Source organism: Chenopodium album, chromosome 7 (assembly GCF_948465745.1).
Source record: "Chenopodium album chromosome 7, dcCheAlbu1.1, whole genome shotgun sequence".
NCBI lineage: Eukaryota > Viridiplantae > Streptophyta > Magnoliopsida > Caryophyllales > Amaranthaceae > Chenopodium > Chenopodium album.
Genome location: NC_137840.1, coordinates 11,684,231 through 11,756,319, shown reverse-complemented (window position 1 = coordinate 11,756,319; position 72,089 = coordinate 11,684,231). Strand labels below are relative to the sequence as shown.

The 72,089-nt window shown below is 37.1% G+C and overlaps 1 long non-coding RNA gene across 2 annotated transcripts; it reads left to right on the top strand.

The window, feature by feature from the left end:
• Nucleotides 1-40,141: 40,141 nt before the first annotated feature.
• LOC145640913 (uncharacterized) lies at nucleotides 40,142-44,305 on the top strand. Of its 2 annotated transcripts, XR_014115006.1 has the most exons (5): nucleotides 40,142-40,321; nucleotides 42,526-42,584; nucleotides 42,709-42,818; nucleotides 43,124-43,251; nucleotides 43,821-44,305. It is a non-coding gene; the product is annotated as an uncharacterized LOC145640913 (long non-coding RNA). The 2 variants fall into 2 exon arrangements; XR_014115005.1 differs by lacking the exon at nucleotides 42,709-42,818 and having other exon boundaries at nucleotides 40,146-40,321.
• The last annotated feature ends 27,784 nt before the right edge of the window (nucleotides 44,306-72,089 follow it).

Below are 72,089 nucleotides of genomic sequence, written 5' to 3'. Positions count from 1 at the left end.
CTACCTTAGCATGCTTTATCCTAGAATCAACCAAGCGTACTCTCAAACCATGCACACCGTTACCATTTAAGAGGAAAAGTATTCAATTATACAAGTCCAAAAGTATTATGTCCAAATTAAGAACAAAACAAAACACAATGCAATTTGCCTTGATAGAAACAAAAATCTTTTTGGGATTTTTCAAAATAAAGAAACATGGAAATGCATATACAAATGTGCATGGCATATATGAATCAACATTCCACCAAACATGATAGAATGCCCTCCCCCAAGCTTGAATGAGACAACATGCTCAAACATAAATCAAATAATCCATGGGAGGGGAAAACAAGGAGATCAATCCAATCAAACCAACATATGTCCAACAAGTCCTCATCCACTTGAGAAATAGCAAGGAAGGATATTACTGGATATAAGGTGCGTGTAAATACCCGCAAATGACACAATTAAACCTTTCAAAACTAATTTCCTCAATAATTGAACCTTGCCTTCCAAATGCTAGCAAAATAGGAGTCAATCTTCCTTGATTCTTGATTCAAACCAATGCACAAAAGTATATCATCAAGTCATGTACCTAGAAAAAGGCACACAAACATTTCCATGAGAGAAAATCTATTCTAAAAAGAAAATAAAATGAAAGCAATAAAATACGGGTTACTTTCTGAGAAAGGCTTGCTTAAGGTCCAAGCTTGACCGCTCTAGAAAATAATAATTCAACGCACGCAAGAGCTTGTCAAATGCACTACTAATCATTTCATAAGAGAGAAGGTAGGCAAATGACGGGAAGAGGACGTGCAACAAGGATAGTGCACTCAAATGAGGAGAGAGATGCCAAGAAAAGGAAGAAGAAGAATCAAAAGAAAATTCAACAAAATATGAAGAAAACGAAAAAGAAGAAGAAGAAGAAGAAAAAGATGGCAAACTCTCCTCAAAATATTTTTGTGTGGCAACATCACCCTTTTCCTCAATTGGGGACAAATGAGCCACATACAAATCATCATAGACAAGGGGGTCCCCAATAGGCTCATTGACAAAAGAAGGGAGGGAAATAGGAGTGTAAGGGATATGGTTGAATCTTTTTGAAAAAGCGATATGAGAAAAGGGAAAAGGGGCTATGGTCTCACAAATGAACTTTTTCTCACCACCATGCCTCAAATCACCAATAAGAGCATGGAAATCAATCATAGAGTCCTCAAAAGAAGAACACTCATGATATCCATCTCCCTCAAACATCCAACCTCCAAGAGGAACAACATAATCCCCTCCATCACAACTATGAACAACAACTCCCTCAACAACTTTAAAGCCCAAGGTCTCAAAACCATGCATGAATGGATGTAAATTCATTTCAAACTCATCCCTCTCCCATGAAGCATTCTTAATGAAATCCCTCAAAAGGCTATGGGTTTTCATTTGACACTCAAAGAACACATTGGTCATAACCTCAATTGAGTTTAAATACCCATGGATAGAAGAATCACAATCATGCATAAGAGACTCATCAAGATGGGAAGGAGTGTTAGGATAATCAAATTCAACACTCTCTTGGTTTTCAACTCCTTCTCCATCACTAAAATGCTCACCAAAGGGATCCTCACCCTTTCTTGGTTGCTCAAAATCATCATCATCATCCTCAACACATTCATTAAACTGGGATTTTTCACAAACAATCATCAAGGATGACAATTGGCTTTCTAACTCTTCTCCTCTTCTCTTTTCCTCCTCAATACGATCCTCATTCTTTTTCATTATTTCTAGTTGACCTCTCATAGAATTAAGAATCATCTCCTTACTAGGCCCAAGCTCATTATCAAGATCAATGCACCTAATTTGAGACTCAAATATATCAACAAGAGATTCAAAAGATGTAGAAGGTTGAGGCTTAACAAGAGAAGAAGAAGAAGTAGAAGAAGAAGTACAACCAAGATTGGAAGAATCAACATGAAAGTCATGAGCATATACATCACTTTGGGGAGTGGGGGCACAATCAAACACATGAGATTTATCATTAAGGGAATGAAGCACATCACAAGAAGGCATGGTAAATAATGAAGAATATTGAAACACACCATTAGCATAAACTTGAGCATGCACTTCATCATCATGAACAAAAGGGGAAATAGAGTTGAAATCATGTGTTCTAGGTTCACTTAAGGGATCATGTGACAAATCATGGGAATTCATGCTAATATTAGAAGATCCAACACACCCATTAGAAACATGATTACCCCTATTATAGACATCCCTAGCAAACCAAACATAAAAATCCCAAGCATCATCAATTGACAATGCTCTAAATTCACCATTATGCATGCATTCAACTTCATTTCTAGTTTGCTCATTCAAACCAAAATAACAAATCTCACAAGCCTCCCAAATATTACAACAATTATAGTCTAAAAATCCCTCAAGTCTAATGAAATATTCACAAAAAGATTCATTGCTATATTGAGGAAATGATAGACATGCCATTTTTTTCTTTTTTTTTTCACAAATCAAAGAAAAGAAAAGTATACACAATGACCTAGATTCAAGAAATCAAAAACACTCAAACATAGACACCGTTCCCCGGCAACGGCGCCATTTTGACGAGGGGAAAACTAGGTCGTTGGACTAATCCTCCTACGGTCAAACAAATTTATAATCACTCAACTAACCTAAATACAAGTATAGAGGTAAGTCAAGGGTCGAACCACTAGGAACGGTTATGTTCAAGTGCTCTCAATTATGTGCCTAAGCTAGGTTGAAGTCTAAGGGTAAAAGGTAAACACTAACCTACTAACTAAGTAAAGAACCAAACAAATAAAGCACTAGGGAATGGGGATAAACATGCATTCATGATAACCAAGCTAATTAGGGAATCAAGCCATCCAAGCAATGCAAAGACAAATAGTAGGAGCAATTAGGAGCATTCAACTAATCATCATCATACTCTCTAACATAGATTTCTCTAGTGCTGAACAATAAGAAGAAACATAATCAAATACTCAACTAATTATGATCAAATTGATATCAAGTGGTCATGCCAATCAATTCAATCATGCAATCAATGCTAGCAATCATGGTAAGCTATTCCAATTAACTAAGCAACATGCAAACCTCTATGAATCAATTTAATCACAGCACAAGAACTACTCAAATTCCCAAATCAATCTCAATTCATCAATCACATATGTCTACCCAAACCCTAGCAAGTAAACTACTCAAGAAACATCATCATCAAATCAACTATCAACTATAGAAAACAAGAATCAACAAAATATCAAGAACAATTACTTTAATCAAATATCAAATATCAAAATTAAATCAAACAAACATGAAATTAAACAAAGCAATAAGGTGAGATAGAGTTAAGAATGCTCATTGATAATAGAGAAGATCTTGAACACAATTGTCACACTTGAAATCCTTCACTTTCTCTCTCTAAAACTACTCCTAATCTAGAAAGAGAAACTCCTAATCTAAGCTTATCCTCCATAGAGGAGAGCGAAACTATCCTAAACTAAAGTATTTCATGTATGAAGAATAAAGAAGGTCGTACACTAAATATACAAAAGGAGGATATAAATGAAATCGCAAGTAAAACCCAGAAAGCCGCGCCCACGGAGAAATTGGTCGCGTCGCGGGGCTAGGCTCGTGCCCGCGGCTAGCCCTCTCCAAGTTCCTGGTAAAAAATGGGCAGAAATAGGTTGCGGTAGCCCCGCGCCCGCGGACAGCCCGCGGCAGATTTGTAGGGCCAACTTTGGAAGGCTGTAACTCACAATCTAGGAATTGTATGAAGGCGTGCGACCTATCATTGGAAAGATCTTCAAGTGTAGTTTCCAACCCAACTTGAATCACCTCAAAGGTCCTTTTTGATACTTTGAAAGCCTTCATTTTCCTTTGTTTCTAACTCAAATCCAAATCCGAAAAGTGCATATCGATCCTAGTGGATGCTATTTTCAATTCCTATGCACTTCTAGGAGCTCGGGCTCGCTTCCTTGATGCTCAAGATTGCCACCTCGAAACTCGATCTAGCGGAGCTTGCTTGGATTGGCTTGACTTGCGTGCTTGGATTCCCTAACTTGGATCCGTTAAATTCCTTGAATGTACTTGAGCTCCCTCCTTGATTATTAAATTTGCGGGAGCTCGACGTACCTACAAAACAAGACAAAGAAAAGGAGAAGCGAGAGAAATAGCCGAGAAATGAATAAAATGATAAGAAAACTATTAAAAGCACACATTTCTCTAAACTAACACAAAAACACGCAAATCGAGCATTATTCTCTAAAAACACGACATAAACGACTAAAAAACGAGCATAGAAATATAAAGAAAACATGGCCTAATGGTGCCATAAATGGCACGGATCATATTACTTTCATGAATCATGTTTTGAAACTTTTGAATCCGAAAAATGGCGCGAAGTATACTCTTAGCTTGTTTTTTGCCATATTTGAACCTTAAAATTATTTGGTAGACTATAATTATGTGTGTGTCATTATTATTCGCCTAAAAATAGTTGACTCTTTGAGTTTTAGGAATTTAATCTCTTTAATGCTTTAGTTGAAACTGGTATAGGATGGCTTTTGTGGGTGTTAAAAGCCCCCGTTTACCGAGTTTAGCTGTAGGTATCGTAGCCCCTAAGCATGGGTGGCATTTGATTTTGTGTTATGTCCTTTTGGTAGCCATTATGCTACCGAAATGGGTCTAGAACATATTCATTTATGTTAGTTCTAGTTTTTAGGAAATAAACTAATAGGGAACCTTTGTCTATTTATAGCATGAATACCCCTCCGTTTGTTGATGCCGAGGAGGAATTGGGAGTTCCTGTTCCTAAAGAGGTTGTTCGCCCTCAAAAGAGGGTGACACGTCATCGTGAGGAGGTTCGGGAGCGACGTTTCATAGCTGATCAACGTCGCAAGGAGGATGTGGTCTGGGAGGCTCCTCCGAACTGGGACCCTCGAGTCCTTAAGTGGGACCTAGACCATCACGTCTCAATTAGGAGTTAGCGTGGCATTGTGAGTTTTATCGCACCTCCATTTTGTTTCTCTCTTTTTCCTTAAAACAAGTCGTAACCGTATTATTTTCATATGTTTGTTAGAGTGTGCCCAGCATGCATTTGTACAACTCGGGTGACTTGAGGGGCCGTTATGAGAGTTTACTCGACGTGGTAAAGGAGGAGGTAGAGCTTTCGGGGATAAGCCCCAAGCTGGCAGCTCTTTGGGATTTATCGAGTCAGCCTGTGTCGTCAGCTTTCCTTCATGGGTTGCTGGAGTTTTGGTGGGATTCCACCAACATTTTCCATTTCCCATGGAGAGATATGACGGCTACCCCTTACGATTTCTCTATGATTATGGGTTTTTCTTTTGAAGGTGAGCCTGTGGTCATGGAAGTCGTTAAGGGGTCAGAGGAAAGACTACGTGACCTTGTGGGGGACCGTCTTGCAGCAGCCCTCCGCTTGTATGCGCAGTCTTGTCCATTCTCAGTTCTTGCCGACGAGTTGTCGGCTGATGAGGTTGATTGTCAGTGTACACCTAAGCAGATGGCTCGAATATACATTACTCACGTTCTTTCCGTCACTATCTTGAGTGATCGGGGAGAGAGTTTCGGTATCGGGTTACTCATTTTCCTTAGTGATTTGGGGCAAGTAGGTAACTTGAGTTGGTGTAAGGTGTCGTATGCCCGTATGCTTACAGCTACGGGCAAGGCGACCTAGATTATGGATTCCGCGACGACTACTGAGGTGCCTTGGATCTCCATTTTGTGGCATGGTCGTATCTTCGAGGTACGTGTTTTATTTTTAACTTTTGTTATCTTTTAAATCACCATTTTCGCCTTTTGCTCTCATTTTCTTTCTTTTAGGCTTGGTGGTACTCGTACCTGCCTTTATTAGCCCCCAGAATGCTTGGGGCGGCTCGCTTTCCTATCGTCAATCGTCCGGTCACGATCAAGAAGAAGCAAGCGACTTTCGCCAGAGGATTTTTTTGGCGACTCGTGTGTCGGTGAGTATCTTAACAACACATGTTTATATTTATTGTTGTTATCATTTTTTGATGATTTTCATGTGATTGTGTAGATTAATCTTCGTCCTTGGAGTTTGATCGTCGGAGTCCCTGAGGCTGTCCGGTCTGGAATGATTCGCTGCCATTTCTGGGCCCTTTATCAGGGACTTTCGATGCTCCAGAGGAACGCTTGGTTTTTAGGTGAGCGTGTTCTCTGGCAGCTTCGTCCGAGGAGCCTTTGGTTCCTATGGACCCTCCGGTCCGGATGCTACGTCCGGACCTGTTGTCTATCGAGGATCGAGCTCATGCAATCCTTGGTTATCTAGCGAAGAAGCTGGTGCTACGGGATGCATCTTACCTGACATTCGTTGCATCTGGGCTGACTCCTTTTCCAGCTTTTGTTCCGGTTAGTATTTTTGCTGTCTCTTTTTTTTATTTATTTTTTTCTTTTACTTTCGGTACTTTGACTCTTTCATTGTATTTTCAGTGAGTCGAGCTAGGCGGTCGGGTACCTCTACGACGGAGATCATGTATATCTATGCATTTGGGTCGGTAATTTGTGAGATTCTCCCAGCAGCGGAGGATGAGGACATACCGTTCGTTCTTGAGACGGTTGAGTCGGTATGTTTATTTGTATATGTGTTTATTATTTTTTCTTTCATATACATTATTTTGATAACTGTCCTTGTATTTTTTGTTAAACAGGTTCCGCGAGAAATCGTGAACGGCATGGTGAGAACTTTGCATGCTTTCCGAGCTGTTAATCGGAGAGCCCTCGTGGCTTTGTCATGCTGTGATCATCGGATGGTCACAGTAAGTCTTTTCTTTCTCCCCTTTTTTTTTGTCAAATTTATTACACATTTTGTGTATTAATCTTTGTCTTTGACTTTGCAGGATGTACAGCAGCCTTCCGGGAGTCGCCGATCATTCTGATTTCCTTTTACATATATATATATATATATATATATATATATATATATATAGATATATATATATATATATATATATATATATATATATATATATATATATATATATATATATATATATATATATATATATATATATATTGGAAACAAATGTACATTTATTATATTTTTTTTGGGAAATTCTCTTTGGTAACAGTGTAGTTTTCATTTTTCTCAGTGGTAAATTGCAAAAAAACTTATTATTCCTGGTAAACTTTAATTAGTTATAATTTTTCAATGGTAAACTCAATGAATTAATTTAGTTAATTCTTAACCATAGTTAATTTTTTTTAATAAAAATATTAAAATTCCTAAAATATCATTACTTAATACACTAAAATACCTAAAATGCCTCCACTTCATCTTCATCCTTTTCTCTTTAATTTCTTCATCTTTAATTTTCCTTTCACTTTCTAAACAAATTTCATCCAATCCCACCGACCAACCACCTCTCCCCTACCTCCACCCATGTCGGCGCCCGCACCTAGCCATTCCCTTGCCGGTGCGCCGCCCCCCCACCCCTGCCGCATCTCCCTACCTCCTTTAAAAACCATCACCCCTCCCCAAATTTTAGTAATTGATATTCAAATTATTAGTAGACCCACTAATCTTCTTGTTATTGTTATTGTTGTTGTATTTAGGGTTGAATTTAGGGTAAATTACTAAAGAATTGTCCTACAAAATAATAAGAAAATCAAACCTTGTAATTAAATTTAGGGAAATTAGGTTGATAATCAATTGAATTAGGGCTTTGTATGCTAAAATTGATGGGCTGCTGTTCCTTAATTGAAGTGGGCTAGTTGCGATTAGTGTATGGTACTGTCGTGAGGATCTTCTGTTAGTGGCGAATGGTGGTGAGAGCGAATGTGATTTTTGCTAGGCTTCCACCAATTGCAATCACTGTTGTGGGTGTTTGCGAGTGTGGAGCGACTGATATGTTGGTCAAATTGAAGCAACGCCACTGATTGCGGTGGGTTGTGGGTTGTGGTTGAATGGTTAGGTAGAATTGGTGAAGGTGGATGTTTATTATAGATTGGTGGAGCAGGGGATGTGCGGTGAGTTTGTTGTTGTTGGTGTTGTTGTGATGTGTGGACTCGCAGGTGGAGAAGGCTTAGATTGGTGATACGGGGTGAAGCAGGGGGTGTTTTGGGCAGCAAGGTTGAGTGGAGGTTAGAGATGGTGGGTGACGGTGGTTTTGGTAGGTTGTGCGGCAATAGTTGAGACTGTGGAATGGTGGAATGGGCTGGTTTGAAGGGGAAGATTCTGGGCGATGGTTGTAGAGGTAGCGTCTAGGTGGCAGCTATGGTTGTTGGGTGATGGTTCTGGCTGCTGCGTCGTAGTAGTTTTTAGGTTGAATGATATTGGATGAAAAGCTGGAACTGAGATTAAGGCTAAATTAGTCATTAGTTCTTTAGTTAACTTAGGTTAAGCTTATAATTTCATTAAGTTTACCATTGAGAAATTATAATTAGTTAAATTTTACCAAGGATAATAATTTTTTTTTGCAATTTACCACTAAGAAAAATAAAAACTATAGTGTTACCGAAGAGAATTTCCCTATTTTTTTGTACATATGACACACATATTTTGTATATATATCATAATTTTTTTTGTTTCCATGATTTTTTTCTTTTTATTTTTCTCCTTTATAATTATTATTTTTTAAAGAGATAAAATTTGAAAAAATTGCCAAGGGAGGGATAGGGTTCCCGACTTACCCCCTTGAAAAAAATAAGAAAAAACGAAAAATAAAGGGAAAAAAGGTAAAAGGGAAGGGAAAAAATGAAAAATAAAGGAAAAAAGAAAAGGTGAGAAGGGAAAAGGAAACAAAGAAAACTAAAAAAACTAAAAAAAAAAAAAAAAAGAAGTTAGTAAAAACAAAATAATAAAATAAAAGACATAAGGAAAGAGGGAGAATAAAGGAAACAAGCGTTAACAAAGTCAAGCGTATGATTAGTCATAAGATTTCGTCAATATTACGTTATTTTGTTGTTCAAAAATACGGAAATATGCCTAAAAACATGCCGCGACAGTCAGATCGCGCGCAACTAGATGGGTTGCGCGCTGTTGTCGCGCGCATGTAAATTAGATGCGCGCAACTCATGAGATGTGTGTGCCACCTGCGGGCATACTTTCCTTTGAGCGCAAATTGTCAAAATTTTTCCCCTTCTAGGTCTATTTAAACGTGCTTTCGTGTAGGCTTTTAATCATCTCGCATTCATTCGTTAGTAGTATTGGAAAGAAAAAGAATTAACCTCCCTACTTTCTCTCTCTGTTTTTTTTTTTTTTAACAATGGCAAAAACCTTTGAGCAATGTTTGAAACAATGGGTCACTTCCCTTTAAATTGATGATAAATTAGCTTTCAAAATATACCACCTTGACCCTCTATTGAACTATATGCAATTAGTTATTAATTTTGACTTCCTTCATGTTGTTGTTAATCATTGGGATTCGAATCACCATCTTTTCCTTTTCAAAGGGGATAAAATAGTCCCATTACCCGGTGAGTTCGAGGCTCAACTAGGTTTCCCTACAAATACTCTCCCCATGACATATGCCCCTAACTTGTCGGATTGCAAACCTATTTTTCAAAGATTTTTTGGTTTGAATGACAATGATATGGCCAATATGGGTACTGAAGAAGGCGTGAATTTAGTTCAATTTATTGAATACTTTGTCGCCCCTTGTGACAACTTGAATAAACAACGTTTTAAGATTTGTGCTTTATGTTCTTGTCTTGTTGTCAATTGTTTACTTAGGACAAGTAAGAAGTATGGAGATTATTCCATGGTGTCCATAGTGGAGCAAATAGAGGGGTGTCACTCACTGGCCCCTTTAGCTCTAGCGAAAACTGTTCTTTGCTTGAATCGCCTTGACAACGAGAACGGTTTCACGGGAAGTCCACTCCTATTACATGTACTTTTTTGTCATGTTTTTAGCGCCAGTAATGAAGTTGCGCTGGTCATGCCAGCGCAATCTTCTGAGATACGCGCTGGTGGCGCGCGTAACTGGATGTGATACGCGCGCCACCTGCTTATATAACGTCGCAATAATTTTTTTCCTTTTTTTCAGATTTGGCTCATGGAGCGTTTGCGAATCGTTGATCAGCCACAAAATCTTGAGGCTAACGGAGTGAGAACATTCCCCGGACGTCGAATCCTCTACAAGCATTAGAATGAAGAAACATGGACGTCTTTTTTCTGTCATGGGGTTCCTAACCTACGCTTTGTGATTCCTTAGTGGAACATAAGTAGTATGATTGGGAATAGTTTTAATTGTCCCTACATTAGGATTCTAGGCCTTTCTAGCACTACTTATATCTTTCCTTGCAGGGTGATGATACATTATGGGATGAAACAAATTATTCCCCCACAAGATTGTGATGCCCCTAAGGATGTGATCTTTAAACCCAAACGAATTCCCCGTTGGATGAAATATTGGTAAAGTCTTCCTAGTTGGGTAGTGAAAAATCCCACGGCGAGTGTAGGGAATATTTCAAGCGTTAATACCCTAGCTTGAACCCCACTGTGATCATAAACTAAAGTACGGTGGTGTCCAAAAGGGAAGAAGATAGAGCAAAAGAGTCGCCAACAAGTTTTTTAGGAACTTGTAAATCGTTCACGAGGTGAAGGTTACACCCCTTAACGATCCAGGAGATCGTCAACTCCAATACGTCTTGAACCATGACTGGTAGTTCGGGGATGAAGGTACAAATCCAACCTAAAAGAGATTGAACCTGGCCTAATAATAGGCCTCTACTTTATTCTAATCATATTCATGTGCGCTTTCTGACTAACATGCAATCAATAGGATTAACCCTAAACCTGTTTAACTATGTTGGTTGAATATTAATGCACAAATAAATATATTATTAGCGATCACTTGAATAATAATCATATTAACCCTAACAAGATTATTAATTATCTTATTAAGCGTGATTACAAGTACCAATTCCCTTTAAACATGCATAAAAGGTGTGATCAAGCAATAACAATAAAATATATCAAGCAACATAATTATAATAATAATAAAAAATAAAATAATCATGTTCATGTTAAAGCATATAATAGCAAGATCCTAGGCATGATACTAACAAGATTAATAACAAACCCTAGCATGTCACTAAACATATAAAAATCATATATTTAGCCCTAACATGATACTAACAATCATAAATATTAGGAAGAACATAGGAAGCATCATACTTTTAATCATACTTAATATTAAAGTTACCTTAGACATGATACTAGGAATTTATTGTTGTCACCCTAAACATCAAATTAAGGAAAACATCCTAACATGATACTAGGAATCAAAATAACAATCTAAGCAGGATTTCTATATCATAATATCAATTAAACCATTAAAGTACTTACTTAGATGCCTCGTACCTCTTTCTAATAACAAAATACACGCGTTAGTAACTTCAAGGAAAATAATAAGCAACAATTAAATTAAATAATGGAAAGAGAGACTTGGGACCAAACCCTCAGAAATTAAACCTTTCACGTCTAGGGCGAAGGCAACTTCGAATATGGCTAGGTGTTTCTAGTGCTAATGTATGAGGAATTGTGTATTTGAGAGAAATTAGTTTAGAAAAAGAGAGAGAGAGTAATCAAGAATATCTTGATAAGAGTTGGTGAAAGAGAGAATAAGAATTGATGAGAATTGGTTGTTGATGAAAACTGGTTATCAAAAACGGATTTTTTAGCACGTTATTTATAGAGAAAATCAGCCAAAAAGATAAAATATCAAAACAAAGTTTTTGCGCAAGTAAAATCGAATTAGCGCCAACGCTGGCTATTGGCGCCAGGCGCCAACATTAGCGCTAGGCGCTACAGCTGGCATTTGGCGCTGATTCAGAAAATCACGCGTTTTCTTAAAATCAGAAAAAAAAAATTGCCGTACAGGAGGATAAAATCGTATTTTCCTCAAAAATGCTCTTTGATTTTAATTTAAAGTCTGAAAAGTCAACAAAAGTCAATTTATCAATGCTAATTGAATTAGGAATGAAAAGAACCTTCTAGAAGAATCTAGAAGACTAAAACCATTCCTAATTGCATTAGGAATGATAAATCTATATTAGGCCCTCCCCTAGATCATTGGGCCGCATATAAGGCTCAAACCGGGCCCAGTTCAGTAAATTGGTCATAACTTCCTCAATATTCATCAGAATTGGGCTTATAATATATTGTTGGAAAGCTCTTGTCAAGCCCCATCCAACTACACCACTATTGGACCCATATCACAGACCAACCAAACTGGATTGGCTGTTTTCTTAAAATAAGTTTTCAAAAACAGAGTGAATAGAAAAGAAATTAAAACTATCCGCAACACTAAACTTTCCACACTTTCACTTCATTCGATTATGATTCAACGCGAAAGGTACTCATCACTGGGTTTGGTTTTGGGGAGACACAAATGGGTGTCTACTGAAGCCCCCACTTTGACTGAGTTTGGAGAAACGCGAGTTTCGAAAACAAAAGTCAAAGTATCGATAGGGCGGAGAATGATTCAGAACATTCTGCGATTCGAAATCATTCTTGTAACGTCGATACCTGCAAAACTAGCGTTAGTTAAACAGATAAAAGAGTCAAGAAACGCGTATCTTGCACCGTCGAGTACACGTCTCTGATAGTAACCGATTTGCTACCACTTTACTGTTGTTTTGATGACCTCCTGCCAAGATAATGACATCCCGCTTGAAAATTGCTACGCTTGTAACTGCTTCCACTATAGAAGACTGCTTCGCTTGAAACGATCCTCTTCCGCTTTGATAATATTCCACGTCCAAGGGAATACTATCGAAGATTGTTTCGCTTGAGACAATCCTCTTCCGCATTGATAATATTCCACGTCCAAGGGAATATGATCGAAGACAACTTCGCATGAAATCACCTTCAGTTGCTTGTGACAACCCTCCACAATCTATGGAACGCCATCTTGCTGTTTTGATGTTCACTCGTCTCTGAACAAAGAGCTTCTCTTTTTTGGATATGTTCACGCGCCTCTGAACAAAGAGCTTCTTTTTATTATTATTTTAATATGAACTTCTAAATGATGTGTCCACGCGTCTCTGAACAAAGAGCTTGAGAATAGGATGCCCACGCGTCTCTTGAGCAAAAGAGCTTGAAAGAAATGTCCACGCGTCTCTGAACAATAGAGCTTTGATAATATGCCCACGCGTCTCTGGAGCAAAGAGCTTGAAAGAAATGTCCACGCGTCTCTGAACAAAAGAGCTTGAATGATATGTCCACGCGTCTCTGAACAAAAGAGCTTTGATGGAAATGTTCACTCGTCTCTGAATAAAAGAGCTTGAAAGAAATGTCCACGCGTCTCTGAACAAAAGAGCTTTGATGGAAATGTTCACGCGTCTCTGACTAAAAGAGCTTCGAATGATATGTCCACGCGTCTCTGAACAAAAGATCTTTGATGATATGCCCACGCGTCTCTGGAGCAAAGAGCTTCGATGATATGTCCACGCGTCTCTGAACAAAAGAGCTTCGATACTTGAACGTTTGTTGCGATTCCAAAGAAAAATTTCCGAAGACCAATGCTTGCCGATCTCTAAAGCTCGCTTGAACTTTGCTTTCGCTAAAACAAGTACGTTGGTGTCTCCGTGATGAGCCATTCTTAGGCGCTTTAAGCTAAGTGAGACGATCTTTCGTCAGGTCGATCACTTATTGCGACTGTAATCAAAACGGCTACTTAATCATGTCAAATTGCTTATAGGGGCTAACTAGCGTACCAAGGAACCCGAAATTGCTGTATGAGGTTGAAATCACCTTTCTGAGAGGCTTCGAGCTCTGTCGCTACTGAAATATCTCTGGCGCCAAGAATTGACTCTGTCGCCAGACACTGGGATCTAGCGCCAGACGCTTAAAGCTATTACCAGACGCTAGATGTTTTCGACTGGCGCTGGGGTAGGGTCTTCCCTATTCTGTTGCACCTGTATTTATTTTTTACTATAGAACTTTGCTAATTTCTTTAATTATCTTAGGGTTGACCTAAGGTTTAACGTCGCTTGACTCATTGACTTGACACGACTCAAGGCATAAACTTGACTCGTTGTGATTGACTGACTCGAGGTTGACTCGACTCAAAGTGTTTGACACATGTGTTAGACTCAAATCAAGGTGATATGAAACGATATGACTCAACGTGTACATGACTCGTATGTGCATCGTAATGTGATCGTGCGACTCGAAAATGCCAAAAAAGCAAAATTTTTCCGTCATTTTTGTGGAGGGTACCGACTTTCTCCCGAAAAAGAAAGATGTGAAAAAGGAATCGAAGTTTTTGAAGGTGCATGTTGAATGAGCTTAGTCAAATGTCATTTGATACTATCTCTCAAGGTGTAAGGATTAATCCATCCTAGGTTATCTCAATGGTTGACTCCATGATGAAAGTATTTGGGTAACTTAGGCACGGAGGCTAAGCACTTCATACTTCGTGATGCAATGACAAGGCATGCTTCAGTGTTGTGTTAAGATTCCATGACAAAGGGTTCCTAATGGAAGGTATATTTGGTCATGTATCTGTGAGGTGTGTGAAAGTGATTCTAAAGTTAGGCCGCAAGAGCTAAGTGTGTGGGAAAATATTATTTTTAAAAGAGTCAAATGGTGGTGACTCTTAGGCTAGGTAAGCTATTGATATAGGGATCAAACCCCCAAGTCTAGATCTAAATGAATAGGGATGAGCATAGGAGATCCCTTGACATGATCATGGTGTAAGTTTGTGAATGTGAATATGAATGCATGTTTATTACGGCCGCACCTCGATGTGAGGTTGCCTACGTATCCGTTAGGAATCAGGCCGAACGTAGCTCTAGCCGAACCTCGCACAAGTATGTATACCTCAAAAAGGTCTTTTTAAGGGTTGTATTGTGGTTAGGCTAAAGTTTATAGAAGAAGGGGATAAAGGCTCAAGACCCTAGATAAGCCCCCAAGGTGTGCAACCTTGCTTTTGAATCTTTATATTTTCATGCTTGAGATTTAGCTTTCTGCTCTTTTTTAGCTCTTTCTTTTGATTTAACATTTATTTCATTTTCATAAGTGTGGGCAATCCCGATCATGCGGTCTATCACTCACTTGGCATTCATGTTTCTCAGGCACGGTACCGAGCACTCGATAAGAGACGCAGTCTGAGACGTGTTCATATCAAAGACATGTTCATATCAAAGACATTGGAACACTCGCCTTTTTTGTACACTTTTATTTATTTTTTTGCTTATTTTATTTATTTTTATCTTTTGAAATCACTCAAGCTTTTGAAATTGCATAAGTTACACACCATCCCATCCCAAGGTTAAGTAGATATGGGTTGAAGAATGAGAGGTCTATCGTTAGACGAGGCTCAAAGTGGTTTATGAAGAAAGGATTGTAAATTAGAAGGGTGAAAGGTAATATGATGTGGTTACAAGGGGTGCCTCAAATCATTGGAATACCTTGTGCTTAATTCGACAATGATTTTTTTTTTTTTTTTTTTAATGCAATGTAATGAAATGATCATATGTAAGAGAATAAAATGCTCATTTTATTAAAAGGGAAAAGAAAGAATCTACAAAATTAATCTAAGGAAAAAGAAAGGTGCCTATGCTAGACTTATTAGGGAAAGAGTAAATAAAGAAAAATAGAAAAAGATGTCATGAAATCTCGTCGTTGAAACTCGCCTCTTGTCTTGTGTTGTTCGCTTTATCATCACTCGCTCTTCTTGTTAACTGGAGGTGTGGGAAGCTTGTTATTATCAATCAAATGTTGGATAGCCTCCTTTAGCTTCCAACAGCTTTCAGTGGCATGACCCCTACCTTGATGGTACTTGCAGCGCACATTTGGATTCCAACTAGGCAAACTCTTCTCAAGCGGGGGATCTTGAAGAGGTCCAATAGGAGTAATGAGTCCCTTGGCATGGAGTCGATCGAAAGCATCATCGTAGCTAATTCCAATAGGGGTAAAATCCCTTTTCGATTGCTTTCTAAATCCTAAGATCTCATTAAGGTCAAAAGTACCAACACTGTTGCTAGAGTAGGTGTTTTCGGAAGGAGAAGGATAGTCGTTCTTCTTTCCTTTACAACCACTGTCATTATTGCTACTAATCTTGGCCTTCTTATCGCGCGGAGGAACATGAAGGAGATTTGAATTAATGAAGTCTTGAATACGATCCTTGAGGGCGAGACACTTTTCAGTAGTGTGACCGCGACCTTTATGGTATCGACAATAGGAATTCGGATCCCAATTGGGAAAACGATTTCCAGATGGAGGGTCTTGACTGGGACCAATGGAGTAAATATGACCTTGATCATGAAGACAGTCAAAAGCTTCATTGTAAGTCGTTCCTATTGGTGTGTATTCTTCAATGGTCCGTTTTTCCCGTGGCTTAGGAGCATTGAGTTCTTCATTAAACCCTTGGCGAGGATTTTTTTCGATGACCATCACCCGATTTGCTAATCCTTCTACCACGTTCAAGAGCATGGCAACGACATCTTGCAGTTTTCGAACGTCCTCTTTTAGACTCGAAGAGTCTTCCCTGGTATTATCTAAGAAAAGACTTTTATCCTCCTCAATCATGGCTACTTCATCGAGAGAGGTTATATAAGCTGTCTCGATCATGGGCTCACCTACAGGTGTGATAAGAAGTGATGGATTGAAGGATGCTTGATCTTCTTCGATGGCTAAAATTTCGGAAGTTTCATTGTTATCGATCAGATCTTGAATAGCTTCTTTGAGTTTCCAACACTCCTCACTGTCATGACCCTTTTCTTGGTGGTATTTGCAGTGCTTATTGGGGTCCCAATTAGGTGACCTGGCTTCTGGAACTGGATCTTTGATGGGCCATATGAGCATGACTAGTCCTTTGTGGTGTAGCTTCTCGAAAGCTGTTTCATAACTCGTACCAAGTGGAGTGAACACCTTTTTTGACCTTTGGATTCGTGATTTAGAGGGGTTCGTGGCATGTACCTCATTAATGGGAGAGGAAGAAGAAGGATGGTCGTTCTTCTTTCCTCTCGCATTATTATCTTTCAGAAGGTCATCTTCAATGTCAATGCCTATATTATAGACAGCCTTGAAAGTATTCAAGTTGTGTTGGTACTTTAAGTGCCTTGAATACTTCCCTTGAAGATTCTTGATAAACATCCTCACAGATTCTTTTTTGGTAGGAGCCTTGACCATATTAGCAGAAGTTTCCCTCCATTTATTGAAGAAAGATGTGAACCCTTCGTTTTCTTTTTGTTTTAACATCTCAAGTTGTCTATGGTCTGTTTCGTCTTGGATGTTGCACTTATATCTGTCTATGAAAGTGTTTGCTATGGACTCCCAGGAAGAGGTTTTTTCTTTCTCGAGAGAAAAGAACCATTGCTGGCAAACGGTCTCGAGAGATAGTGGGAACAGAGAGGGGAAAACCTTCTTATCGATACCCTTAATGCTCATTATAGTTTCAAAAGCTCTTAGATGAAAGTAAGGGTTATCTGTTGCCTTGAATTTTAGGATGTCAGTGGCGTTAAACTTATGCGGAAGAAGTTCCTTGTCCAGCGAGACCCCTTGTGAACTAATGCCCTGAAATTTATAGTCACTAGATAGCTTGCTCAAGCTTTATTGCATAAGGTTCATTTGTTGTTGCTTCACAGGATCATCAATTTTGAGGGTTAAAGCCTTTAACACCTTAGTCACGTCATTCAATTGATTCCTAATTTCATTGACCTCTTCTTGACTTGCCATTATCTTTTTAGCCTTCCTCTTTTGACAAACTGGTTTATCAAAAAGTGAAACTTGAATAAAGAGGTTATCCTTGATTAATCGCCCTTCTCTCCTCGACCAAGTATTGTGGAAAAGGAATTTGGGGATATTCATTGTTAATTATTTGACTCAAACTTTATTCAACATGCAATGGATGGAGGAAGTGAAGAAAAGATGATGTAGATGGAGGGATATGAAGAATTAGGAATGAAATGTACCCCCAACTTAAATGACGGAAAAAACCAACTCATGCATGAACCTAAGACATGGTCATGGTGATATATACTCAAAGTGTGCGCTAAGATTAGTGAGTGTAGGTGACATGTTAAGACTCGTGTTATGACCATGTGGCTAGACTATGTGACTAGACTCAATTAATGACTTAACAAAGTGTTACTGACAGCGAAATTTAACCGAATTAATTAGCAAACTAGTTAATTAGACACTAGGTGATGACTCGATCAATAATCCGAACTGTCGTCAAAACGACAGGACTGGCGCCTCTCTTTGTAGTGTAGCGCCAAACGACAGAGTTGTCGCCAGGCGCCACACTCCACAGAGTGGCGCTACAGTCCAGACTTTGGCGCCAATGCTGGAGCTTTAATCTGGAACTGTTTTCGGTGTTATTAATCAACAGGGTTATGCCTAAAGTCGTACTAGGTCAATTCTGATTAAAATATTAGACCTTATTTATTCAAATTAATTAATCAATTAATTAATTAGGCAAAGTTCTTTAAGTCATTAATTTATTAAATCTCAACACAAGTCAAACAAACGGTTAAGAAATCATAGTATATGCACAACAAATAATGCACAATTAGTCAAGTAGGCACAATATGATGCAATGAGTTTGCAACCTAACCATGGCTCTAGTTCTCTAAAGTTCGGGATATGGTTTAGTCAATAGAGGGTCCATGGTTAATTGTCCAGATGCACCGCGCGGAAGCCTAACCGTGAAGGGTTGGCGCGAGTGGATGGGACACCGCGTGTTTTAGAAAAACTCGCTTCCATGGTTTGGTGAATTCAACATTCTCGGATGTACCCTTTGTTGCTCAGAGCGTTCAATCAGGTAGATGAAGCATGAATTCCTAGAGGGTTATGTCCATATGTAGAACACATATGGGTTTCAGAAAAGTGAGAAAAAATTCAATCAGGAAGTAGGATCGAGCAAACAATGCGAAAAACTGGTCGAAATTAGAACGCATATTTCTGGCTCGGTATTAGAAGAATTTTGCGCCAGCAAATAGAGATTGGCGCAAGGTTTTAGCTGTAGCGCCTGGCGACAAGCCTGTCGTCTGGCGCTACAGTTAAATGTCTGGCGCCATGCTCTGGTCGCTGACGCTAATTCCTACATGCCTCAGCAACTTTCTATGCTCGATAAAATTTTCCAGTTTTGCGCAGTGTTATTTCGGTCTTAGTTGTGAAAGATATTTCTCAAATTTCCTACGTGTAAAATTCTATGTTTTTAACTCATTACGGATGGTCTTTCCAATGAGATCTTTTTTATGCATATGACAATACTATTAATCAAAATTACGCACATGAAATACTTAGAACGTTTCGAGTCTCATCCACTCATTCTAAATCATTGCCGAAAAAAAATTCAGGAATTAAAATAGAAATGCTCCCCAGTGGAGTCGCCAAAAATTGTAGGGAATATTTCAAGCGTTAATCCCCTAGATTGAACCCCACTATGATCATACACTAAAGTACGGTAGCGTCCAAAAGGGAAGAAGATAGAGCAAAAGAGTCGCCAACAAGTTTTTTAGGAACTAGTAAACCGTTTACGAGGTAAAGGTTACACCCCTTAACGATCCAGGAGATCGTCAACTCCAATAGGTCTTGAACCATGACTGGTAGTTCGGGGATGAAGGTACAAATCCAACCAAAAAGAGATTGAACCTGCCCTATAGTAGGCCTCTACTTTATTCTGATCGTAATCATGTGCGCTTTCTGACTAACATGCAATCAATAGGATTAACCCTAAACCCGTTTAACTATGTTGGTTGAATATTAATGCACAAATAAATCTATTATTGGCGATCACTTGAATTATAATCATATTAACCCTAACAAGATTATTAATTATCTTATTAAGCGTGATTAAAAGTACCAATTCCCTTTAAACATGCATAAAAGGTGTAATCAAGCAATAACAATAAAATATATCAAGCAACATAATTATAATAATAATAAAAATTAAAATAATCATGTTCATGTTAAAGCATATAATAGCAAGATCATAGGCATAATACTTACAAGATTAATAACAAACCCTAGCATGTCATTAAACATATAAAAATCATATATTTAGCCCTAACATGATACTTACAATCATAAATATTAGGAATAACATAGGAAGCATCATACTTTTAATCATACTTAATATTAAAGTTACCTTAGACATGATACTAGGAATTTATTGTTGTCACCCTAAACATCAAATTAAGGAAAACATCCTAACATGATACTAGGAATCAAAATAACAATCTAAGCATGATTTCTATATCATAATATCAATTAAACCATTAAAGTACTTACTTGGATGCCTCGTACCTCTTTCTAATAACAAAATACACGCGTTAGTAACTTCAAGGAAAATAATAAGCAACAATTAAATTAAATAATGGAAAGAAAGATTTGGGACCAAACCCTCAGAAATTAAACCTTTCACGTCTAAGGCGAAGGCAACTTCGAATATGGCTAGGTGTTTCTAGTGCTAATGTATGAGGAATTGTGTATTTGAGAGAAGCTAGTTTAGAAAAAGAGAGAGAGAGTAATCAAGAATGTCTTGATGAGAGTTGGTGAAAGAGAGAATAAGAATTGATGAGAATTGGTTGTTGATGAAAACTGGTTATCAAAAATGGAGTTTTTAGCACGTTATTTATAGAGAAAATCAGCCAAAAAGATAAAATATCAAAACAGAGTTTTGGCGCACGTAAAATCGAATTAGCGCCAGGCGCCAACATTAGCGTCAGGCGCTAACATTAGCGTCAGGCGCCAAGCGTAGTGCCGGGCACCAACATTAGCGCCAGGCGCCAAGCGTAGCGCCGGGCGCCAACATTAGCGCCAGGCGCTACAGCTGGCGTTTGGCGCTGATTCAGAAAATCACGCGTTTTCTTAAAATCAGAAAAAAAAAATTGCCGTACAGGAGGATAAAATCGTATTTTCCTCAAAAATGCTCTTTGATTTTAATTAAAACTCTGAAAAGTCAACAAAAGTCAATTTATCAATGCTAATTGAATTAGGAATGAAAAGAACCTTCTAGAAGAATCTAGAAGACTAAAACCATTCCTAATTGCATTAGGAATGATAAATCTATATTAGGCCCTCCCCTAGATCATTGGGCCGCATATAAGGCTTAAATCGGGCCCAGTTTAGTAAATTGGCTATAACTTCCTCAATATTCATCGGAATTGGGCTTATAATATATCGTTGGATAGATCTTGTCAAGCCCCATCCAACCACACCACTATTGGACCCATATCACGGACCAACCAAACTGGATTAGCTTTTTTCTTAAAATAAGTTTTCAAAAACAGAGAGAAGAGAAAAGAAATTAAAACTATCCGCAACACTAAACTTTCCACACTTTCACTTCATTCAATTATGATTCGACGCAAAAGGTACTCATCACTGGGTTTGGTTTTGGGGAGACACAAATGGGTGTCTACAACGAGTATTGTTTTATCCTCTTTCTACAAGGCTTGGATGAATGCGGCGAACAAAGGAGAGATAAATAAGGCTTGATCACAAAATCAAGCCGCTTTGTCCCACAATTAACCTAAGCCTTTGATGTATTCGGCCACTACTACTCCTTCCAATGGCCAAAACAAAGGAGGGACAAGAAAGTTAGACTTCTCCTCATCGCCTAAGGCTCGTTCAAGGGAGCCAAAAAGAAAGGCTCCACCTAAACCCACGCAACAGGGTGTGAGGATTAAGGAACCTTCACCAAATCCTCGCAAAGAGGCTCCAACAAATGACAAAGGAAAAGGGAAAATAATTGAAAAAGCCCCTATTCCAAGGTTTAAGAAGAACGTTTGGGTTAAGAAGAAGACCGAAGGGGAAAGCTCTAAGGTTGCCAAAAATACTGCAATGGAAACTACTCCTCCGTCCACCGTGACAATCGAGGATACAGTAAAACCTTAGAGTGTTACACAATTATTAATAGTTTTAATTCGAATAAAGTGTAATCACTACTATGTTTTTTTTAATTATTATCTAGTTCGATGATGTTTTTTTATTTTGAATGGAATAAAATGAGCTTTATTTATTTTTTTTTATTTATATGTCCAAATCATAAAGATTGCTACGTATTTGTATCACGAAATCAGGTCTTTGCGTAGTTCTTTGTAACATTATTACATTTTTTTATTTTTCTTTAATTCCATTTGTAGAAATTAAAAGAAAAATTAATCAAGCTTTGTTTATCAATCATAAATCAAAGTTTAATTTTTTTTTCTGAGTATATGATGATTTAGAAACGCCCCCCTTTCTTTTATCACAAGTTAAAATCGAGATTTTATTTTAGCGTAAAATTTTGGGCTCACAGTTCGTCATCAGGTGGAGCGCGCAACATCCAAGTTTGCGCGTGCCTGTCATGCGCAACTCCAAGGTTGCTCGTGCCTGCCTCGAGCAACTGATTTAGTTGCGTGTGACATCCGCGCACAATTGTTCTAGTTGCGCGCGACACCTGTGCTATGAGTGTAATTTTTTTTAATCATATTTTTACCCCTCAAGTGTGAAGACTTTTTCGTGATGTTCGAAAAAATCTGAACACTTTGAATGGTATATATTTTTTTAATTACCCCCCCCCCCCCCCCCCGCCCAAGTGTTGTGAACTTTACTGTGGTGTTCGGTTAAGTTCATAACACTTAGAATCTTTATTTGAATTCTAAAACAAAAGGTTTAATTTGTTTAATGAATGAACGAGTTTATCCGGATTTCATATGTAATAATTTTTGAGTCGATCAATGTTTATTAATTGGCGAATTTCATCATCCCCAATAACCATTAATCTAACAGCTCCTCCTGATAGACTTTCAATTACGCGGTAAGGTCCTATCCAATTAGGTTTGAATTTCCCTCTTAGATCAGTTGTGGACCCCTAACCTCTTTTAGTACAAAGTCACCTTCTTTAATATTTTGGGGTCGTACCCTTTTGTTAAAATGTCGCGCAATGCGTCGTTGGTAGACTTGTACATGATGCAAGCTATTAATCGTCGTTTGTCGAGAAATAAAAGCTCTTCATACCTCGCTCTTATCCATTCAGCTTCCGGCAGCTTACTTTTGAGTACGATGAGTAGGGATGGTACTTCCAGTTCAACTGGTTGAACTGCATCCATTCTGTAAACTAGGGAGTATGGAGTTACTCCTATTGATGTTCGTATGGATGTTCTATAACCCCATAGAGCAAAGTGTAGTTTATTTGGCTAGTCTTTGTAATTTTCTTCCATTTTCTTAATGATGATTGTTATGTTTTTATTTTTCGATTCTACAGCTTCGTTCATTTGAGGTCTATATGGAGATGAGTGATGATGTTTTACTTTATAACAAGCTAAGAGGGTCTCTACTTCTGCTTTTAATTGAGATCCCTGATCACTAATTAGTTCGTATGGACCTCCATATCTAGAAAATATGTTTCGCTCGAGAAACTTTTCGACATGTTTAGAAGTGATATTTACGTAAGAAGCAGCCTCGATCCATTTTGTAAAGTAATCGATGGCTACTAGTATGTACTCGTGTCCTCCTATTCCAATTGGAGAAATTTTGCCAATTATGTCAATTCCCCAAGTCGAGAAAGGCCAAGGGGAAGTGAGGTTGTACAGTTTGGATGGTGTTAGATGTTTTAAGTTATAAAGCATTTGGCACTCCGGACATTTCTTGACATATTGTATGCAATCATGTTCCATAGTGGACCAATAGTACCCTTGCCGTGAGATTATTTTAGCAAGCATTTTTCTGTTCATGTGAGGTCCACAAACACCTTTGTGAATGTCTTCCATAAAGCGTGTGGATTCTGGTTGGTCAATACACAATAAGCTTTGACCATTAGGTCTCTTTTTGCATAATTGACCATTTAATATACCATATTGGGCTGCGAGTATTCTCAAGGCTCGTTGGTCTTTTGATGAACTATTTTCAGGATATGTGCCATGCGTAATATACTGGAGGATATGATCATACCAAGGATTGTCTCCTTCGATGTCATTTATTTCCTCTATTGCGTTGCAATACGCTGGTTCTTCTCTTCTATCAACGCATAATGGTATCATATTTAAGTGATCTGGAATGTTGATCATTGAGGCTAATTTTGCTAGCGCATCGGCAAATTGATTATCATCCCTTGGGAGATATTTGAAATCAATATGTTCAAAATGCTCGATGAGTTGCTCTAGGTGTGCTTGGTATAATATCATTGTGGAGTTCTTTATTTTCCATTTTTTGAGTATATGATTTATTATCGAGCTAGAATCTCCATATAACTCTAATATTTTCACACATATGCTAGCTGCTACTTCTAGTCCAATAATGCACGCTTCACATTCCGTGGCATTATTATTATCCTCAAAGTCTAGTTTAACAGAGATTGGAGTATATGCTCCCTTTGGACTTATGAGTAACACTCCCACACCACATCCTTTTTTATTGGATGCACCGTCAAAGTACATTACCCATTTGTCATCTTGCGTCATGAGAATCTCTTCATTCAGAAGATGAGTAGATTCTTCATGACTTGTTTGAATAGGATGTTGGGCCATAAAATAAGATATGAATTTCATCCCTTTTATTGACTTTTCGGGGATATATTTTAGTTCGAATTCGGCCAACATTACCAACCACTTGGATATTCTTCCTTGTTTGGGTGGTTGTTCAAACAAATACTTTATTTTATTTTGTTGCGAAATCACATGAGTAGTGTGTGGTAACATATAATGTCGTATTTTTTTAGTTGCCCACACCAATGCTAAACTTGTTTTTTCCAAGGTGTTGTATTTTGTTTCATATTGAATGAATTTTTTACTTATGTAATATATTGCATGCTTGACTTTTTCTACCTCTTGTGCTAACATGGCTCCTGTGGTCGTATCTGTGACTATGATGTATAGCCTAAGAGGTAGTTGGGGTACTAGTGGCGATAAAACTGGTGGACTTTTGAGATAATCTTTGATTTTCTCGAAGGCCTTTTGGCATTGATCGTCCATTCATGTTTTTCCTCTTTTTACAATTTTTTAAATATCGGCTCACAAGTCATAGTCAATTTGTTGATGAATCAAATTTTGTACTGTATTTTACCAAGGAACCCCCTAATTTATTTTTCTTTTTGAGGGGGAGGCATGTCAACAATTGCCTTTATTTTAGAGGGATCAATCTCAATACCGCGTGTGCTTACTACGTATCCGAGTAACTTGCCAGAAGTTACTCCGAAGGCGCATTTTTGTGGATTCAATCGCATTTTCTATTCTTTTATACGTGTGAAGAATTTGCGTAAAGCTTTTATATATTCCATTCTATCTTTGGACTTTACTATCATATCATCCACATACAATTCTATTTCTTTATGCATCATATCATGCAAGAGAGTCGTAGCCGTTCTTTGGTATGTAGCTCCTGCATTTTTTAGACAAAATGGCATGATTGTATAGCAATATGTACCCCAAGGGGTGATAAAGCATGTCTTTTCTTCGTCTTCTTTTGCCATTAGAATTTGGTGGTAAACAGCGTATCCTACCATAAAGGATAACATCGCATGTTCATTGTTGTTATTTACCAATATGTTAATATGAGGTAGAGGAAAATTGTCTTTAGGGCTAGCCTTGTTAAGGTCCCCAAAGTCGACACACATGCGAACTCGTCCATCCTTTTTAGGGAATAGGACGATGTTCGCTACCCATTCTGGGTAATAACATACGCGAATGAAATCTGCGTCTAACTGTTTTTGTACTTCTTCTTTTATTTTCAGAGCGACATCAGGTTTCATTCGTCGAAGTTTTTGTTTTACTTGTTTAGAAGTAGGGTTCAAGGGAATGGTATGTTCCGCAATTTCCTTATCTATTCCAGGCATATCCTTGTATGACCAAACGAACACGTCTTCGAATTCTTTTAGCGTCAATATGAGGATCGATCGCTCTTCCAGATTTAAAGTTAAGCCAATTTTGACTTCCCTTTTGTTCTCATTGGTTCCTATATTGATTGTTTCAATTTCTTCAATTATAGGGTTCTTTTTTCTCGTTCATTCATTAATTCAACCAATTTTTTAATATTATCATCTTTGTTAGATTGATTGTTATAGCATTCAAAAGATTCAAGAGAAGGCATATACTCGGAAAAAAAGCTCATATTATTGAAATCAAACGAAAGTACTGTAGGCACCAAAATATATATAAGTGCCACATTGGATATTATATGGATCAAAGTCAAGGTATTGACTTTTAATTAATTAACTGATTTGGGTAAAATAACTCAAATTAGCCCATTTTAAATAGTGTTATATTATTGTCAAGCCCGACATCCAATGCACATCATCAAACCCTAATCCTAGCGGTATTTCACTCTATAAATAGAGCTTTCTCTACTTCATTGAGAGGGAAAAAACAAAAACAGAAAGAAAAACCTAGAGAGAAACTTAGAGAGAAAACTTAGAGAGAAACCTAGAGAAAACAAGGAGAATCAAATACAAAAAAAAAAAAGCCTCTCAAATACTCTAAACCTCTTTAAAGAAAATCGGACATCAGATACTCTAAATCTCTCCAGAGAAAACCCCTCATCAAATACTCTAAACCATTTTAGAGAAAACATCTCAAAGCCTAGAAGAAGAACAACAAGCATTCGACGTGCCGTTCTACTCTAGAAGATCACCCGTGGAAGAGATCAAGCCTCGACGCCCTCAACACGAAGGAAAGAAGAACCTCAAATCATCAAGAACATCACCGGTTCAGCCTCTACATCAAAAAGTCATTGATTGAGATCAAGCCTCGTCGACCCTCAATCAAGAATACAAGTCAAAGGTCTACATCAACAACAAGTCAAAGGTCTACATCAACAATAAGTCAAAATTCTGCATCAAATCTTCGATTGAGATCAAGCCTCGACGGCCCTCGTTCGAGAATCAAGTCAATTCATGAATTACGTCAAAGTCAAAGTGGAGATCGAATCAGAGGATCAAATTAGAGATTGTACCCAAAATTATCAAATTAATAAAATTAACACTTTGTTTCATTTTTTTTGAATCTATATATTGCAGATTTAACAATTTGGGTTTACAAATTTGGTACGCTCGGTGGGACGATTTCTACCTCTCATCTCTTTCTCCACGAATCAAAATGATGAAGCACGTAGAAGAAATGATGACAAAAGACGAAGCACAAGACGACGTCGTCAATATCATGGCAATTGAAGCAAAAACCATCAAGAAGGAGTTAGCGAATATGAAGCTACTTCTTGAGAAATTCGTCAAGGACAGCGAAGAAAAGGGGGCACAAATAAAGCTCCAAAGCGAACAAATTGCTGCACTCGAAAGAAGACTCGAGAAGCGCCCAATTGAAGAAAGTGAAGACGATAGCAGCGAGTCAGAACTTAGCACAAAGACAAAGCTTAGTTCAAGAGGTGAAAAGCCCCATGTTGATTCGTTCAGCTTCCAAGCAATCCAAGAGATGATAGTCAATGTTATCAAGCAATAGCTCAGTAGAGAAGTCAACAAAGATGGTCGCTATAGCAAACCTTACACCAAGAGGATTGACAAAATGAGAATTCCAAGCGGTTATCAACCACGAAATTCCAACAATTTGACGGGACGGGCAACCCTAAGCAACATATTGCACACTTCATAGAGACCTGCAATAATGCTGGGACATCGGGAGATTTGCTCGTTAAGAAGTTTGTCCGCTCTCTCAAGAGTGTTGCTTTCGATTGGTACACAGACCTACCTCGAAAATCCATCAACAGTTGGGAGCAAATGGAAGAGATGTTCCTCGATCGCTTCTTCAGCACTCGGCGCGTTGTCAGCATGACTGAGTTGACACAAACCAACCAGTTGGAAGATGAACCAGTCGTAGACTACATCAATCGATGGCGAGGATTAAGCCTTCAATGCAAAGATCATTTGTCCGAAAATTCGGTAGTCGAGATGTGCATCCAAGGCATGGGTTGGGATCTTGCTTATATTTTGCAAGGAAGCAAGCCCAAAACATTCCAAGACTTGGCGACTCGAGCTCATGAGATGGAGTTTACGATAGCCAATCGTGAAGACGGATCTGATTAGACGATCATCAACATCCAAAGGGGGCAAAGATGAAAAAACGGTCCTCAAAGCTCCTAAGCAAGAGCCTAAACTGCATAACAAAAAAAAAAACAAAAAAAAAAAAGCAAAAATCACACAAAGTGAACTACGTTTGGCTTGATCCAAAAAGGAAATTTCAATTACTTATTGGTACGTAGGCATCTTGGATATAGAAAAATTTATTCAAGGGCAGCCATAAAAAAAATGATAAACTACAAGATTGGGGGCAAGTATTAATTTGTTTCGAGAAAGTAGAATGATATCATTTGGAGATTGGAGAAAGCTTTAAGCACTATACTTCACCAAGTTTGCTCGAGGATCTAGAGAAAGCTACAAGCACCAGAGATTCGCAAATTGATCAAACATGGACATTGGAGAAAGCTTTCAAGCACCAATAGTCCACCAAAATTCTTGAGATTCAAAAAAAGCTTCTAAGCACCAGAGATCATAAACTCAAAGTGTTGAAATGAAGATCGGAGAAAGCTACCAACCACCGGTCCACCAATATTCATCCGGAGAAAGCTTCCAAGCACTAAGATCATCTCAAAACATTAAATGCGAAGATTGGAGAGTCGTCTAAAAATTTTGAAGATCAGGAGAAGGCTGCCAAAGCACCAAAGATCTGGAACAAAAAAAAAAAAAAAAAAAAAGTCTTTTTCCATGGGCTCATTGAGGCTAAAATGATAACTCTTCGCCTACATGACGTTGCAAAGATGGTATGGCCCCTCAGTCTTCTTCCACCATGACTTGGTGTGGGTTATCTAGTGAGCAACGAACGTTAGAGAATGATTGTCTGCATTGTCGTTCACCAATTTTGATCATCGTCATCAATCCCGAGTGTGTACCGCCATCAAGAATTGCCAAATTCGTCCTCTTGAAATTAAATTTAAAAAAAAAAAAAAAAATTCTCGCTGATGTAAAAAAAAAGGTCACATGGATATCATGAGCCATCATGATAATAATTTTCTAGATAAAAAAAAAAAAAGAAAAAACGGAAAGGCAGTACGAAGTAGTGCAGCAACGAAGTTCCATGTACAACCTTCATCAACACTCGATCGGATGGGCAAACATGGTCCGATTTGGCTGAAAATTGATCACATGGTTGACAAAACATAGAGATACAAGTTGTACATTGTGATAGTGCAAATGTCTTCCGGTTCGTCACGAATGATGGCTGAACAGAAGCTTCATATTTGAGTTGTGTATTGCTTTGCGAGGCTCGTGTAGGTTGTATGCAGTACTTCAGGCTATACAGCTCCAAGTTTTCAAGTCTCGGGTTGCAAGGCTCGATCAAGTGACGCCACGAGGCTTCTCCACAAAGGATTGTTTATCGAGAGCTCTCCAAGGGGGCATCAATAGAGGCACAGTTGAACTTGGTGTATGTTAGGTGGTCTTCGACTATGCATCTCTTCACCTCCGTGATTGAAGGATGTAGCTCTCCATTGAACGAAGGGTGGAGTATCATCAAATCTGAAAAGAAAACAAACAAAAAAAACAAAATCATCAAGGCATCGACGAAGACAGCTTTGATGTGGTGTGGCGTGCGTGGCTTGGAAGCTCCCTCTAGTGTGGCATCAAAGTAGATGGTGTGGTGTGACAGCTTCTCCATACTGATGTCAAGATTGTGGTGTTCCTCTATGGCTACATGGTGGGTGTCAATTCGTGACCTTCGAGTAGCAGCGCTCCCTTCGCAGCGTACATCAAGTGTCCTCAATTGCGGCTCCCTTCATGGAAGGGCAACCTGCTCTACATGGCTCCAAGCGGCTTTCTCTATGCGTCTCCTCTACGTTGGGCATGTGAGGTTTATGCATCATCTTGATGGTATTTATAGACCGTGAAACAAAGCAATATCTAAGAGGATTGTTAAGGATCAATGTGGCAAAAAGGACTAAGAAGATAAGCAAGAACTTAATCATACTTATCTCCAACAAAAATATCTCAACAAGATAAATACTTATCTTTGAAAGTTGTTTAGCATTTTCGTGGCTACTATCACTGACAACTTGAGCCTTCAAGCTTATCCCCAAGTTGTTTTAAAAAAAAACAAAAAAAAATATCAAAAAAAAAAAAAAAAAGAAAAGAAATTGAAGTTGCAGAATGTTACTACCGTAAGATGCTATTAGGTGGTTAATCATGAATTCATGATTGGTTTCATACTATCATATATTAATCACATATGGGGCAATATGCTTTTGTTATGTACAACAAATAACTAGCCAAATTTGGTTGACAAAAATTAGCTGGATCTGTTTACAAAATAAGTTTCGAGCCCGATCACGATCAAACACTTCAAAGTCGTGTCCATGACCGATCTCGAAGGGGGAAATTTGTAGGCACTAAAATTTTATATAAGTGCCACATTGGATATTATATGGGTCAAAGTCAAGGTATTGAATCATGTTTATTTGAATTTTAATTAATTAACTGATTTGGGTGAAATAACTCAAATTAGCCCATTTTAAATAGTGTTATATTATTGTCAAACCTGACATCCAATGCACATCATCAAACCCTAACCCTAGGGGTGTTTCACTCTATAAATAGAGATTTCTCTACTTCATTGAGAGGGAAAAAACAAAAACAGAAAGAAAAACCTAGAGAGAAACTTAGAGAGAAAACTTAGAGAGAAACCTAGAGAAAACAAGGAGAATCAAATATGAAAAAAAAGCCTCACAAATACTCTAAACCTCTCTAAAGAAAATCTGTCATCAGATACTCTAAATCTCTCCAGAGAAAACCCCTCATCAAATACTCTAAACCATTTTAGAGAAAACATCTCAAAGCCTAGAAGAAGAACAACAAGCATTCGACGTGCTGTTCTACTCTAGAAGATCACCCAAGGAAGAGATCAAGCCTCGACAGCCCTCAACACGATGGAAAGAAGAACCTCAAATCATCAAGAACATCACCGGTTCAGCCTCTACATCAAAAAGTCATTAATCGAGATCAAGCCTCGTCGACCCTCAATCAAGAATACAAGTCAAAGGTCTACATCAACAACAAGTCAAAGGTCTATATCAACAATAAGTCAAAATTCTACATCAAATATTCGATCGAGATCAAGCCTCGACGGCCCTCGTTCGAGAATCAAGTCAATTCGTGAATTACGTCAAAGTCAAAGTGGAGATCGAATCAGAGGATCAAATTAGAGATTGTACCCAAAATTATCAAATTAATAAAATTAACACTTTGTTTCATTTGTTTTGAATCTATATATTGCAGATTTAACAATTTGTGTTTACAAGTACATCGAGAGAAGAATCCTTTTGGGATCTTCGTCCTTAGAACTAGAAAATAAAGACTTAGTAATGGCCACAAGGCCTAAAATTTTATCTCCCTTAAAATCTAAAGTGGATTCATCGTTAGATTTTTCAAACATCTTCCCTTCGCCAGTGATGATTTCCATTTAAAATATTTCCTCCATCCATGCTTAAAGGTCTCATTAGAAGGGGTGATCAACGAGGTTGGGTCAAAAGCTTCATCTTGGATGGCGTTCCGATTAGTCATTGTAGCAACATGGTTTTTCTCTAGTCCAAATAGCAAGTTGAATGCTTGCCTATCATAACACCCTAAAGTTGGGTGTTTTGATTGAACGATTTTGAAATCGTCATTCAAGAAGTAGCAATTGTGGAATATCTCGAATCCAGGCTTCTTGATACCTTCTAGAACTAGTGGTTCTGGAAAGTCATAGCATGGGTAATCCTCTCCCTCCCTAATGAATTGTCCATTAAGGGTTCGATTGTGGATGAGAGTAAAGTGATTATCTCTTTCTTATCGTTGTCTCTACGTGCTTTGATTTTAGCATTGTGAGATCCTAGTTCTTCTTTGGTTGGTTTGTATCCCAATCCAAAGGAGAAGCTTTTCTTTGGGATAGGAAGTATGAGAGACTTCTTCAATCCTATTCCCAAAGGCGTCCTCGGAAAGTAACTACTCTTGAATAAGATGTTGTTTACTATTGGGGCGAAGTATGGATCAAGCTTGAATGGTTCTTCAAGGCTCTCCTCCATTTCTAGTGTGCAAATCGCCTCCACGGAAAATCCCCATATGTCCTTTTCATCATTATCATGGTTTATTTCTTGAAGTGATTGATCATTTATTGTTATTTTGAGAGGAGAAGCATGATGGTCATAGGAAGACCTTGATAGTTCAACCTAACCATTTGATGAAGTGAGGATGGTATTGTACCAAGCTCATGTATCCAAGAACGTCTAAGAAGAAGATTGAATGTAGGTTTAATATCCATGATATTAAATTCAACCATCTTTTGAATTGAGCATGTGGTAATTGGCAGCTTAACAGTTCCACACACCGATCTCCTCGAGTTGTCATAGGCCCTAATGCTTTGTGTTGTTGATTGGAAGTCTTTTCTGGATTAAGGCCTAGGTATTTTTTTAGTTCGTAATGGGCATACATTTACAACTGACCCATTGTCCACCAAAGTAAGAGGGATATTGTATCCCTATCACCCCACAGTTAGTATAATGCATTGTTGTGGGTAGTGTCTTTTGAAGACAAATCATCACTAGTAAAAATGATTGATTTGTCGGATTTCTCGCTAGTAAGAAAGCTAACAAGATCCTGAGGAGTTGTGTCTATGCATACAGACAAAGCCATTAGAGCGTTCATGAGAGAATTCCTATGTTCTTTAGAAGTACTTAGGAGTTCCCAAATGCTTACATTTGCCTTGGATTGGCGAAGTTGTTTGGCCAATGGATCTTCCACCTTAAGGGGAGGTGGTATTGAATTTTGAGCTTAACCTTGAGTTTGATTTTGAGTGGTCGAAGATCCATTTGGTGGTGCTTGATAAACTCGCCCAAAACGAGTTAGATGATCTATCTCATTTAGGTTAGTTGTAAGACTCGTGAACCAACTTTCTTCTAGAGGCTTTGAATGTGCCTCATTTCAAGATGTTCCATGAGTTGTGCTTGATGCTATTTTTCTTCCAGGGAGAGATTTGATAAATCTTGCGATTTCCCCAATAAATGATCCCAATCAAGCACCCCACTTGTCTCATTTTGTATACAAGGTGGAGGTGGGACGGCAGCGTACTTAGAGATGTATAAGTCTTGAAAGTCGTCATCCCATAATTTACACATTTTGATAGTTTCCCCTACGAGTGTTGTGACTAGAGGTTTCCCTATAGGTGTAATATAGTCCAAACGATTGAACGTATCACTTCCCATATGTTCCTCATCAATGTGAAATTCCCTAATGGGGATACATTATTGTTGGGTTTAGACGTTGGAATTCTCCCATCGTCTACGTACTAAATCTTGTACCTTGTGCTTTAGGAAATAACAACGTTCAGTATCATGCCCAGCACCTCTATGATAAGCATAGTTAGCCTTGCCATCCTATTGGGCATATCTTTTTTTTGGTGGAGTGGGTGGCGTTGGCCCTGTTGGTGTAAGTAAACCTTTTTCGTTTAATTTTTCTAACAACTCTTTGTAACTCAAAGGGAATTGTGTAAATCTTCTTTCTTTTATCCATCTTCTATGAGGATCATTACTGTGAATTGAGTTGTGCTATTGTATTGCGTAGAACTCGCAAATACATCAATAGAAGATGAAGTGTTATCATTCCCCTTTTTGTAGTTATTCTTAGGTTGATGATTATGGGGATTATTTGCTTTTTCTTAAGCAAGATCATCTTCAATCCTAGTAGTCATAGAATGGACCTTTTGGAAAGTGTCTAAACCAAGTAATGAGATGTTTGTTGTACTTTTCATGACAATTGTCAATGAATTTTTGTACTAACTCGAGTTTAGGTGGCCTTTGGGCAAGGTGGGCCACCTTTTCTCGTCATCTACCATAGAAAGCAAGGAAACCTTCATCGCCGCCTTGCTTAAGCATTTCAAGTTCACGTAGAGTTGATTTGCACTCTACCTTACTCTCATATTGGATAATGAAAGCCGAGACTACATCTTCCCATGTTGCTTTGAATTTTGGATCTAGCCCATAGTACCACTCTCTCGCGGTTGGGTCTAGAGATAAAGGGAAAGTCAAAGCATAAAGCTTAGGATCAACTCCCTTTAAAGCCATAGTGCCAGTAAAACACATTAAATGGTTTTGTGGATTATTGGTCACCTTGAATATTGGCAAGTCCGTAGCTACAAACTTTTCTGGTAAAGTGAGTCTTGTAGGAGGAGCAAACTTTTCTGCATCGAAATACTTGTTCCCCATTATAGAACGAAGAACAAGCTTCTCCAACGACTTCTCTTTGATGGATAATTGTTCCATCTTTTGTTGCAAAGCTAAAGCTTCGGCATTTTTCTTTTTAGTTTTTTCGAGTTTCTTAATTCTTCTCTCCTCGGCCTCTTGAGCCTTTTCTTCTCTCAAGCGAGCAATATCTTCTTGAAGTTGCTCTATGGATTACATTGTTGTTGGACTAGAACTTTTTGTAGAGGGAAGGTGATTTGAAAGGGGTGGATTTTTTGGTGGTAAGCGTAGAATGCGAACGCGCTGGGAGACTTTGTTCCCAAGCTTGGAAACCGGGCCTAAAAGAAGTACGAAAGGATAAGTAAATCAATACGCTTGTTTAGGAGAAAAAAGAAGAGGAAAGAACACAAGATATATTTGAACGGATAACATCGCCTTTAAACAATTCTTCAACGAAGATATTATTTGAACGAGCCAATTTGTTTTTTGCAAAATCAAAAAGGCTCATAACAGAAGGCGCGAACAAGTAACTAGGCTGCGCGCGGCTGGCGCGTGCATTCTAATCTCTTGCGCTAGTTGTGGTCGCGCAACTCAATGAGTTTCGTGCGCCACCTGCTTGTGCAACTTTTTTTTTTTCGAGCACTTTTTTTTGTTTTGTATTTTTAATTCATTTTTATCGACTCTTTTTTTTATGTTATCTTTCGAATATGACTCAAAATTAGGAAGAGACAACTTCATAATTGGAAACTAAACCAAACTAAAAAGAAAGGAAAAAGCTATCTTAACACGTCACAAATAGTCATGTAATCACATAAGCATACAATAAGCCAAGGTTCACGTAATGTCATTCTAAGGTCATAAGCTTGGGTGTCCAAGGGTACCATATCTTAAGGAACGACGCACAAATCAATCACTCAATGTGTTGACTCATGGCATATCCCTCCCAACATTTTGTTGGCGATATGGGTGGGATGATTATTATTGATTTTGGGATAAAAGCCTAGTGTTGGCAACCCCTAGTCAATGAGCCAATCCCCAAAGTTTAAAGTATGCTATGATTACGCATAATGCAATGTTGCTTGTTTAGTGTTTACTTTTGTGAAAAAGGAAGATATTATGCATTCAAGTCTCGCTTTCTAACTATAGATTATCCAAGTTAATTCTCGTTATAATCAATAGGAAACCTAGTGTTGGAAACCTTAAACCATAACTACGAACTAATCTTGTAAACTCTAAGTCCCCAGCGGAGTCGCCACTATAAGGAGGGTGTTCCCATTGTAGGGGATCTTTCTCCTTAGATGACCATGGCCCTTTAAAAGCCTAGGACTTTACACTTGTTAGGGTATATTAGGATTTGAATTCTTGATTGTTTGGGAGACCTTGAATTAGAAATGATACTTTCATCACGCTTTTTTGTAAGAAACAAGTAGGAGTCGCCAATGAGTTTTAGCACGAATCGTAATTTTACCCATGCCTAAATTGGTCTACATAAACTAGAAATGAGTTTGGGAGTGAGAGTACTAAAATAACGTTCCTTTTATAGAGGAATCGCTATTCTATCCCTAGTTACGGGAAATTACGGCCTCTACTAGATCTTCCTTTTTCACAATTTCATTACCAAACAATATATGCAACGTGATACTTAAAACTAAGTTAGTTGATTTTATTTACACACATTGATCACGTAGGAATTACATTGCAAAGTCGTTATACTTTTTTTAATTCAAGTTCGTGTGAAAAACAAAATAAACAAGATTCACCTTGGCTTAAGTGATCACTCAAAAATTAATTATTAAATTCTATTCTTTTTTAACACAAGATGCTATGTGAAATTGATTAATTAGAAATCCGTTTAAAATGACCAAACAACACTAATTAATTAATTTAAGTTCTTTTAAACAATGAAAATAAAGGTGATTGATCTAAATGCTCAAGAATTTTCCACTTCTCTTTGCTAGATATTTGTTTGGAACACTTATGAACTCCTTCTTGTTCTGGAACCTCCATCGTAGTAACAAAAATTAAGAGGCGTGAGTGTTTAGGACAAGAGGGTTGGTTGCACACAAGTTTACAAGATTTCTGCCAGCGTTTTAGGTTTATTTTTGTCTGTTTGACCCTCGTATTAAGCCCCTATTTATAGGGAAGGGATACGATTAGGGTTTTGAGCATTCTGCGCGCGACTGACCAGCGCAAGTGATTTGGTTGCGCTGCTATAGGCAGCACAACAGATTGTATTGTGCGCGGTATTATGGTGAGATTTGATATCATATCTTTATAAAATTCTGAATCTTCCGCAAGAGCATCACTAGAAGTTGCGCTGGGTGTTGTGCGCAATCTTGTGAGTTACGCACGCCAAACCAGCGCGAATCTTTGAGATGCACGCGGATTTATCTGCGACATCATTTATTTTAACTTAGGCGCCTCTAAATCCGTCATTATTAGGGTTTAAGCTCGGGCTTAAGCCTAATTATGATCGGGCTTAGTTGATTGGACCTTAATGCTTTTGCTTTTGGGTTAGGCTAGTTTATTTATATGTTCTTGTATTTCAATCATTTATCCATAAGTGTTCTTCACGTTAATCCAACACAAAGATGGTTTTATTTATCGTCATTACACTTCCTGTCGGGACAGGAGGCCAAAAGTAAATGACTACAAAGGCTGGAAAAGGGTAAGGGGAAAAAGAAAGAAAAAGAAAATAAAAAATAAGGAGATGGGAGAGAAAGTTTACCTTGGGTTTTCTTCACTCTAGGCAAAGTTTGATTTGCCTCAAGTGTTGAATATTTATACCCCTTCTCTAAAAACCCTTCTTCCTAAAATTTCCCTTTTTAATCTTTCCTAATCCGTTTCCTAATAGAACTTTACTAAAATAAAACTTTCTTAAGTTAATTCCCAACTTAAATAAAATAATTAATTAGATAAACTTTCCTTTTATAAAATAAATCTAAACTTATTAAAATGAATAATTAAAATATTATAAATAAAACACTTCAATTTATTTAAATACTTATCAAATACTATACTTATTTTAAATAAAATACGTATAAAAATACGTGTTATTACACTCATGGTCAGGAAACCCATGAATCCTTCTCAAGGCCCTCACCACTGCTTTCCTATGAGCTCGGAGTTTGGTCGGAGGACAAGACCTCTTAGATCTATCCTTTTTGTGGGTACGAAACTCCCTTCACCATTTTCCGCCTTCAGATCTACATCAATCTCAGTGAAATCAAGAGATTTCTTCCCTTTCGACTCACCTAGACCCTCTTTCTTCAGACGTTCCTCTTCCTCAACACTTTCAAGTACTTTACCAAGAGCTTTATAGGTGTAGTCAGTGCAGTAGGTTCCTGACTCACTGCATTCATAGAACTGACGAGGAAAAGGTGAGCATGTCTCTATGGATTGAATCATGGAGAGGATCAAGTTCTCCTCACCTTTATCATTAGTTGCCATGTAAGCATCGTGAAGGGGGTCAAAGTTCACCATGTTTGGGGGGGACTCAACTGCTTAGAAAATGGAGAGAAAATGGACATATCTAGAGAGAGAAAGTGCAGAAGACGAATGAACAGGAGGAGAGAGACAGACGAAAAACAAGAACTAGGGTTCCTCTTGAGAATTCTCCAGAAGAAATAAAGAAACCCAACCATCCCAATTAATTTTGGGTGGTTGGGAAGATCAATAAATGGGGGAAGTTGGGGGGAATTCTTATTTAATATGGAGGGAGTAGATGATTTAATGAAATTGGATTAAGTGTTAGTAATTGGGATTAAAATAAAATAAGGGTAAATTTAAAGAATAAAAAAAGGTTAAGTAAGGGTAAAAAATGTAATTTCCAAGTTATTTGTATACCAAAAATAGAAATAAAACAGAAAGTTGCAGATAACCTTGATCATCCCGAAATAATAAAAGTTGCAGCAAAAATTTAATGGAGCTACTATATAATTTAAACAAGTTTTAAACATTGGTTCAATAAATATTTAATTCAAATGTAGCCATTTTCACAATAAACCCGATCATCAAATTTACTTACTTGGGCCAATTATTTCTTCGGTATGTCATATCTTATGAGGCTCAAATATTTTAAATTTACCCTACTCTATAAATACCTCTTGAATCCCAAAAATTTCCCACACAAATCAAAGAGGTAAATTTTCTTTCTTTTCCCTTTTTTTCCCTTTATTCTTTTCCTTCTTTCTTTTTCTTTTTCCTTCCGTGAAATACAGCAGTAGCTAGGATGGCCGTTGTCACTGCACACCGCTACCACCCTCCGCCCGCAGCAGTCCATCGGCATCATTGCAATCGCCGGCCAGCGGTGTCAAGCCATCAGCCACCTTCACGTGGCTTGGTTCCTTCATTAATATTATTTTTCCTATTTTGTTTATTAGTTTAGTTTTATTTTAATTGTTTAAAATTTGTTTAATTAGTATCAAAATCATACTTTAAAAGTTTTAATTTATATTTTCAGATTTTGATATGACTAAAGTTAAGGTTTAAAATTTATTTAAGACTTGATTTTTAGGGTTCTTGTTAATATCAATTAATTTGGGAATTTTATAGGTTTCTTGTTTATAATTATAATTGGGCATATAAAGAATGTTTTTAATGAAGTTTTTATGAAGTTTTGAAAGATTTAAATTATCTATAATGCTGAAATTTCATTTAAAAGTAGAAGTATTGTGATTTTAATTAATGAAAGGGTTTAATTACCCATTAAAAGGGAGGTTAATTAAGGGTTTTTAAATTATAAGTTGTTTAAAGTGAGTTTAAGTTGTTGGAAATTGTATATAGTAGGGTAATTAATATAACTTTATTGTCCCTTTATGTAGGAGACTTGGTTTGAGAAGATTATACACTTAAAGTGTATTTGGTCACTTTGAGGGCTTAATTAAGGTACATTTGCGTACTCGGTAATTATTATGTGTGTAGAAACATGCTAGGCTTTGTTAATTAATTCCAAGATAGTACCATGGTAGGTATTGGTTGGAATTGTTGACTAGATTGATGTTGGTGATTGATTTGTGTAGTATGGACTATTTGTGGTGAATTGATGATTGGAATTAAATATGTTGGCATGTTGAGTATTAACCATACTTTTATTATTGACATGATTAAGAGCATGTTTAATTAAACTAAATGTTTAATTGAGTTTGGAATATTGAAAGAGAATTTTATTATGCTTCATATAATTTTTATTGATGCTATAAGCATGGGAAAAAAAAAACTATTTAGGTGTCTATGTACACGAGGATCAAATTTCTATGTACACAAGGATCAAACACCAAGGGATAGGATTGGAGGTGCTTTATGCACTTAGAGTAGTTTAAGAAGGATGCAACATTAAATGTATGTGGTTACTAATTATTCAAGCTAAGAATTAAATTGGTATGTTTGATTGCTTGAATGATTTATAATAATTGATTGTGTTATGGTTTGAGAGTCATCACCAAGGCTAAAAAAATGTAAACAACGTAAAATGAACGAGATTACGCATCAAAACTCTTGGAACGTATATACCTTGAGTATGAACATATGGGGGGGTTATGCGACTTTATTTTGACCATAACTTCTATTGAGAGTATAGGACGTTGTATATTCCTTTTTATCATGCGTAGGAATTTCTCCACTTACAAGTGGTTCTTTTACCGGTACGGTTAGTTCTCATGTTAGTACCCCTTTATTTGGGCTAGTTGTATGGGATAGCTCCTGCTGAGCTATCACCAAGCTCCCAGATTCACTCTCGAGGTGCGCACTCACCGCTAAAGGAGCACTCAGACACTACTGCAAAAATGACCTAAGGTAACATCACATAGTATCACTTTGAAAGTTAGAAACTTAACTAATTTATAAGAAACACTATTGTAACACTTTAACATTATGTAACACTTGATTGTAATGCACTTATATTCGGTATCACTTTATTGTAACACTTTGATAATATGTATCACTTTATTGTAACACTTTGATATTGAGTAGCATTATACACTAATAGGAAAAAAAAAACAAAAAAATTGTCCTTTCTTCCTTAGCTCTCTGAATTGGCATTTCAATTCATTTATCCCCCTCGCATTTCATTATTTCAGCTCCACCACAACCCTCCTCCATCGCGCAAACCCCCGCACCCCCACCACGTACAACTCCTCCTCTCTCATTCTTTGCCATTGAAGCGCACTCCACGTTCCCCTTTGAGGCGAATTCTCTTAGGTAACAAGTTGTTTCTCTATGCAATCATCGAATCTCAATTTTAAAATCTAGGGTTTATCCTTAATTTATTTGTAATTATATTCAATTTAGGGTTGTTCTAACGTCGATTATCATATTAAACTATTGTTTATAATTAATTTTCTATTGAACAATTCCTTGTAAACTCGAATTTTACTGCCTTAGGTATTCGAAAGATGCATGTAATGTAGGTTATTGTTGTTGTAGATTTTATACTCCAAGAGGAAAATATTTCTAATTTTTGGGTAAATTTTTCTGATTTTATGTTTAAATTTGTGTTTCCATGTAATTTGCAATTTGATGGTTAATATGAAATTGATGATTAAAGTTTTTCTTATTTGCAGTTTTAATTGTTTTTACTAGTAGTTCTTTTTACCTTTTGGCTATTAGTGTTTAAATCTAATTCTTGTAAGTTATGAATTAAAAATGTTGATGTTATTAAATCTGTTCTTCCCTAAAAAAATATGTTCTAATTTCTAGTTAAATCGGTTCAATTGTTAATCTAAAGTTTTTATGGAAAAATGTTTCCCTTAGGTGAGTTAAGCTGCTCAATTAGTTGTGGAACAATAATTCTCTATATATTGATATACATAAAACTCATTTGTGATGATCAATCTGAAAGAATTCAAACTGTTTTTCTTTGATTATATGGTTGAGTTGTCTTCCAATTATGAGGTAAAGTCATGAATTTGACTGATACCTTGTTTATCTGCTAATTATTGACTTGACATGGTTTATCTGTTTAGACTATTAATCTATCATATATTGCAAAAACTAACGTTTTAAAGCCAGAGAGATCTCCCATCATCTTCAGTGCCACAATAACAATATGCACTAGGGAGTGATGATCAGAGTACATTCGCTTTTCGCTTGTTTCCTCTCTGATAGTATTCTGAATTATTTTATTAGTCTCTATGTCAGGATTGTTCTTCTTTGCTAGTATCACCCTCCCTGGACAAACCAACCGTCTTTGCCTTACACACTAGTTTTCTCTATTTCAGCAACTAACACAATTAGCAAATATTTCATGAGAAAAAACTAGAAAGTTTGAATTTAGCAAACTAAACGACAACGATAATGGTATTTGTAGTATATAGATGATGAGTGGGTTTTGAAATAATTTAACTTGGCTTGATTTGTTGGTGTAAACTAAGACAACTGATCAGTAAGATCACTTGGATTAAAGGGTAAAACAAATGAAATAATTCAATAAATTTTTAAAATTATTGAAATGATTTAATTAAATCTAGCGAGAGAAGCTGAAGTTACCAATCCTAGTGCATTCAAATAAGTACAGAGGCCATGGCAAGGAGTTCTTCATTACATGAACCAAAGAAAATTTTCACCTTGGAGATAAGGCTATATTACATAATTCTTTCATTGTCCTTACCTTCAGAGTTGATTTCCCGGTAACCCCTGGCCTCTTAAAGTTGCATTTTGCATATAGAAATGTAATTGTCTCATATTATATGCACTTCAACACACATACACTTCTTATGACTGTACTCCAAAAATATGGTTATAGTTGTCATAAGGTAATGCTCCCTGTATCTATATAAAGAAAGTCACATTTCTTTGTAAAACCATCCAAAAATAATAGGCCTTAGATAATATGGATCCTTACGAACTATAGTAATTATATATATTCCATTGTTTTTATCGTAAGGGATATTTTGGTATTATAATAAATCAATAATTACATTCTAATTAATGACATCTATAGATTTCCTCAAAATAAATGACATCTATAGATATTAGCCACTTCTATTTCCCATGTGTTATATCGTTTTTTTAAGCTAATGTCTAATGCAAAGAATCTTTAGATATTTTGTAAATGTAATGATTTATGTGCAAAGGGGAGTGTGTCATAGTCAGCTTCATTTATTATAAGAGGTGTAGTGAGAATAATGATAAATTGGGGATTGGATGGAACCGTTAAAGTTACATGTCTGGAGCAATTGATTAGAATAATTATCCTTGATTTGAACTTATTTTTTGGAGTTGACAAACTATCATGGATTCATTGAAGTGTTTTATTTTCTTATTTAAACTTGTGTTATGATTTTTGTAAAGTTAGTAGTTACATTTAGTGTTGTGCTACATAACTTACTCGATATGACCTTTATTTTGCAAGTTAAATTCATTCAAGGTTTGATATTATAGTGGAAATGTTTATATTTGTGCAGTTTTGAGCTGTGTGATATCCAGGTGATTGGGCAGCAAGGAGTTGTGGCGGCTTACTGAGGTAAATTTCTGCTATTGACATAATTTGAGAAAGATTATAAGAGGGAATATCTCATGTGAATCTACAACACTCTTTTGTTTAGTTTGTAGTAAGAATCTCAAATGATATTAGTGGCGATTTGCAGAACCACTTCAATTTTCCTACTTTGTTGCACTTTTACCTTTTCAAAGAGTGCAAGTTGGGGCTGGATGAATAGGTGAAGGTTATAGCTGTTATCATCAATACAATATTAAGGTATGCAAAGCTAGATGGGGCTAGATAAAAAGTCGTAATTAAGTTGGCATGGAGTCACTTTACTAAGTGCTTCAAGATGAGTATATATTCAACTAACATAGCTAAATAAGCTGGAAACTTGTCTGTGCCAGTTTTTTTAAATACTTGCATTATGTTAGTAGCTGTTAGTGAAGTAAAGCTTTATTTATATTTGATACATGTCTTAATGCAGCCACCTTGCTCCAAATATCTTAACTTCTTAATAACATAAAATTATGAGTTTCAGTCCTTTCATTGTACTTTATTATGGTTAATATCTCTTTCAGGGTAGGGGTAGCAGTAGGGGGTTACATATGCTACGAGGAAAGATACCAAGAAATTAGTTTCTTTTTTAGATTTCAAGGACGAAGTGTAAGGTACATGTTTAAGCTTGGAGCTCAAAGATGGTCTGAAGGTAAGAATTCTCGACTGAACCTAATGAAATTTTTTTAGAAGTTGGACAATGAATGTTTTACACCAATTTTCAGCAGTATCTGTCTTGAGCTAGTGTCCTTTTATGATTTTACACCAATATGACATCAAATTTGCTCTTTCATGTTTACAAACGATGAATAAAGGATAAAAGTGGGCTGATAGTAGATATTAGATAATAGCTACTATAAGAAAAGCTTGAAGCTTTGACCGCAAGACTGAATAGTTGAATATCATTTCAGAGTTTGTTATTTGAGCATTAGCGCATGAAACTTTCTACCTTTGGTTCAAACAGTTAATATTGTTAATGTATATTAGATACTTTTTGAATCATAGACTTGTTCTGTTCATTTTCCTTGCATCTTTTTTTAATTTATTGAGTTTCACGAGAAGGCAAAAATGCTAGAGGCATTTGCAACTTTAAGTGCCCTGCATTTATTCTGCATGTCTTTATGAGTTCAATATTCTTCTGTTTATGAAAATTTTATATGTGATTTTGTTCAATTTGAAAGGGTTTTGTTTGATGGTTTTTGATATTCTAATTATGTGAAGGTTCACCTAGCCGTGATTATTCAATCCTTATCAATATCATCCTAGCTATGAAATCACTCAAGTGCTTCATGGATTTTCATTGCAAGCTTTTAGGTCTACAAATCTACTGTTTGGTTCCCTGTTTAGTTCACAAAACAAGCCCACAACTCTCAACTTAGATGCTACTTCTTGCTATTATTGTTTCTGATGTCACTATCACTGTTACCACTACCTCTACTGCTGATGTTACTGTTGTCTGCTGCTACTAGTATCCATTTCTACTGATGCCTTTGCTGCTACTAGTGTCCGTTGCTACTGATGTCTGCTAGCTGCTGCTACAATATCTGGCTACTACGCTGACTATTATTTTCCCTTTTCTGTTTTGTAATTTGGTGGTCTAGATACCAAAGTTGACTTCTTTTTGTTTTAATTATTAGATTATTTAGCCAAACAAAAATATTGGTGTTAATGGATATTAATTTTATAAAAATTATAAAATTTTAATTTATCAATTCAAATTATTGTCTATTGTATATGTTAATTTCTCATTTGTGGTTCTTGTACATTCTAATATTATTTTTATATTTACAAAAATGTAAGAGTTTCATATTTTAAATAATTATAGTAGTAAAACAGTAGTAGTTGTGGACCCTTGTGATAATGTTACCTATTAGTTAACAAGGTGTTATATTAGTTTATAAAAAGTGATACATAATGTTGAATTAAGTGTTACCGTATGTCAAAAGATGATTGAAAACTGTTACATAATAATCAACAAAGTGTTACATTAGTTTTAAAAAGTGATACATAATGTCGGATAAAGTGATACTATATGATGAACATTGTTACTAAAGATAAGTGAGTGTTATATAAGAATTAAAAAGTACGGATTTTTCACCAAATACCACTGAGTTTAAGCTTAATTCACCGTATACCACCAAAAACTTTCTAATACACCATATAACCTTCAGTTTTATGGAAATGTCACAACATGCCATTAATGACCAATGGAGGTTAACACCGTTAGTCATTAAGGTTAATAATGCCACGTGGCACTCAATAATTGGTCCAAATAAAAAAATTTAAAACAAAAACAAAAATATGTAAAAAAAAAATTGAAAAAAACCCACCACCCACCCCCCAAGCCACCGCGAAACCCTAACCCTTACCCTAGGCCCACCTAAAACTGCCCGGCCGCCACCCTAAACCCTCGAAATCGGCCGGCCGGAACCCCCTAATACAAACAACCACCCCGCCGATCTAAGTCCAACTTCGAAATCACCCCTTGACCCAAATCCTACCCCCGAAACCACCATAACCACCACCCTTAAAACACCAGCCAGCCTCGAAAAACCCCTCTAACCTTTGCAAATCACTGAAAACCTCCATCCCGGCCTCGATTAACCCCTCTAACCTTCGCAAAACGGCCGAAAACCTCCATCCCATCCTCGATTAACCCCTCTAACCTTCACCACGAAACTTGCCGAAAACCACCACCACGAAACCCCAAAACACCAAAATCGAAACCCTAGATTTTGGTTTTAGGGTTTCGGCATACGTGGTGGTTCAATGGGGTGGAGATGGCATCGGGACAAGGCGAATTCGTTCGCCGACGCGGGGGAGGGGGGTTTCGACATTGGCCGGTGTTTAGGGGACGGTTTTTCGAGTAAGGTAGGGGGTTTTTGAGGTGATTCAATGGGGTTTTCGAGGGAGGCATGAAATTTCAGGGGAAGAGGAGGAGCGCCGGCGGAGGTCCTGGTCGGATTCCGCACCGGCGAGGGGGTTCATTGGTGGTGGCTGACAGGGGGTGTCGTTGGTGGTGGCTCGCTGGGGGAACGTTGGTGGTGGTAGGTTTTTATTTCTTTTTTTTTATTTTTTCAATAATTAATTAAATAATTATTTTAAAATTAAATTATATAGAAGGGAAAAAATCACAAGCTGCCACGTGGCATTATTAACCTTAATGACTAACGGTGTTAACCTCCGTTAGTCATTAATGGCATGTTGTGACATTTCCATAAAACTGAAGGTTATATGGTGTATTACAAAGTTTTTGGTGGTATACGATGAATTAAGCTTAAACTCAGTGGTATTTGGTGAAAAATCCGTAAAAAGTAACACTTTAAAAATGATACTAGTAATATAAAAAGTGATACATAAAAGGGTTTATTGTACCACTTTTAAAAGTGTCACCATACGTAACCCAAAGTGTTACATACGACCATAGGTAACATGGGCGGAAGTATCACCTAATAAAGTGTTACCTATTGCCTTTAATAACATTTTTACCGCTTTATGTAACACTTTTTGGGTGTTACTTGAAGTTAGTTTTGTACTAGTGAGAGGGGCTCACCAGCCCGATAGTTACAGCCCGCAGGCTGACCTAGTAGGAATCCGTGTAAAGGAGACCATACACCTATAAATATGAGATAAAGTAAAACGGAAAGGAGGTTAGACACATAATCCATTACACTATCTATTTCTCTAAGTACACTTTCTCTCTCTAAACACATTCTAACTTATGCATCGGAGGGGGGTTCCTCGAGCCATCCCCGAGGGCAGTGACGTGTGTTGCCTTGTGCAGGTCACCAACCGGACCCAGACTTAGCCTATAAGAACCCTTGGATCCGTACCTGGAACAATTGGCGCTAGAAGGAGGGGACGAATCACCTAACCTGAGGTTCGCCAGCTGAGTAGGGACTAGTTGGTAGATCGCCATGGCCGGAGAGGAAGCTGTATAAACACCAGTTTCTAAAGCTACCAAAACAAATTAGACCCCACTAAAAACAACGTCAATAACCATCGATCCTAAAGGATCAAACAAAAAACCCAAATCAAATGTATTCTAGGAAACTAACCCCACTGGATCCACATCTACTGCGATTAAGGCGGTGGCGAAACCAGTAGATCTGGTAGGGTCTAGCTCTTATTTTAAGTTCGGAATGCCAATGCCAGGCACGAACAATGAACTCATTATCCAAACACTAGTAACCTAGAAATCTTAACTTGTTAACATGCCAGCCATTATGCAGAACCTCTCTAAGTGCAGTAAGGAACATTAGGTAGTGATGACCGCAGTCCTTACCAATTTCGATAAAGGAACAAGCTCTACATCAGTAGTTGCCGCTACAGAGTTAGCTGTACAAAAGGAAACACCTATAACTCTCACCTAGGAGCAGAAAGAGCTGGTCCAGCTGAGAAAGAAGGCGCTGGAGCTAGAAGCCCGAAATCTAAATCAAGAGTGGGGAGAAGAGGTAGCCATAGATAAGGCCGGCTCGGAGGCGCGAGTTGCTCACATAGTTCCCCGACCTCAGAGTGAGGACCAAGCAAAGACAAGGAGAAGCAAGCACAGATCCAAGTGATTCTGGATTATTCCCCCTTTTGCAGGGAGATTATAGAGAAACCGATGGAGAAAATCAAGATGCCTAGATGCAAATACAATGATACCTCGACACCTAAGAATCATTTCTTAACATCTAAAAACTACATGGTGTTGTATACCATGACATACTCAATCTGGTGCAAGGCATTTCCTTCAACCCTGGAAGGGCTGGCCGCCGAGTCGTACGGGGCCATCCCAAAAAGATTTGTTTATTCCTACAACCAACTGAAGAGAATGTTCATGGAACACTTTGTCACACTGGTGGATTGTACAAAAATGAACAGCGAGTTTATGTCATTGGTCCAAGGAAAGGATGAACCCCTGCGAGAGTTCATTACCAGATTCAACAAAGAGGCAACGACCATCCCAAACATGAGCCAGGATGTAGCGCCACTGGAAATGCAGAGCGATCTCTCACCGGGATCATCATTCAGGGCGTACATGGGACGAAAAAGTCTCAAGACACTGGCTGAAGCGCTAAGAAAAGCGCATGAGTTCATAAAGGCAGATGAGTATGACAGAGCTAAGTTAAGTAGAAAAGCACCAAGTGACCAAGTTAAGCGGGCTGAGATGACCCAAGCATAGAACGCAGACAGGGTTGATCAGCTTAGCAGGGCTGAGAAAGGTCGTAGGGATGCAGACGGGTTAGTGGGGATAAGGAGATCGGACAAAAAGAGAGGAGCTAGGGCTGGAAGGTTCGATAAGTATACTCCACTCACCCATTCAATATCTCACATCTTCAGCGTGAATAAAGTTGATGATTATTGGCAGAGGCCACTTAGGATAGTGAATAGAAACCGTGACCCCAGCAAGTGGTGTTACTTTCACAGGGACCATGGACATACCACCGATGAGTGCACACACTTAAAGGACAACATAAAGGATTTAGTCCGACGTGGATACCTGAACCAGTTCAAGAAATACCCCGTCTCCTCTCGACGAAGGGAAGTTGATAGGTCTGGTCATGATCGTAGAGGAGGTTAGAGAGGCCAAGATGAAGGCAGGGATCAGGATACTAGGCCATAGGGCAGGGTGTGTATGATCAACGGTGGACCTGTGCATGGAGGAATGGTTAATAGAGCAAGAGCTGACCTACGAGAAATGATCCACCAAATAGGCTACAATGAAAGACACAGATGGCCACCACTTCCCCCGCAGCCACGAGCTGTATTTGACGAGTATGATCAAAAGGGCATAATCTACCCTCATGATGATCCTCTGGTAGTCACGATGAGAATCGCGAACTGGGAGGTGGATAGGGTGCTAGTCGATGGGGGCAGTTCAGCCAATATAATATACATCAGAGCATTCAAAGAGCTGAAGGCTGGACAAGAAGGACTTGAAAATGGTAAGCTACGAAGTCACCGGGTTCAATAGGTTAAGTCTAGTCCCTGAGAGTATAGTAGAGTTGTCAGTCCGTATAGGTGAAGGGTCAAGACAACGTAACGTCCGAGCTGAGTTCCTGGTAATAGGCTCCTCTTTGCCTTATAATGTGATCGTTGGAAGACCGCTCATCCACAAGATAGGTGGGGGTCTTTGCTTACCACCTTGTCATGGCATATAGTGCCAACGACGGATGATCAGCAAAGCTCAAGAGAAATAAAAAAAACAGCGCAGCAATGCTATATCACGGCCCTGAAGCAGTTGGCCAAGGCTAAGCTGCAATTCGACTCAGAGCCAAGCTTGAGAGATTAGGGTGAAAGGAATGTCAGAAAAATAAAGCTAGAAGAATACCATAGGGAAAAGGATAAGTAGAAGCCGGCAATGGAAAACCTTGAGCCCGCAAAGGAGGAAGTAGCCAGGCCGCTACCTAGTGGGGAGCATGAAACGATTAAGCTCGTAGAAGGTGATGACTTAAGGAAAGTGAAAATTGGAAAAGACATTGACCCTGTAGTTGAGGTACACCTCATAGAATTACAGAGGAAAAATAGAGACATTTTCGCATTAACAGCGGACGAGATGCCAAGAGTTGATCTAGAAGTTAGTAAATGCATGGAGAAAGTGTGTGCAGATGATATGTAGTATAGGCTTTATTTTGCACAATGAATACTTGTTGGAAGTGACTTAGTGGAAAGATGGTGTGATCTATTATGGTTGTATAATGCTGGGATGACTAAAAAAGTAGCCTTTTGGAACAAAGATGGATGTAATCTTTTGGGAGAAGTCGTGTTTAATGTTGACTTAGACTATTAAATGTATATATTTATCTAATGTTTTGGATATAATCACTTGTGTTATGTTAAATATTACACTTGTTAAATACTACCTCCGGTCCAAATTACTCGCAACTTTGGAATATTTTATATCTCACAAACAATACCCCAAAGTTGCGAGTAATTTGGACCGAAGATAGTAGATATTAACTTATTAGCAATTTACGTATCTGTATTTCCAATAAATTAATAAACAATTCTACAAAGATTTATTTCTAAAGATCCATAAATTAGCGACGACTTATATTGTTGTAAAAAATATAATGCATTATCACAACAATAAATGTCGTTACAAAAAACAACTCTTTTGAAATGACATTTGTCGTTACCAATCACCACATTAAATAAAGCAACAATATTAGTCGTTGCAGTGAAAGGGTTTTTACAACAACAAATGTCATTGCAAAAGGTTATTCAATATATTGCAACGACAATGATTGTTGCCATTATTTCCTTCCAGTTATAGATTTCATAGGTAAGGCAACGACAAGTTTAATGCAACGCTAATAGTCGTTGCAAATTATAAATTTTTCTTAACGACTTTTGTCGTCACACCGATTTTTAGTGACAGAGGTATTGAATTAAATTCCACTTAATCAACATTTTCTGGTCTCTTAGGCCTATATCTCAATGGTCTCTTAGCATAAGAACCTTTTCATTCATAATCACCAATTTATAATTAGTTTAAAATTTAATAGTCCAAGCAATTTCTAACAACAATCACTCTATATCATTGTTTTTAAATCATTACTGATAGTTAGTTATTGAATTAAATTCCACTTAATCAACATATTCAATTTATCATAAAAACTATAGATCCAGTAACAACATACCCAATTTTCTTATTTTATATTTAAATTATTGAATCGAAAATTGGACATATTACATAATGGAAGCATATTTTTAACTGGACTATATTAATAAATTAACGAAATTTAACAAAAAACATCAAACAAAAAACAAGTAATGAATCAACAAAAAAATTGCAAACTCAGACAAAGTACATATCTTAATCATATAAAAGAAGGTGAAGAAGAAAATGAGACCTTGAGTAACGATTGATGAAGAAATATTGGAGCAGCGATTAACGACGACGACCTCAAAGCTCCGATTAATGACGAGACCTTGGAGCAGCGACGAACTCGGAGTAGCAATAGATATAGACGACCTCGGAGTGGTGATTTAATCGTCTACGCTTGTGATTGACTGTTGGTGAGTGGTAATCGGCGACTTGCAACTCTTTGTATTTATTAGGGTTTATTTTGATAGTATAGTTGGAATTTTAAGGTTACAAGATAGAGATAAAGGAAGGAAGTTACTAATATAATAAAAGGTTGAATAATAATATATAAAAAAAAATGTCTCTTTAACCAATAAAATAAGAATAAAAAAAAATTCCCCTAAAAAAAAAAGAATAAAAAAATTAAACGTGTAACGGTGTAAGGGACCAGTGTTTTTTTATTCATGGTTTCTTTGTCCTCAATCTGTTATACAATAAATTTTTATTTATTTCATTTGTTCTAAAACACCATATTTCATAAAGTGTAGTTTCTTATTTATATCCTAAGAAACCATATTAGTTTGTTATATGGTTTCTACACCTAAGAAACCAACTAAGTACATTATATGGTTTCTTATCAATGGTTCCTTTGCCCTATTTTGTAGTAGTGTTAAATAAAGCAACAATATTAGTCGTTGCAGTAAAAGGGTTTTTACAACAACAAATGTCATTGCAAAAGGTTATTCAATATATTGCAACGACAATGGTTGTTGCCATAATTTCCTTCCAGTTATAGATTTCATAGGTAAGGCAACGACAAGTTTAATGCAACGCTAATAGTCGTTGCAAATTATAAACTTTTCGTAAAGACTTTTGTCGTCACACCGATTTTTAGTGACGGAGGTACCCGCAATGACTTTGCAACGACAATTGTCATTGCTATAGATTTTTTTTGCAACGACTTTATATTTTTTGCAATGATTTTTCTTAGTTCTTTCACATTTCACCTCGTTCGATAATCAAATGACGTGAAAAGTACTCATCACGGGGTTTTGTTTTGGGGAGACACAATCAGCTGTCTACAGCGCGGCAGCTGCGGCTGGGTGGCGCAGCCACGGTGGCTGCCGCTGGTGGTGGTCCAAGAGGGAAGGCAGGGCGGGGCAGCAAGTGCGGTCAGCAGTAGCAGCAACAATAGTTTCGTGTAACAGTTGTGCGGCACTGTTGTTGTTGTGCGTCCCTACTTGCAGCAGTGTACATTGCAAGGTGTACGGCCACCGTGGCTGGTTTTAGCCAACCACAACACCGTGGTGTAGGCGTCGCTCAAAGTGCGCCTACGTTAAAGCATGTGTGAATATGCTTGGCACTCATAGGAAGTGAGAATTGACATAATACGATTAGGGACAAGGAAAGTAGGGAGCCGCCAACAAGTTCTTAAGGAACTTGTAAACCGTTCACGGATCATAAAAGGCAACCACGATTAAGGGACAACGATAGGCAACAACGATTGACCCGTGAAGGTTACACCCCATTCATAATCCATGAGATTACTAACTCCATATGGTTCGGAACCACGAAACACTAGTAGAAAATATCAAAAAGGCACCCCCTAATTGGCACCGGTTCAGTCCAAACCGGTGCCAAAAATAGGCTACAAAATTGGTGGGAAGGTAAAAGGCACCGGTTCACTTCAAACCGGTGCCTAAAACATAAAGGCCACCGGTTTGAACCGGTGCCTTTGTGAACCAAACCTTTTAATTATTTAAAAAAAAACCGGCCTTATCTCTCCTTAAAACCCTAAAGCGCACCTTGCTCCTCTCTCTCCTCTCAATCCGCCTCTTTCACTCTCTCCTCTCCATTCTCTCTCCTCTCCTCTCCTCTCCCTTCTCTCTCCTCGATCTCTCCGTCCCATTCACTTCTCTTTCTCTACAACAACAACAACACCACTGCAACAAGAACAACACCACCACCGCAACAAGAACAACACCACCACCGCAACAACACCACCGCAACAAGAACAACACCACCACCGCAACAACAACAACAACACCACCGCAACAACAAGGGTTTCACCACCGTAACAACAACAACAACATTAAGGGTTTTTTGTATCAATTTTTTTGCGTTTCTGGGTTTCAACGGGTTTTTTGTTTCAATTTTTTTGCGTTTCTGGGTTTTTGTTTCACTTCTCTTTCAATTTTTTTTGTTTTCTGGGTTTTGTTCGATTAAAATCAGATTGGGTTTCTGGGTTTTTGTTTTTGCGATTCTAGGTTTTTGTTTTTGCGTTTCTGGGTTTTTGTTTTTGCGTTTTGGTTTTTCAAATTGGGTTTCTGGGTTTTGGTTTTTCAGATTGGGTTTGAATTTTTTTTTCAATTTTTGGGATTAAATTCTGGGTTTTTTTTCGAAGCTTAATTGTATTAATGTTTTTTTTTTTTTTTAATAATTGGTGCAGATTCATATATGAAATCGAAGAAGCAAGATACTGGTGTTTTTGTTTTTTTTTTTTTTATTAACAATATTGTAATTTTTTTTTTTAAATTTATATCGTAATTTTTTTTTTGTATTTATATGTTGTAATTTTTTTTTGTATTTATATGTTGTAATTTTTTTTTTTATTATGTATTGCAAATTTGCAAATTTTCGATGATATTGATGTTGCAATTTTCGAAGATATTGATGATGTTTTAATCGATTTATATTACGTTTTGATGTTGTTATGTATTTTAGACTAATTAATTTTTAAGTGGAAAAAACAAAAAAAAAAAAAAAAAAAAAAATTATATTTTTTGGCACTTTTGGCACCGGTTAACCGGTGCCAAAAACAACAAAATTATTTTTTTTGGCCATTTTTGGCACCGGTTAACCGGTGCCAATTACGAGTTTTGGCACCGGTTCGAACCGGTGCCTTTTAATAACCCTTTTTGGCACCCCCCACATAGGCACCGGTTCAAACCGGTGCCTTAGGCCGGGTTTGAACCGGTGCCAAATTCCTTTTTTCACGTAGTGAAAGGAGGATCGGGGATGATGGTACGTAGTGAGTCATGGAGTCACATTCGCTTGTATTTGGCTTCTACTCGATTCTTATAGTGAAAAGTGATTCTTGCGATCTCAAAGGCATACAAACAAAAATTCAATTTGCTCCAATCTATTATTAAGCAAAATTGGTTGAATATTAATGCAACACATGATTCTAAAATATTAGTGATCACTTGAATTAAATAACAAGATTAAAAAGGAACCTAAACCGGTTGTCCAAATTATCTTACTAGGCGTGATTTTCAATTACACATTACCTTTAAACATGCAACATGGTGATCATAAATAATAATAGAATAAACATTAATATTGGAAGCAATTTAACAATAATAACGTTAGTCAAATCAAATATAAATTAACCTAATCATAACGCGGATAAAACATGGGAAATACGGAACCCTAAAAAGAGGATAAAAACCCTAAAAAAGGTTGTCACGACACGACAGATTCTACCGTGTCACAGGGGAAATTAGTGTGACGCGGGACATATTTGACCTACAGGAAGTGACAACGCGTGAAGGGTTTACGCGGAAAAGACACGAGAAAATCTTGTTTACCACGACACAGAAATGCCCACCGCGACACGGCAAAGTCCACCGCGGCTCGGTAAAATACACCGTGTCACGGTGGAATAAGCATACAAAAATGGCGCGAAAAAGCACCGTGTCACGGTATGTGTACCGCGAAACAGTACAAACTTCCGTGAAACGGTACAAAGCCCCATGCCACGTCACTCTCTCCCGCGACGGGGCAGTTATGTTGTTTGCGCGGTAGTTCCAGTTTTTTACCCGTTTTTAAAATCATCATAAATTTTGATCCGTAACTAGGAATAAGGCATATAATATATCATTGGAAATCTTATCAATCCTACTTTCCAACCCAACTATAATAAGGTCAAAATGATTTTAGATTTTAAGATGGCCGTTTTAGTGGAAGGGTGTCGGTTTTGGGCCGAGTTTAGTGTTTTGCTCATATCTTTTTCGTTATATCTCGGAATTGGGCTTATGATATATGGTTGGAAATCTTATTTCAAGGCCTATTCAATCAAATAATAATTTGATCAAAATTATATAGCCATAAAATCAATTTCTCTCGGTTTTGCAATGTGGACACGAAAAGTGGATAACAAGTTATGGTTTAGGGAAATGACCTAGGAAATGGATTGGTTTATGAAATGTATTGGATAGAACATGGATTTAAGCGCTCCAAATATTAAATACTCAAACCGACCAATAATGGTGGTGAAAGGTGTTCATCATCGGGTTTGGTTTTGGGGAGACATTTTTAGGTGTCTACACGTGGCTAACGCAAATTTCAAATATATATATATTATATATATATTATATATATATATATATATATATATATATATATATATATATATATATATATATATATATATATATATATATATATATATATATATATATAATCCCCCAATCTTATTCAACACCAACACACAATGTATACAAAACGAAGGAACGAACCCCCCCAAGCTTGAACAAAGCATTGTCCCCAATGCTTAAACTAGGGAAGAAAACGAAACCATCAAAAATATTTTTATTACTTTTGTTTCTTTTCCAATTTTTTTTTCTTTTTTTTATTCGTTGTCCTTGCCTTTTTAACTATGGACGTCTTTTTCTTGCAGCATCATTTGATTTTCTTGAATTGCATCTTTCTTTTGAAACTCAACTCTAAACAAATCTCAAAGTGCTTCTTGTTTATGATCAATATTCTCAAAACTCAAACCTCACATGCCAATGCTTCACTAACTAAAAGGGTTGGTAAACATAGACCATTAGGTTTGTAACGTGGTTTAAACAAGAATGGGAAACATAAGGCTCAAATTGGTTAGCAAGTAGGTGGATGCAAAATAGAAAATCAAATTTGTAACAAAACAAAAAGAAGATAAAGAAAAATGAGGAAGGGGTGCCCTTTTCCTCCCTAGAGTGCTTCGGTCACGATCTTGGGAGCTATAAGTCAAAACAAGGATCAAGACATGCATGGCTAAGGATCCAAATGTGCAACACAACAAAGTGATGAAGGCTAGAACAATGTTACCTCACAAGGTATTAGAACAAAGCAAATACCAACTAAGGGTGCCAAATCCACTATAAAGAGCAACACCATCTTACCACATACCCGTGAACTAGGGCTTTATGGGTTCATAAAAGTTCTTAACCCGACTAACTTAGCATGTAATATCCTAGAGTCAACCAATGACACTCTCAAATCGTGCACACATTAACCACTTAGGAAGAAAGGCATTCAAGAGTAAACAAATCCATAAGATATAATGTCCAATCCAAGTTAAAACAAAGACACAACACCTAATTGTCTTGATTAAAACGAAAATCTTTTTGGATTTTGTAAAAGCATGAAGAACATGGAAATGCATATACTCAAGTGCATGGCATATAAAAATCAACATCCCACCAAACATGATAGAATACCCTCCCCCAAGCTTGAATGAGGCAACATGCTCAAACATAGACCAAATAATCCATGGGAGGGGAAAAGGAAGAGATCAAACCAACAAACCAACACATGTTCAACAAGGCATCAACCATTAAACAAGGAAAGATTTTACTGGATATTAGGTGGGTGTAAATATCCGCAAATGACCCAAATAAACCTTTCAAAACTAAACTCCTTTAAAATCGAATCAGGACTTCCGTATGCTAGCAATTGTGGTGCCAATCTTCCTTGATTCTTGATCCAAACCAATGCACCAAAGTATATCAAGTCATGTACCTAGCAAAAGGCACACAAACATTTCCATGAGAGAAAATCTATTCTAAAAAGAAAAGAAAATGAAAGCAATAAAACACGCGTTACTTCCCGAGAAAGGCTTGCTTAAAGTCCAAGCATGACCAATCTAGTAAATAACCCGACAAAGAACGCAAAAGTTTGTCATATGCACCGGCAAACCTATCAAGAAATAGAGCATACGCGATGCTCATATGACAAGCAAACATAAAGTACAAGGAGACTTTATGCTTGGGAGAAGGGAGAAAAGAAAAAGTAAAAGAATCAAAAGAAAAATCAATAAAATAAGAATTAGAAAAATCAAAACTAGAACTAGGAAGAGAAAAAGGAGGAGTAAACTCATTTTGTTGCATTTTTGGAGGTGTAATCACATCATTGAGTTCAAAAGAGGGATAATTGGGAGCTAAAGAGATTAGAGGGCCCTCAATTGGTGGAACTTTGAGGATATATGGAAGTGAGATAGGGCAAGAAGGAAGGTTGGTAAGCTTTCTTGAAAAGGGGGTGGAAATTGAAAGACTTGGAATGGGTACCTCACTCACAACTTCAATCACACCACCTTGCATTGAAACACAAGCCTTTTCCCCAAAGAATTCCCTTCTAACACATCTTCACTACCCTTAAAGAGTTTGAAAATGTCCTCAACCACCAATTGGGATTCTTCACTCTCAACAAGAGCATGGTTTTCATTCTCAACATTCCCCAACTTAACATGATCAAACATGAGTATCTCATCATCACCACAACCCATCTTTTCTTTTAACAACCTCAAATTAGTTTTTAGGTCCACCAAAATGGGATCTTCAATGGGTTGCAAAGAGTGTTGAGGTTCAAGTTGGATAAAGGGGGTGGTTTTCAAAGTTTCATCAAATGAATTACCTTCCATACACCCCCTATCGCTTTCAACATCATCATCATAATCATCCTCAACCATGCACTCAAAAGCCCAATTAGGTTCTCTCATATGGGAGGGGGAAGGAGAAGGAAGGGAATTTGTTTGGGATTGAGCTAGGTGGGAAATTTGGCTTTCAAGCGCCTCCATCCTAGCTTTTATCTCCTTGTTATATTCTTCTTTCTTTTCCCTCATCTCATTAACCTTCTCCATGATCTCCATTTCCCTTCTCATCATCTCGTTGAGCTTCTCCATCAACTCTCCTTCCTCTCTATGTCCCATTGAATCACCCTCACGAAAATGTTCACTATATACATGGGAAAACTCATTTGGAATCATGTTGGAATAATAAGAGGTAAAGGGAAGATCATGTAAGTGAGGATTAGGGGTATGGGGATCATCATTGACATCTATGTACACATTTGAAGAAAATTGAGAAAAAGCATGAACATTATCAACATTGGGGTACATCTCATCACAATTAGCATACAAGGGGGAGGGATTTGCATCATGGGGAGCATAGGAATCATCATTAGAGTGCATATAAGAGCTAGAAAAGTCACAAGAATTAGCATTATTCTCTTGCTCATAACTATCCTTGGCAAACCACAAATAGAAATCCCAAGCCTCATCCAAAGATTTGGCTCGAAATTGACCATTACACATGTTTTCAATCACCCCTCTAGTATACTCATTCAAACCCCAATAAATAACTTCACAAGCTTCCCATAAGGAACAACCATGGAAATTAGAGAAGTCTTCAAACCTATTAAAGTAGACCCAAAAGGGTTCATATTCAAATTGAGGTAAAGAGGAACAAGACATCTCATTTTGGACAAATTGATCCATGACTCAATGAAGACAAACAACAAGTAACCAAACAAGAAAGCTCAAGAGTTATACACAAACTAAAACAAAAACAAGAAGAAAAACAAACCAAAAGAAAATTATACACAATGAACTAGTCTCAATAAGATAACACGACGGTAATGGAAGTCGTTCCCCGGCAACGGCGCCAATTTGATAGAGGAATAATCGCGTCGTTAGACAACTACACCTAAATCAAATAAAATTTATAACACTCGACTTATCCTAATGCAAGTATATGGCAAGAAGAGGGGTCGAACCACAGGGAACGAATAAACACCACCAAATGTTATCGAAAATTAAGCTAGTCCGGAATAGGAGATAAATAAACTAAAGTCAAAAGATGCCAAAACAAGAAATAAAACACTAAGAGAAATGGTTTAGGTATAGCATTCACTTGAATATAAACAAAGGCATAGAAATTGAATTAATTATGAACTAAACATGCTCGAATATCGAAGTAAAAGATCCAATCTAGCCGCCTTCCGGGGTCAACTGGCTTCTCCTAACATAGCCTCTATGTTTCCACACTAGAACCATATATTGGGAGGTGCAATCAAAGAACAATCGATAGTAATGAACCTTAACTAAGTCAACTTCCGTTCCTTGTTAGCAAAGATTCACCTTTAATCAACCAACAATGTGCACTTGCAAGAAGATCAAAGAATATCAAGCATATAAAGACTTTAATCACAAATAAATCAATTTTAAACCCTAGAACATGCTCAAGATCCAACTGCACCACAACCATCCCCTTAAAGGGGGAATTACTCACTAATCATGATAACAACAAGATTAATCAACAAATAATCAAGAATCAACATGATTAACAAGCAATACCAACAACAAAAATAATAATCAAAAGAAATCAATAAAAATAGAGGAGAGAAAGTTAGAGATTCTCATTGATTGAATGTGAAAATCTACAAACAAGATGATCAATCTTCTTCTTCAAAATCCAAACTCAACAATGGTGAAACCCTCACTTTCTCTCTCTAAACTACTCTAATCCTAACCTAAACCTAGAGAGAGAAGCTCTCCTAAAACTATAGAGAATAGAATAAATGTTAATTGTATTATTTCATTGTTCCTAATTACCCCAAAATTGGGTATTTATACTAAGCTAAGAATACTAAGTAAATAATAGAAAAGAAAATAAAGTAAAAAGGAAAAATAAAGAAAGAAACTAATTATAAAAAATAAAAGAAAGAAATAAGAAAGGGGAAAGGAAACGAAAGAAATAAAAATAAAAGAAAAAGAAAAATAAATCCACAAAACAAATCAGACCCTTTTCTTCTTCTATTCGATTTTGGCTGCTCCATTCTTCCTCACCACTGCACACCATCATCAACGCACATCATCATCACAAATCGAAGATCAACGGCAATCACCAAGCTTCAATTGTTTGATCTCATTAATTATCACGTGCATAGCTTGTGAAATGGCTCGATCGAACCATGAGTTGGTGTGGCCGAACTACGGGGTTGGTACGGTCGAACCATGGGTGTGTTCGACCACACCTCTTCAATTTACAGAACTTCAAAAGTTTCTAACTGTTTTGGCACTTCTTGGCATTTCGATCGAACTCCTATGCGATTTGCCCGATCTTGATTAATTTGCAATTTACTCTGATTTGAGATGCAATGGTGGGCGATTTGTTGATGTGGTTGGAGAAGTGGAGGAGCTGCGGCAGGGGGCGGTGTGCGGTGGCCGGAAATTGCGCGGCTGCTGCTGTAATTGATGTTGGGCTAATGGCATGGCTGGTTGGAGTTGCAGGTGTATTGCTGGTGCAGGTGGTTATTTTTGTTGTTGTTGCGGTGGTGGAAATGAAGGAGCAGGGAGTTGCGCGGATTTTTCACGGTGGTGCAGTTGCGGATTGGTGAAGGGTGAGCAGGAGGGAGGTAAGGTGGGTGAGGTTTGATGGAGATTGATGGTGGGTTGCTGCTAGGTGCGGGTTGCGCGGTGCTGCTCTAGTTTTGGTGGTGTTTCTGCGCGAAGGGTGGACGGAGAAGGTTAATTGGTGTGAGTTTTGGTGGTTTGTGAATGGGTTGTAGGTGGTGCTGCTGGTGGTTTGGCTCGGCTTTGAGGTGGAGTTGATTGGTGGCTATTGCGAGGTTTTGGTGGGCTGCTGTGTGCGTGAGGGAGCAGGGGAATTGGTGTGGTGGAGGTTAAGAAGGTGGGGTGATGGATAAGAGGTGGGCAGCAACCAGCAAAGTAAAGGCACACACTTTGTCTCGTCCCCGAATTCCGAACTCACTTGACATGAAACCCGGGACCTTAAACACAAAACCGAGGAGAAATCAAGACAACTAAAAATGAAATAAATAAATTAGGAATAAATAAAGTAAAATAGAATAAGAGAAATAACACTAAACTAATAAAAATTAAATAAAACTATACAAGTAAATAAAATCAAATAAATAACAAAATAAACTTAAAACTAATAAAAACTATGAAAGTAACAAAGAAAAGGAATGAAATAAAATAAATCGAAAGCAAATAAAATATGAAAATAAACTAGAAACCAATTAAATTAAGAAATTAAATTAAAACATACTAAAACTAAGAAATAAACTAGAAACTTTATTAAAAAGAAAACAAAGAGAATAAAAGGGAAAATAAACACGAAATCAACTCTAAAACTACTCCCTAAGAGTGACAAATCGAAGATCAACGACAATCACCAAGCTTCAATTGTTTGATCTCATTAATTATCACGTGCATAGCTTGTGAAATGGCTCGATCGAACCATGAGTTGGTGTGGCTGAACTACGAGGTTAGTTCGGTCGAACCATGGGTGTGTTCGACCACACCTCTTCAATTTACAGAACTCCACAAAGAACATGGTATGTCCTCATGGAGACCTCGATGTCTTTTGAAAATGACTCGAACGATGATGGCTCACAACCCTTCCTATAAAGTTCTTAAAAATTTGCACAAATGACTAATTTTACACTAAACAAAATGTCAAAGCTAAGAAAGGACGCCATATTCAATTATGGATAGAATTATCTTCTAAATGTATTTTGAAGTACATGTCTAAAACTCTTAGCCACAGTGGGAGTTCACTGGCTCAGTGGGAGCTAAGTGACTCAGTGGGAGCTCACCGGCTTAGCAAGAGCTAGGTGGTTGAGTGGGAGCTTAATGGCTAATTAAAGGCTAAGATAGCTCAAGTGGGAGCTAACTGTTTGTTTTACAACGAACTTATACCCAAAGACAATATACATGTCTCTTTGTAAGCATTCAAGTGAGACCATGGGCATTACCTCCACAACCTAATTGAGAACATAGTGTTTGTTGCTTTAAGTGGTGTCTTTCTGGAAAGTAACATGTTTCCAAAACGACGAGTGGGAGGAAAATGAACTCGATGACCATCGAGCTTAGCAACAAACTAGAATTGAGAATCTCAGAAGACCTTAAAAGGACTTCGTGAGAATACTTGATCAAGAATACTCAAAAGGACTTTACAAGTGCCTTAAAAGAGAATTCATTACTCACAAAACATCATAAATGTTGGAGTAATATCAACATAATAAAAGGGCTTTAAAAGCGCCTTGAAACTCAGTGGTTGATGCAATTGCCCCGTATAGGTATAGAACTCACCAAAGGCTTGGATTGAATCCTATAAATTTCTATTAAGTTAGAAATAAACCTAAGACTTACAAGCATACTATTTACTATTAGATAGTAAAGGAATAATGTCTTGTAAAATAGCTACGACAAATCCAAATTCCGAATAATGGTTAGAGGCCATAAAAATCCGAGATGGACTCCATGTTTGATAATCATGTTTGGAACTTGATTAATTTGCATAAAGGGTGAAAGACCCATCGATTGCAAATATGTTTTCAAGGAGAAAACTAACAAATGTGGAAATGTATATGCATACATAGCTAGATTGGATGAAAAGGATACAATTAAATTCACGGAGTTGCTTTTAATAAAAACCTATTCACCAATTGGAATGCTAAAGTCTTTTCGTGATTGTTTTAGCAAAATTGCTCATATGAAATATGGCAAAATAGATACCAAAACCGCCTTCCTAAAATATGATTTTGGAAATGACTATGAAAATATTCTAAGGGTTTTGAAAATCTAAATAAATGCTAGATTTAAAAGCAAGTTCAAGTAATCCGTCATGGGATTAATGGAAGCATTGCATATAGGAATTGGAACATGTTTTCTCATGAAGTTAATAAGAGGATTGACTTATGGAGAAACATAAAAATTCATATGAATAAGAAGTTTAGTAGGAGCAAAAGAAAATTATATAAAGGTCCAATGAAAGGTTTATGAACTCTATTGTTAAATAACTATCAAATGCTAAATGCTTAGATTTGAAAGTATTTTCGACAATGGACCAAACAAAAGACGATACTTAGTACGTATTGGGTATTAAGTTCTATTGTATAGACTTAATAAAATGTTTGAACGTGTAAAGGAGTTTATCGTGTTAAACATGAATTGAAGGACTTTGAAAGACTTTCGACCCGTATGTATAAAACTAAGTAAATGTTTGAACTAAGTATAAGATAGGCTAAATACTAAGTCAAACATGAAAGAATCTAATAGAGACTTTCAACCATATCACACAGCAAACTGTTTAGCAAAGACTCAATGAAACTAAATGAGCTAAAATGATAAATTGATGGAATAAGATTGAGAATTACTCTGCAATTTAATCCATCATGTACGTTGTGATATGGAATCGTCGCACCACTTACTTGCTTATAGCATGTGAAGTATGTATGTAGTACCAATCAACCTGAATCTATGTAATAGATCGTTATATTATGGCCAAGAACATCCAAAGTACTTGGATAAGTAACAGGATGAGTTCTTGACTTGTGGAAACAAATAAAATTTGAGAATTGATGTTGCAAGCACAAACCTTAACAAGGATTAGATCCTTAATAAGGAAGCCATTTATAAGCACGAGCTAACACAAAGTCGTGGCTTGAGAATGGTAACATGGACGTGCATCCATGTGTAATGTGCAGGAATTTAAGGAAAATTTCCATGATCACAAGTGATTAGGGTATCCCAAAACATTGTGAGCCGTTTGGAGTGAAACTCAAGCAAAGCATCATCAGGAAGTCTACTAAAATATATGTTTAGAATATTGTTGCCTTAATGGCGATAATAAAGAAGATGTTCTATGGAAAGTTCGTTGCTGAACGTTAATGATTGTAGGTCGTCAAGTTGAAGGTCTCAATCATGAAAATGAGTGGGAGCCATCACTTGGACAATAAATCCTAAATCACATATAATCCATGACACTCTCAAATTTTATCATCTTATTATGAAAGTGATCAGCAACGAAGATGCTAAGATTAGCAAAGTAATTATAACTAAACCTATGCAATGAGTGAACGACAACATTCACAATTGCATGAAAGAAATCAAGCATATTAGATATGGGTGTGATTTCTATAGATGTTTTATAAAGAGTGATACTCTTAAAACATTCAGAAAAACCATTTATCATAAGATGAACCATTCAAGTTTTAGAGTAATTTAAAATTTCATGCAATTTTTATCACTCCGTTTGCTATTTAATTGTGGTTTAGAATTAAATAATGAGTCCATTCAATTCTTGGAATATTCAAAATAGGGTATCAAGACCAGTCTTGGTAAGGAAACACCTATTAAGTGAACATTAAATATTATAATCAAAATTATCCCTAATCAAGGTCATTTAAACGGTGGACGATTAATGACAAATTGAGATTAGTGTGTAGTCTGATTTATAGCACCGTTTCTTGTGCTACGAGAACATAATTGTCATAAATCATTTGCATAGGTATTGGTTTAGAACCATACTGGATCGACCTATGAGAATACTTTAAGATATTAAAAATTGTCATAAGTATACTTCTCATTATGGCTATCGGAACCTATTTCCTCGACCATGAGTACTGTGAGTTCTCTTGTTTGAGTACTAGTCCGCTTTGATGTTGTCAAACGTCTGCCGTAATATGGGATTATAACGGCAACACTTGGGCGGCTAGGTCCTCTCAATAAGAGGAGCTACATTACAAGACTGAGAATGTCCCCCTACTAAAATAGGGAAGATGTCTTTGTTGTATTCAAGGCCTCTCGTAGAGCGAGACTGTGAAAATGCATGGTCGTGCTCGGATGGATTTTAGAAATCATCTGTTTATTGACAGACGGACTCGGAATCGAGAAACACTTCTGGACGTAATAAGGATGACAAAATCATCTTACCTTATAGTTCATGAAGAGACATTAAGCGACATAGGAAAAAGGTTGTACACTAAATGCGCACTTGTCCGGAAGGACAAGTGGGAGATTGAAAGGAATGGTGTCTTTCGAACAAGTGTACTATTCCGTTAGTGGGTTCAGAATTATTAGAAAGCTAATATATTCAGTAAGGTAAAGTGATCAGAATGCCTGGGTGGAGGCCGCTTCCGATCAGTAATTGATGAGTCTATTTTATATATATTTTTATTCCCCGTCCCACGGTCATATTTGTGCTTATTTGAGCTCTACGGAGCTATTTTTATTACTAATATATGTTTTCTAGTGTTTTTGTAGAGTTGGTATATTTTTGTAGGAATTTGCAGATTTATGACAATTCCCGAGCTTATTGAGCCACTACGAAGATATTGGGGTTTAATCGTATTTTATGACCGTATATTTAAAGCCCAAGATCGAGTTAAAGGAATTTAATTCGGTGATTAAGAGCTCGATTAGTAAAGAAGTCCAATTATAAGCTACTATTACGGACCAAGTAATGAGGCCACAAAACATATGACAAACAATAAAGGTCCAAGAGTGAACAAGAAGGTCCAAGGACGAAGCCCATATAATATCACATCAGGTCTGTTGGGCATAAAATGGCGGGCCCGATCGGGCGGCCCAATGCCCGATCGGGCGAGTGTGTTGCAGTCTTCTTGCTTAAGTCGGTTTGCTACAGCTTGGGCCCATTGATAATATTCGTCTTTCACGGTTAAAGGAGCATGCTTGTGGGCTATTTTGATTTGGGCTTGCTAAGTTTGGGTTTATTTGCTGGTGATGTCGGTGTAGTAGTAGTAGTTGAGGGGGATTAGAAAACTCCTTTCCTTCCTTATAAAAGGTGGGAGTACGTAGCTTTAGGGGAGTAGTTTTTACTTTTTTAATTTCTTTTTCTTTTTCTTTAGTTTGGTTTTAGTTTTCTCTTATATTATTTCTTTAGTTTTAATTTCTTGTTCTAGATATACTTCAACTCTTCTTAATTAGTTTTATTGTTATTCTATTCTCTTGTTAATTTAATACTATTGCTTTTTATCATGCTTAATATTATTGCTTTGATTAGTTTAGTTTTTATTATGTGTGAGTAGTTTTATTTCTAGGGTTGTGGGGATCCATAAATAATATGAAGGGGTAATTTATTGTTGTTGATTATCAATGCTATATTAATTTCCTATTGATTGATTTAATGCTCTATGACTAGATTTGCGCAGATCTTTTATGCATGAGTTTAACAATATTGATTCGAGATTCGACAGATGAGAATTGATATTTAGGTCTAGTTTCAATAGGCAGGTTAATTTATAAATGGTTGAGTCGAGATTCGAAAGATGAGATTTAATACCGGTAAATTAATTGTGTGATTGTAATATGTAGCGAAAGCCCTTTATGATCTGATTAATGTATGCATTGATGATTGATTATTATGTTTTACCCTGAAATATTATTTATTGGTGAACCTATACCCTAGGTCTTTTATTCATTGTTTCTCCTCCTACTTTTATTCTTTCCCACTTTTACCCTTAGTAGTTTAGTTTCCTTCAATTATTATATTTTGGTTACTTTATAATCTAGATTATATTAATTAATTAGGAATAGAAAGACTCGTTTCTCTGTGGATTCGACCCTACTTCCCTATCTACATTAGTTAGAGGATTTAGGAATTACTTTTGATTAGGGGATACGACTTTACCCTGTCAAAATTTGGCGCCGTTGCCGGGGAAACGATTTAATTTTTATTTCTAATTATTATTAGATTCTAGATTATTTTGTTTTATTTATTTATTTTTTTTTATTATTTTTTTTTATGAGTTGAAAATATCCACGCTTACGTCACTACAAGAATTATATAATTTTTATGCAGCACCTAACTACTGTAGTTGTCAACGTCTTTGTCATGAAAATCCTGAATGCCCTTATAGTGAGTTTTTTGTGCGTGCTCCGGATGATTTTGGAGTCTTTCCATATACATATGATCATATTCGGAAACGATTAGTTGCTAATGAAAGTTATTGGAAGGATCTTGATGAAAAAGTCTACGGACACTATAATAATATGAATGTTATTGAGGATGAAGAACCGTCGGTTATAGAATTTGTGGTTGAAAAATCATTGGTTGACGAATCGGTGATTGAAATATCATTAGTTGTAGAAACGGTGGTTGATAATTCCTTTGTTGATGATGAGGTTATTTGTGCGGGTAAAATTTTAAAGTCATTATTGGATGATTAAGACAATGACTACCTCCATGTTCGTTCTATTAATTCTAAATTTTTAGCGGAGGAAGTAGAAGGTTGTGGTGTATTTTCATCTCCCTCTTTTGATTTTTCTTTCTACCTTGAGTTCTCTTTATGTGCTCCTAACTTTTTCTTTGTAAGGATAAATGTGCTTGCTATTAAGCCCTATATAGTGTTTAATGAAATGTTTGCAGGAGCGTTTGATAAGTTACTCAAGGCGTTGAATTCTTCCGATTGAGAGAAGGAGTATGGTCGAGCGGGACCTTAATAAACTAGCGCTTTGCGGGAGGCAACCCGTACTTTAATTTGCTTTTTAGTTTAGTTTTTTTCTTCTTTTTATGTGTGTGTTTTTTTTTATTTTTTTTTATTTTTCTCTTTTAGAGAGGTAAGGAGAGTGTAACTTATGCTCGTGGGAGTTTATTTTTGTGCAGATTTTGATCTAGAGAAGGCTTCATTCACGCTGGAACTGCACTCGTATTGGATCGGGCAGAGCTCGCCCGATCGGGCGCGCGTACGCGTCAGCAAACTTAGTCAACTTCGACAGGCCATAACTTTTGTGTTTCTTATTCGATTTTTACGTGTGACCTGTCTTTGGAAAGCTCTTCAAGTCTAGTTTCCAATGCAACTAGAATCACTGTATTATAATTTATATATCAAAAGTTATGATCAGAATAGTGCACCTGACTCAAATTTGAACTTTTTCCCACTAACACTTTGTTTCTTTCTTGCCCAATTTTGTTCCAAAGAGATGCATTGCAATCCTCGAGACTTTGGTGACATTGATGTGGTGATGATGAAGAGTAGTCACCTTGACTACTAGCTTCCCTTTAAGACAATGAGGACATTGTCTGATTTAGCTTGGGGGGAGGTTCTCGTGTTCGTATGGTACATCTTTCACTCTCTCTCTTCTCTTTTTACTTTTATTTTTCTTAGTATAGATTTTATTACTTTCTTAGGATAGTTTTGTTCCAATGAATTATAAATTATGCTTCTCTGTGCCCCTTACTTGAGAAAAATTGTTTTAATTCCTGGTATTTGATGATAAGCATTGTGGATTAGTTGATCATGATTTGATGTTTGATTGCCTTGAAACCTTTTACATGCGTCAATTTTGTCCAACTACTTGTGAATATAGTGCTTGACTAGTTGATTTGGTAAGGAATGTGTGATAGTTCCATAGTTCCTGGTATGTCAATGAATTTGAGTATTGGTTTGCAACTACTAGTAATATTAATATGATTAATTATTATGCACTTTGAGGAGGACGAAGGCATTTGTTCTTTTAGGTAGCCTCCAGATGATTGTAGATGCATTTGTTCCCTTCTTGCTACCCATGTTGTTGCCTTGACATTTTGTTGTTTATTAGCCACATTACAAGCTTATTTTGCCCCATTGGTTACTAGTCCCAAGCTTGGCTTGGGAGAGCAATTAGTGAGTGAGGTGAGGGAGTTTGTAGTGTGCTTATTATTTTCATAATATGGGTGGGATTTGAGAAGTTGTTTTGTTGTTGATCATATTTATTTTTGATGAGTTTGAGAGTTATATTTTCTTGAAAAAATAAAGCATGATATTATGGAAAAAAAAAAAAAAAAAAGAAAAAAAAAGAGAAGTTCAAAGAAAAAAAAATGTGAAAAAATAAGTGAACTTCAAAAGAAAAAAAATGTTCAAATGTTCTAGTTGGAGGGTGATCAAAAGAAAAATGATAGAGCTTCAATGAAAAAATTCAAGTTTGGAAATAAAGTTTGTTTATTCACTCTATTACTTCATTATTATATCTTATGAGTGAAATTGTAAGAGTTGGGATTATTTATTATGATTGGGGTATATTTGGTTGATGTTAGAGTTGGTTATGTTGGAGATGTATGATCATTATTTATTTTGATCATGGGTTTTATTAGGATATGGCTCCTTTAAGCATAGCTTTTCTCTCACTTATTCCCAAATTTATCCTACCCTTTACCCTAGCCTTACATTACAAGCTTTAAAGACCTTCCGACCTTGTGCATAGAAGTTATGTAAATGTGAAAGTGTTGTTTATCAATGCAAGTTATGACTTGACATATTTCGAGTCGACTAGTAGGTTGAGCATTCATTGTTTTATACACACGAGAGTGTGAGTTGGGAGGGCATTGTTCACATAAAGGGGTTGGTTGGAGAGCGATTGAGTACATCTTTTACTCGCCACATAAATGAGAGTTGAGTGTGTGAGCACTAGTCTTGAATTCTATATGCTCTTGTGGTTTGCTCTATTTGACAATTGTTAAGGATGATTGGTAGTTAGATGGATTTGATTGATTGACTTTGATACATGTTTGTCAGATTTACCTTGAATTATATTTATTAATTTATATTATTTTTGGGGTGAAGTATTGATTTATTTATTCATTGCTTTGCTTAGGGACAAGCAAAGGTTTGGCTTGGGGGAGTTTGATGAGTCTATTTTATATATATTTTTATTCCCCATCCCACGGTCATATTTGTGCTTATTTGAGCTCTACGGAGCTATTTTTATTACTAATATATGTTTTCTAGTGTTTTTGTAGAGTTGGTATATTTTTGTAGGAATTTGCAGATTTATGACGATTCCGAGCTTATTAAGCCACTACGAAGATATTGGGGTTTAATCGTATTTTATGACCGTATATTTAAAGCCCAAGATCGAGTTAAAGGAATTTAATTCGGTGATTAAGAGCTCGATTAGTAAAGAAGTCCAATTATAAGCTACTATTACGGACCAAGTAATGAGGCCACAAAACATATGACAAACAATAAAGGTCCAAGAGTGAACAAGAAGGTCCAAGGAAGAAGCCCATATAATATCACATCAGGTCTGCTGGGCATAAAATGGCGGGCCCGATCGGGCGGCCCAATGCCCGATCGGGCGAGTGTGTTGCAGTCTTCTTGCTTAAGTCGGTTTGCTACAGCTTGGGCCCATTGATAATATTCGTCTTTCACGGTTAAAGGAGCATGCTTATGGGCTATTTTGATTTGGGCTTGCTAAGTTTGGGTTTATTTGCTGGTGATGTCGGTGTAGTAGTAGTAGTTGAGGGGGATTAGAAAACTCCTTTCCTTCCTTATAAAAGGTGGGAGTACGTAGCTTTAGGGGAGTAGTTTTTACTTTTTTAATTTCTTTTTCTTTTTCTTTTTCTTTAGTTTGGTTTTAGTTTTCTCTTATATTATTTCTTTAGTTTTAATTTCTTGTTCTAGATATACTTCAACTCTTCTTAATTAGTTTTATTGTTATTCTATTCTCTTGTTAATTTAATACTATTGCTTTTTATCATGCTTAATATTATTGCTTTGATTAGTTTAGTTTTTATTATGTGTGAGTAGTTTTATTTCTAAGGTTGTGGGGATCCATAAATAATATGAAGGGGTAATTTATTGTTGTTGATTATCAATGCTATATTAATTTCCTATTGATTGATTTAATGCTCTATGACTAGATTTGCGCAGATCTTTTATGCATGAGTTTAACAATATTGATTCGAGATTCGACAGATGAGAATTGATGTTTAGGTCTAGTTTCAATAGGCAGGTTAATTTATAAATGGTTGAGTCGAGATTCGAAAGATGAGATTTAATACCGGTAAATTAATTGTGTGATTGTAATACGTAGCGAAAGCCCTTTATGATCTGATTAATGTATGCATTGATGATTGATTATTATGTTTTACCCTGAAATATTATTTATTGGTGAACCTATACCCTAGGTCTTTTATTCATTTTTTCTCCTCCTACTTTTATTCTTTCCCGCTTTTACCCTTAGTAGTTTAGTTTCCTTCGATTATTATATTTTGGTTACTTTATAATCTAGATTATATTAATTAATTAGGAATAGAAAGACTCGTTTCTCTATGGATTCGACCCTACTTCCCTATCTACATTAGTTAGAGGATTTAGGAATTACTTTTGATTAGGGGATACGACTTTACCCTGTTAGTAATATTAATGCATAATTAATATTACAGCTTAATCTTGACTGAACCCTTCGGGTCACACCCAAGCAACTAACGAGCCAAAGCGACAAATTCGAGTTTAGACGTCAAAAATTCGAGTTTGGAGCGTCGAAATTGAGCGTCGGAAGTCTAGTCAAAATAGTAAAAGACGAGACGTGAAAAATAATAATAAATCAACAATGACCGAAATACCCCTAGCATCGGTAAAACCGAGTGCTAGGGGTGCGGCAAAAAGCTAGCAACCCGCACCAAGTGTGCGTGGCAATGCTAGCATGTGGCAGCTAGTAGCCCGCACACTTGGTGCGTGGCTTGCTAGGCCGTGGCAGCTAGCAGCCTACAGTTTTGGGCACAAGTGAGGTGGGCCGAAGCCTCACAACCGCACCATGGCAGCCCACAACAACCAAGGGTTCCCAAGTGAGCTGCCATGTGGCCGAACTCAATTGGAGGAGAAGAAAGGGAGGTGGCCGGTTATGGGAGCAAGAGTGGGGGGCAAGTTTGGTCCCCCCCCCCCTTCTCCAAATGGTCCTCACCTACTCCTCCTTGTAAGCTTGTCACTTGTTGATTTATTACTAGTTTGATTATTTATTTTATTTTAGCTTTAAAATAAAATGGAAAAATCAAATTCTCCCACATTGATGGGAGAGCTTTTCACACTGATGCATTTCTCTATAAATACCCAACTTGGGGCATTGGGAAGAGCACTTGAGTAAGAGTTGAAAAAGGCATCACCATTATGAAAACCTTTGAACTCATTAATTACTCGGATTTTGGTCAGGCCTTGCTAACCCCAAGACATTGGACCGTTTTTGGTGGTCGAGTTGTGGGTGGACTATCGTTGGAGGCCGTCGTAATTTCGAGGCTTGCTTTCGAAGTAAGAGCCCCTTCCGGTCGGGCGAAGCACGCTCCAAAGGTAATCGTTTTATCTTAATCTTGTGATTAATTTAATAATGTTTATGGTTTTATTTATTGCGAGTGCGGTCTTGTTTTTGGGTTTGTTTTCGCGGTGAGTCGGACTCACCAAACCCCAACAATATTATGGCAGGAGAGAGAAAGTGGAGGTGGAGAGAGAAAGTGGAGATGAGCAGGATGAATGAAGAAGATGAACTAGATCTAGGGTTTTAATCCCAGAAAACAATTCGGGCTTGTGTTTTTCTGTTTTTTCTTTTTTTTTTTTAATTTGGGGGGATTTTAATGAGTTAGGTGTGGGAATGAATTAATTTTGGTGGGAGTAATTATAATAAGCTAGTTAGATTATGTCTGTTAATATCTTTAGTTTAATTGTCTAAGTAAGTTTTAAAGACATTTAGTAAGGGTAAAACTTTAATTTCAATAAAAAAAATTACTAGAATAAGAAAGAAAGGCAAAGTTGCATCTAATGTGAAATTTCCGTTTTTGGCAAAAGTTGCATCTAACATGTTCCGGAGGTAGTATAAAAATTTTCAAACCAATAAGATTATGACACGTGTCCCACTTAATCTGTTAATAAGGTTACTAACTAGTAACTAGGAATGGCAACGAATCGGATTCGGGTCGGATGTAGCTAAGTCCGAATCCAATCCATTTAGTAAACGGACCCTAGACTTGGATCCGAATCCAAAAAATCCGAGTTCGAATCCGATCCGACTCGTGTTTTCCGGATCCTAATTCGGTCCGTTTATATGGACTTCCGAAATAATCCGATTTTTTTTT